Source organism: Hypanus sabinus, chromosome 24 (genome assembly GCF_030144855.1).
Source record: "Hypanus sabinus isolate sHypSab1 chromosome 24, sHypSab1.hap1, whole genome shotgun sequence".
Classification (NCBI taxonomy): Eukaryota; Metazoa; Chordata; class Chondrichthyes; order Myliobatiformes; family Dasyatidae; genus Hypanus; species Hypanus sabinus.
In genome coordinates, this window is record NC_082729.1 from 17,666,946 (window position 1) to 17,739,034 (window position 72,089).

The 72,089-nt window shown below is 40.9% G+C and overlaps 1 non-coding gene across 1 annotated transcript; it reads left to right on the top strand.

The window, feature by feature from the left end:
• The first annotated feature begins 28,083 nt into the window (after positions 1-28,083).
• On the top strand, positions 28,084-28,157 carry trnan-guu (transfer RNA asparagine (anticodon GUU)). Its single transcript has one exon. It is a non-coding gene; the product is annotated as a tRNA-Asn (tRNA).
• The last annotated feature ends 43,932 nt before the right edge of the window (positions 28,158-72,089 follow it).

The following is a 72,089-nucleotide window of genomic DNA, read 5'->3' on the forward strand; positions in this document are numbered from 1 at the left end:
TTAAGCTGAAAGTATTAGGAGAATTTAACAATGACCGTAGCTTTGGCTTAGGCTGGGTCTGATTCCCCTCAGACTGAGAGAGTTTGGATGACGTTAAAGAGGTTTATTGTATTCTGATTAGATGTCCTTCGTTCCGCCAGCCTTCACGTCACTCCTGAGAAAGGTATAACACCAGCTTAACCCCTGCCTCCGATCAGAGTCACGTGAAATAATGGGAGCAGGTAGTGAATGATCATATAACCAGTTGGTGCATATCACAAGTCTTGGTTATGCGAAAACTGACGCAAGGTAGACAAACTCTGAAGAACATTGACTCTGGTTGTGGTCATTTGTCTTGCAAAGGCACTACCCAGAAGAAGGCAATGACAAAAACCTTCTCCAGAAAACAATACCAGGAAAATTATGTTCATGAAAAGACCATGAACGCCCACGTCAAACAGCACGCCAGATAAAGATACTCTCATGAGGGACGCAGGTGAATGCATTCTCACATTCATTTTTTTAATGTATGGTAGGTGACGACATATGTTTAAGGTGAAAGGGAAGGATTTGAAAAACGGTTGGAGGGAAACATGTTTACACAGAAGTTCGTTGGAGTTTTGCATACAATAACATTTCTAAAAGACTCTAGGACAGATGAATACATCGGGCATGCTACGGTCAATCCCCGGCTAATGGGACTGGGCAACCAACATAATTACCAGGAAGAGTTCGGCCAACGAACCTGTTTCGGTGCAGTGTTAATCTGTTACACTATGACACAAGTATAAAGACTTCATAATAAGCAGGGGCATCACTGAAACAGTTCTGGATACCAGAACAAAAAAAACCAGAAATTGCAAATGCATTCTGAAATGAACATATTCTATATAATGAATAGCATTTCACTGGACAGAAGATAACTGAAACTCTTAACCTGAATATGCAGCTAAATACTTCAGGTGAAAGAGAAAGAGTTAAAAGACGTTATGGTTAACAGTTCCACTCAATATTTCGTGGTAGTATGGAGCAAGATGTTAGACGAAATTGCAGGCAGGTGTAAAATGACTTCTGAATGAGAAGGTATGATTAACAGGATTTGCGTCAAACATCGTCTAACGGGATTGGATAGATTGCCAAGATAGTCGACAGAAAGAGTTCAGACAAAGGACCAGCTTTCATGTAATGTAAATCCACGACTGTGTTACTCAATTAAAAGTACTTCAGTATAAGCATACGCATCGGGATGAGAGCGGACTGACGTCTTCTTGAAAATTAATATTTTCGATAAACACACCCTGCATATGCTGGAATTCTGACATGAATATAATTCATATAATGATATTGCAATCGAACAACATCTCACTGCACGGAAGATGACTCAAACGCGTAAGTTAAAGAAGCAGCTAAATACTTTAGGTGAAAGGGAACGATTTAAAAGGCGCGTGACGGCTAACATTTCCACTTAGCATGTCTTAGTAGCATGGAACAAGATATCAGACGAAGTTGTAGACAACTTTACAATAAAGTGTAAAGGAACTTTCCGTCTCTTAGCAGGATGTGGGTCAAACGCAGTCGGATACGATTGGATGAGTAGCCAAAATGGTCGCCTGAAAGAGTTCAGACAAAGGACCTGTTGTCCCGCAGTATAAATCTACTATTCTCTGACTCAATTAAAAAAAACTTCCGCATTGCGGTTACAGCGTAATGACTTTTAGTGGAAAGGTAACAGTTTGGAAATCAGGAAAGGAAGAAAAACTCTACATATTCTGGAAGTCTGATATGAAAATAATCAATATAATGGAACTCCAATCGAATGACACTGCGGAAGATGACTGAAACTTATAACTTATATACGCTGTGGAATGTGACTGTAAAGGGAAGATATACTGCAAGAGCTGGGAAACTTCAGATAGTACACAAACTGCTGGACAAACTCAGCAGGTCAAACAGCACCTTTTAAGGGGCATAAACAGGTGGGTTTCGTACTGAGATCCTTCACCGAAATTCTGTGGTTTGCTGAATGTCGTATCGTTTGGCACTGACCACGGCAACATTCCACCTTTATTTCTGAGAACATGCTATCCGCAATATTCCTTTACAAAAGTCCGTGATTAGATCCTGATGGCCAAAATACTACTCGTTACAGACATATCTGATTCAGCGCAATTACTACAGACAATGAGGAGCAACAACACTGCGGGACACACGAAGAGCAGCGAAGAGCGTTATAGAAAAGAAAGCGTATATTTGAAGAAGGTTGACAATTGTCACTGAGAAAATCTTCGGGGAAATGAAAGATTGCAACAGAAATCAATTCAGCATGGAACTGGAACTGACAATTATATCCACGTTATCATACCACATTACCAGATACCCCGATGACTGAGATGGTAGGATAGAATATCACTTCAATCTGATACATTAGTCGTAATCCCATCACATGGCATGCGGTGGCGTCTGTTAGCCTGCAAGCAACCGTGACTCCTTCTGCGCTCTGAGATGCACCTTTACTCCAGGAACTGTGATATACAATAGTGCCCGTCATCAGTGACGCCTGACCTTTAATATTTACAATGAGTGCGAGTTGTGGAATTGACAGACGCAAAAATACATTACACCAACGGAATGAATTCTCATGAGATCTCCCACAAGCATGTAATTAGAAATTTTGCAGCTTGTTAATAACATCGGTAATACAGTTATATAATCTATGAGCTGATCCGTAAACATAATAAAAATAATACAATTTAAGTTTCAGCTGTGCAAACCTATCAAGGTCAAACTTGTGGGGCGACAGGATAGCGTAGTGGATAGCACAACTCTATTATAACGCCACTGACTGTAATGAGTTTTAAAAGAGTCATTGAAAGGTACAGCATTGAAACTGGTTCTTCGGCCCTTCTGGTCCATGCTGAGCAATTTACATTGCCTTGTCCCAAGACCACAGCCCTACATCTAATTCCTATTCATGTACCTATCCCACATTTCCCTAAACGTTGAAATCGAAATCGCGTCCATCACATGTACTGGCAGATTTGCGTGCATTCCATTGTATCTGCCTTTTTTTAGTAGCTGGTACAGATCTAACTGCAGACTTTGATAGTCTTCTCCGCAGAACACGACACAGCTAACCTAGATATCACCCGCAAATATACTGGTCCAGTTAACCACATTATTATCCAGAACGTTGAGATAGATGACGAACAACAATGGACACAGCACCAATTCCTGCCTTATTATATTTGTCACAGGCTTCCAGTCAGAGAAGCAACCATCTTCGAATACTCTTTGGCTTCTGTCCAACAAAGACAGTGACTAATCTAATTTATGATCTCATCTTGAAGGACAAACTACTGAACCCCAAGGCATTCTTCAATTATGTGAAGGGCAAAAGGATGACAGGAGTGAAGGTAGGACCGATCAGAGGTAAAAGTGGGAAGATGTGACTGGAGGCTATGGATGTGAGCGAGGTCATCAATGAATACTTCTCTTCGGTATTCAGCACTGAGAGGGAACTTGATGACGGTGAGAACAATATGAGTGAGGCTGATGTTCTGGAGCATGTTGATATTAAGGGAGAAGAGGTGTTGGAGTTGCTAAAATACATTAGGACGGGTAAGTCCCCGGGGCCTGACGGAATATTCCGCAGGCTGCTCCACGATGCAAGAGAAAAGATTGCTGAACCTCTGACTAAGATCTTTATGTCCTCGTTGTCCACGGGAATTGTACCGGAGGATTGGAGGGAGGCGATTGTTGTCCCTTGTTCAAAAAAGGTAGTAGGGATAGTCCAGGTAATTATAGACCAGTGAGCCTCACGTCTGTGGTGGGGAAGCTGTTGGAAAAGATTCTTAAATATAGGATCTATGGGGATTTAGAGAATCATGGTATGATCAGGGACAGTCAGCATGGCTTTGGGAAGGGCAGATCATGACTAATAAGTCTGATAGATATCTTTGAGGAGGTGACCAGGCATATAGATGAGGGTAGTGCAGTGGATGTGACCTACATTGATTTTAGTAAGGCATTTGACAAGGTTCCACACGGTAGGCTTATTCAGAAAGTCTGAAGGCATGTGATACAGGGAAGTTTGGCCAGGTGGATTCAGAATTGGCTTGCCTGCAGAAGGCAGAGGGTCGTGTTGGAGGGAGCACATTCGGATTGGAGGGTTGTGACTAGTGGTGTCCCACTAGTTATCTGTTCTGGGACCTCTACTTTTTGTGACTTTTATTAACGAATTGGATGAGGGGGTAGAAGGGTGGGTTGGCAAGTTTGAGACGACACAAAGGTTGGCGGTGTTGTAGATAGTGTAGACGATTGTCGAAGATTGCAGAGAGACATTGATAGGATGCAGAAGTGGGTTGAGAAGTGGCAGATGGAGTTCAACCCGGAGAAATGTGAGGTGGTACACCTTGGAAGGACAAACTCCAAGGCAGAGTACATAGTAAATGGCAAGATACTTGGTAGTGTGGAGGAGCAGAGTGATCTGGGGTACATGTCCACAGATCCCTGGAAATTTCCTCATAGGTAGATAGGGTAGTTAAGAAAGCTTATGGGGTGTTAGCTTTCATAAGTCGAGGGATAGAGTTTAAGAGAAGCGATGTAATGATGCAGCTCTATAAAACTCTAGTTAGGCCACACTTGGAGTACTGTGTCTAGTTCTGGTCGCCTCACTATAGGAAGGATGTGAAAGCATTGGCAAGGGTACAGAGGAGATTTACCAGGATGCTCCCTGGTTTAGAGAGTATGGATTATGACCAGAGATTAAGGGAGCTAGGGTTTTACACTTTGGAGAGAAGGAGAATGAGAGGAAACATGATAGAGGTGTACAAGATATTAAGAGGAATAGACAGAGAGGACAGCCAGCGCCTCTTCCCCAGGGCACCACTGCTGAGTACAAGAGGACATGGCTTTAAGGTAAGCGGAGGGAATTTCAAGGGGGGTATTAGAGGATGGTTTTTCACTCAGAGAGTGGTTGGTACGTGGAATGCACTGCCTGAGTCAGTGGTGGAGGCAGATACATTAGTGAAATTTAAGAGACTACTAGACAGGTATATGGAGGAATTTAAGGTGGGGAGTTATGTGGGAGGCAGGGTTTGAGGGTCGGCACAACATTGCGGGCCGAAGAGCCTGTAATGTGCTGTACTACTCTATGTTCTATGTTCTATGTTTATCTTCATCCCATGCCCGGCCTTGTCAAAACGTGCTAAAATACGTGTAGGCAATATCAAATGTTTTGCCTTCGTCAACTTTCCTGGTAACATTCTCGAAATAACTCCACAAAATTGGTTAGATACGAACTACCAAATACAAAGAAACGCTGACCGTCTGTAATCAATTCCCGTCCATTAAAATACCCATGTATCTGTTCTCAAAGAATTCTTTCCAGCAACCTTCCCACGATTGGTGTCAGGCTACAAGGCCTATAATTTCAATATTCAAAGTGAAATTTATTATAGTGTACATATATGTCACCACATACAAATCTGAGGTTCTTTGTCTATGGGCATACTTAACAAATCGGTACAACGGTAAGCATAAACAGGGTCAGTGGAGAAAAAAAAACTGTTCAACCAGATCTAATAAATATCAATAAATTATGATCATGAAACAGCAAGATAAACAGGTCATTAAATGTGTGTAGCTGTCCCATTTTGTTCAAGAGGATGATGATTGAGTGACGGTAACTATTATTGAACCTTGCGGTGCGTGTCCTAAGGCACTTGCATGTTCTGCCTGGTGGCTAGAGAAAGAACATGGCTTGCATGGTGAAGATATTTTCTAATGGATACTTCTTTTCTATGGCGACTTTTCATGTAGATGCGCTGATTGGTTGAGAGGGCTTTGCACATGATGCACTAGGCCTAATATAGTACTTTTTGTAGGATTTCCCGCTCAAAGACGCTTGTGGTACCATTATCAGGTTGTAATACAGCACACTTTCAAGTAGACATCTATATAAGATTGATGATGTTACTGATGACATTCCAAATCTCTGCAGACTACTGAGGAAATAGAGCGTTGACGTCCTTCTTCTCAATTATATTTACATAATGGATTCAGGGCAGATTTTAAGAGCTAGTGACACTCCAGTCGGCCTTGACTAAATTGTGACGAGCATTTTCCTTGACTGGTAACAGCACCTTTCCCCTTTTAATCCCTCCTGCTTTATCATATTTGAAACAACGTAACCCCGGAATATCGAGGAGGCAGTCTTGCTACCACTCCCCCTCCCACTGCAACTAAATATCACAAGAGACTAGGGTATCATAATTTTATGTGCACAGCCATGTCATGAGCTCACTTGCCTTTCTTACAATATTTCATGCATTGTAAAATACGCACCTCAGGACATTAGCCCACCATTCATAACATTTTGCTTTTGAGCTTTTCCTAAAATCTCTACAGCATGTCTCTAAACCCAATGTGCTATCTTTTCTGGAGCTCTGCTTCCAACTCCCCACCCCTGTGTTACTGCAAGCCATTTTCCTGGGATATGTGTTGCCCTCCTCGTAAGAAGAAAATAATCTCTTCTGATGACTTAGTTAATTTCCTCCGGCTGCACCGGTTTCCACCCACAGGTCCGAAATGTACGAGTTAGTAGGTTACTTGGTCGAATGAATAAAAAAACTGAGTAAATGAATTAACGAATGATTGACTAAATAAATAAGCAAGCAAGTATTAAATAAATAAATAGATGACAAGATCGATAGACAGATAAATTATGTTTGCAGTAAGTATGCCTGCAGAATAGCAGGGTTCACAATAAATTCAATAGGTAAGCATAAAATGTGCACAGTGTTTACAAGAAATTACAGAATCAATATATTTTAATTCAAAGCGATTAAGTAGGTCACAGGGTTGCCGAACTGCAGTGACTGGTATCTACCCGGAAGATTCAAGAACGAGTCGGTTGAATGGATTAAGGGAGATATCGACAGTTTAGATTGCAGAGATCATTTAAAGTAGAAGATCGGCGAGAACTTCGAACAGACCCGAAGAAATGGATGTCGACATAAAAGCAGCTTCTGCAGCTGACAACTGGTAGCTTATGTCACTTTGTTCTAAATCAGTTATCAACCTGTAAGCAGTTCGAGTCACTTAGGGCAGACAGAGACTCCACCATTCACAAACCTGCATGTTAACTACCAAAGAACAGGTCACAAGTAATCTTTTATTTGGAAATGATACGTAGCCTCTACTTTAAAATAGTGATACAGCCAGGCAAACCAGTCCACCAAATGAAATATATAGAATAGCTGCAGAAAATGACTGAATCCACTAGTTCAACATCAAGGCAAGAATGGTGACAGTTGGCCTATCTACTTCCAGTGTCCTTGATCGAACTGAATTTACAAATTTGGAGACTATATTTTTTTTTACTGGTCAACATAAGGAAACAAACAGACGCAAAACAGCACTCACACAATGCTGGACGAACTCAGCAAGCTAGGCGGGACATATGGAAAATAATATAGTCGATGTTTCAGGCACAAACCCTTCGGCAGGAATTGGCACAGAACGACGACTGCATCTTTTTCCATAGATGCTGCCTGGCCTGCTATGTTCCTACAACATTTTGTGTGTGTTGCTTGGATTTCTGACATCTCTAGATATTTTCTCGCTTGTGAATGGATAAACAAACAAACGAACAGATAACTTGATATACAGATAGATTAAAAAAACAAATAAATAAATGCAATTATTTGTGAACATGAGTCCTTGAAAGTGAGTCCTTAGCTTGTGTTCAGTGATTAGTTCAGAGTTGAAGTGAGTGAAGTTATCCATACTTGCTCCAAAACTTGATGGCTGAAGGATAATAACGCTTAGCGAACTTGGCGTTGCGTCTATACTACCTTCCTCGTGATGGCAGCAGTGAGAAGACAACATGCCCTGAATTGTGGAAACTCTTGATGATGGTGTCTGCTGTCTCGCGTCATCTATATTGAAGACATGTTAAATGCTGGGCAGAGCATTGCTGTAATGGACTGGCCAGTATGCTCCACGTATTGTAAGCTTTTTGGAAACAAGAGAAAGATAGGTGCATATTGATGGGAGTTATTCTGTGATTTCCTCACCACGTCGAATGTACCAGAAAACAGGAGGGTGGCTAATGTTCCTTCCATTCTGCAATATAAACAAGTGTGAAAATTGATGAAAGTAGAGCCGTAGCCGTTCCTAAAATGGACTTAAAAGCTATTGTGCTGTTGGCCACAGGGACCTGCTAATAGTCAATTCGTCTATATGAACTAATGCCATTTTCAGTGCTTAACCCTTAACTCTCCAATTTTTCCTACCCTTGCGCTTTTCTAAATGTTTGTTCAAAGTTATAATTGCAATCACCTCCAAAGTTAACTCAGTTAGTTCCTTCCAGTTACCTCCCTCCTTCCATACATGTGAAGTTATCACTCACCCCTCAGTAAATATTCCCTATTCAGCTTCAATCATTATCAGATAGTATTTGACTTCCTTATAGTCCACACGTTCACCACGACATACTACAGACGACATCATCACCAGTACTGCAGCCAGAAATCTGCTCTCACATCTCCGCTAACCTCTGACAACCCTCTCTATCTGCAACACCCCCATTCCTTGGGTCATCAGCACACTTACCTACTACTTTTTCCATCCAGGTCTCTCATAAAAATCACAAAGCTGGGGGATGGGTATGGGGTCATAGAACAGATCCCTGCAGAACACGACTGGTCACCGACTTTTACCAAACAAAACACACTAATGAAATGACCAGTCACATATGATCCATAATAGAATAAACAGATTGTGCCTCCGTTTGCAATGATCTTTGGCCCGGAAAGTATAAGTTTATCTTTTGCAAATCAGCATTTCACGACATTGTTGAAAGACTACAGAACCCTGTAAAGCCCGTCGCCAACATTCGATCTCGGATAAGAATGTAAACGATTTTGAGTTTGAATCAATATATGACTGAACTTATTCCGCAATATTGCCGAAAAGAAGTGTCTGCAGCATTATCTTACCTATTTATCCATATTTTTAAAAGTCGTTTCAGCCGTGGATTCCAGCTTTGCCTATCGTGGCCCTGATGTTAATGCTTGGAGTATAATAAATACAAAGCGCACTGCAGATGCTGTGGTCAAATCAAGACGTACAAAAATGCTGGATGAACTCAGCAGGTCGGACAGCATCCGTTGAAATGAGCAGTGTACGTTTCGGTTCGAGACCTGGGGAGAGGGTGGAAAACCAATCAGAGGAAAGTTCAATGGGTGGGGGAGGGGAAGCAGGGAGGGGATAGGCAGTAGAGGTGAAGAAGGAATCTAAAATGAAAGCACTATGGGTAGTAGAAGAAGGCAGAGTCATGAGAGGTGATAGGCAGCTAGAAGAGGAGACAGAGTGAAGGTGGGATGGGGGAAGGGAGAGGGAGTGAATTACAGGAATTTGGAGAATTCGATGTTCATTCCAAGGGGCTGGAGACTACCCAGACGGTTGATGAGATGTTGTTCCTCCAACCGAAGTTTGGCCTCAACGTGGCAGTAGAGGAAGACATATCCGAATGGGAATGTGAAGGAGAATTGAAGTCAGTGGCAGCCGGGAGATCCTGTCTGTTGTGCTCGATGAAGCGGTCCCACAAGCTGCGTCGGGTCTCGCCGATGTAGAGGAGGCCGCACCGTTTTCACCGGATGCGATAGATTACCCCAACAGACTCACAAGTGAAGTGCAGCCTCACCTGGAAGGACTGTTTGGGGCCCTGAATGGTGGCAAGAGATGAGGTGTAGGAACAGGTGTAGCACTTACGCTTGCAGGGATAAGTGCCAGGTGGGAGATCTGCGGGGAGGGACGTGTGGACAAGGCAGTCGCGGAGGGAACAATCCCTGCGAAAAGCAGAGAGGAGTAGAGAGGGAAAGATTTCCTTAGTGGTGGGGTCCTATTGCAGTATAATGTGCGGCGACACCTGCGAACGAGAACTAACCGTACGGCATACGAAAGGAAGATTGTTTTCTCACTTTCATTCCGCTTGCATCAGCTACGTTTCGGTGATAAATAATAAAATATTTTGAACTGCTATGTGAAAAGCAAAATTTTGAAGTTACAGGAGATTTAAGGATAAGAGTGAAACCGGTTATTCACATGCACTTAAAGGGCGGTAGTAACACACAGGCATAACGCTAGCAAAAAATAGCTTCCAGTCTCAGTCCGAATATGATAGCTACTTTCCTCGATTGCCTCACGTTTCCAAGCATGTCAAATCCTTGTCTGGTAATTGCATAACATAGTTCCGTTTTCGTTTGTAAGCATCTATTGCTTTGTCTATTGACCATTTTATATGCTCTCATATCCATAATTACTTGCTTGATTCACTTAATAGCACGTCAGCACTGTAGCCACAAGTATAGAGTTTGCGTTGTCCGCCCCCACCTCCACACACACACACATTTCTGTCTCCATCACTCATTCTTCACTTTCCCCAATCTTCTTTGCTTCCTCTCTCTCACTCCCTCTCTCTGTCACAGACACTGACACAAACACACACACACACACACACACACACACACACACACACACACACACACACATTCTCTGCCTGTGCCTGTACCTCTACATCTGTCTGTCCCTCGCTCGCTCTCTCTCTCTCTCTCTAAACCCAACCCCAATCCACAACCCCAACTCCCATGCCATCAACCACAAAAAAATTGTAACCATTACGACATAGAAAGGTAACCTTGCTTCTATTCTGGCGTGCAAACCATTGATCCCAGTTCAGCAACTTCTCAATCCGGCTATGTCTCAGTTTTGTGACACAATGAGAGGAAGTGACGCCGGGTAAAATAAAAAAAAATAAACCTCCATCTATTCTAATTTTTTTTAGAGAAACAGCAACATGCATTCTGGAAAGTCTCATCAGTTTTGAACATAGCATTCCAGTTTTCATTTTCATGACTACTTACAACAACAGGGAAAAAGAAAGATGGAAATTACTTCGGTCTGCAATGTTAATGTGTGAGAGGACCTTGATATTTGATTTAAGTACACGCTGTAACGATCTCTCTCTTTCTTTCTTTCTTTCTTTCTTTCTTTCTTTCTTTCTTTCTTTCTTTCTTTCTTTCTTTCTTTCTTTCTTTCTTTCTTTCTTTCTTTCTTTCTTTCTTTCTTTCTTTCTTTCTTTCTTTCTTTCTTTCTTTCTTTCTTTCTTTCTTTCTTTCTTTCTTTCTCTCTGCTTCTCTCTTTCTCTTCCTCTCTCTCTCGCTTTGTTTCCGATGTATGTCGTCCATTTGCAGAAATGGTTTAGGTTTCCTCTTTCCCTTCAACTAGGGTCACCTGCGAGGATTCTCTGCAAGATGGAATGCCGAAACGCGTCACACTGCTTTACTCATATTATCAAATCCATATCTTAACACTAATAACCGGGTTCTGATGATCTGTTTTATACCTGAAGGGTCAAATATATATTTTCTTCTTTCTTTTTGTTATGTTTTAATTTCAGCCTCGTTCTCGCCTTTCGGACCATATTTGGCTTCTTCAAACACTTGTGGATTTCATCAGGCTTTTATTTGGATCCAAGGAGTAGAATTTACAAATATTCTTGCAAACACCATGTGCACGCTATTTGGCTCTCAACTGTTTTGTTTTTAACCTGTTTAACGTATCATTTACAGTGAAGACAGAAGGCTACAGAGAACTGGGGTGAAGACATGGTGGCGGCAGGGATTAAAGCATATAACAATACTGGGTAAAGTTTTAGATTTCTGAACGCCATCTCAGAAAAATACATTGGATAAATCTCTGTAACACGTACGACAATATAACGCTTTTACACAATATTGACTGGGGTTTGCAAATAAGGTAATTAAAGATCCAATTGCTGAAAAAGATATTGAGGCCAACGTCCTGAAGTTTACCGATTCATTTTGAGGGGAAAATGTTATTGAATGCCGAGCTGTAGTCAGTAAAGAAAATCCTAATTTATGCATCGTTGCTGCCAGATGTTACAGGGTCTTGTGAAGAGCTCATGAGATAGTATCTGCCGTAGACCTGTTGCTCTTGTAGTCGTATAGGGACCGACATAAGAAAAATAATTGCCTGTTGCAAAATAGTATCAAACTTCCTGTCCCTCTCTGGTTGCTAAGTGCGTTTGGCTTCAGTTGAAAGAACTTCCCGGACAGTAGTGGGGGATCCACTCCTAAATGTCATTATAATCCTCATTATATATTTATTTATTTACTTATTTAACTATTATTCTGGAGACTGATATAAGCATCGGAAATCTAAGTCTATCAAAGATTCCCAAGGTTATTTTCACTTGTTTCAATGTCCTCTCTGATAGTCCAACTCACGCTGAAATGTCGCAGCTTGCAAATGTCGATTCCTCCCTGTCTCCTCCAGCTAATACGATTCACCTGCTTCTCGTTACAAACTCATCACCTGCAGTTTATTTACTCTAGTTCTCATCCACTGCCGTTGTCGTGCAGTTAATCCATGTTTTATCTCCTGTCTTTTCTTCTTTCTTTTTGTTCTATGTTTTTACTTCGACCTCGTTGTGTGTGTGTGTGTGTGTGTGTGTGTGTGTGTGTGTGTGTGTGTGTGTGTGTGTGTGTGTGTGTGTGTGTGAATTGCAGATTTTCTCCTGTTTGTGTGCGGATTTCGAGAATGTGGTGAGTACCTGCGAGAGTCATAGTGTTACAACTGTATATGTAATGTTTTACTAAGTAATATGACGGTATCCTGATGGATCATTTGTGATTTGTACTTTCGGTAAGAAATATTTTTTGCCTTCAGAAAAAAATTCAGGCACTGTTTCAGAATCTTTAAGGGAATTGTGTATATGAATTGATAGTTACGAACGAAGGCAAATAAATCGTAATGCAAATAATTATTAATATTATCACTGCCAGTACTTCTCATTTATTGGTATTATTTATCACAGTCTATAGCAAATCTATTGTAACTTCAAATGTTTACATTTCTTCAATGCGTGAATGCGTTCTTTTCCCCTCTCGAACAGTATACTTTTTGATTCTGCTTCACACTGCTTGGCTAGATATTATGTCAAGCATCGTTATCTCTGTGCTTATTGATAATCCTATGCGAGAGTTGCTGCCTGTTTGGTGCTTGGAATTTTGTTTTAAAGTCTTATATAAACTTTCTCAACTAATACTTCTGTTTTATTTGGCGAATTTCATGGATTTCTTTCCTCTAGCTCTGTAAGTACACATCTTTTGTTTTAGTGTATCCATAAGTTCTACAATGCTTTGTAGAACTGGTGTAGAATCTGGTACTGCTGCCACTTATTTTCTGCTACTTCTCTATTACCGATTTATTTAATTGCCTGAGAGGAAACCAAACAGAGTTTTATTGTATCTATGTGTTATGAAGGTACCACAGCTCTGAGGGGCCCAAGGAGCGGGAGCAGCCCCCTCCTTCCGGAGAATCGCAAGATCGCTATTAATTCGGGATTCGGAAGTGAGAGACAATGCAACGGTTTTGACCATTTGTTCTTAGAGGCACCTGTGTCACGTGCAAGTGCCGGCTACGTGACAACTATCATGAACCTGAACACCCTCGGGCCATGTGGGGCTGGAGATTGCATCCCCCCCTACTTTGATGGACAGCTACAACTCTGCAAGTAAAGATAAAAGCGGACTGCAGGAGGCAGTACCCTAGCGATGCACCAGATGAACTTGCTCGCTCAACGCTCCCGGGAGAGCTGGAAGCCACTCAGCGCCACGTGCGCTCCTAACTCCTTTGTCTGGGGAGCGGATGGCTGATACTACCGAGAAGGACTTAGAACTAACAACGGGGAAACCAACGCTCCCCTGATTTTAACGGAGTGGTCAAAAAGATACGGGCAAGTCTTCTTTTCGTTCTCACCGATTCCTCTAAGACACGTGACACCCAACAATTCTTCGAAAGACTTTTGAATGACTCTTTAGATTTCCAATGGACAGAAAAATATTAACCCCTAGACAACAGCCGAGATTAATGATGATTATGACTATATCCGGGCTTCAGATTGCGTATTGGTGATGTACATTATCTGAATGTTTGCATTAACCTTTCTTTTGTGCCCCTTTATAAATAAAAACGTTTGAAAATAGTGACATCAGACTTCAACAGACTTCTCTATCTTTGCTGGTAAGTTATCCAGTTACGGGATCCGTAACATATATAAAATGACAATAAAGATCATTCATTCATTAATTCATTCGTTTATTCTTTCATTTCGGTTTTTAAGTTTGAATGCACCTTGAATGGAATGTATGCTCACTGAACGTTTACTTGGCTTTTCTCTTAGCTTTCTTGCTCAGGTTATCCTTCAGGCTTAATGAGGCGGGATAGTACTACTCTTAATGTTTCAATTTTGTTTTTAGATCCATTCTGCCATTTCGGTGTTCTCACTTCATCACACAGTTTTGTATTTTTATTATTGAGTGCTTCTATATTGTGACACCAGTTGGAGATATCACTGTCAGGTGAACGAATATCCTATCCACGTTCCAATGTCGGGAAAATGACGGAGGCAATTAACCTAACGGCCGGCACGTCTTTTGGGATGTATGGAGACCGACGGGGAGGGGGAGGGATGAGCAGGGGAGCGGAATTTATGCAGCCTCTGGAAATACGGAAAAATCTACGTTTATGCAGCACTCATGGTCCCAGAGATATGGTTATGGCCACAATAAATCGTAACAAGAAGGCTGCACATCACGGAAGAGAGGATTTTAGGGGGAGTTGGCCAACGTCGAAAGTATGATCATTGATTTACTCCCACCTGCCGGCAATTGACGCAGATCTCTCATTCTAACCAATATATTTCCCGAATATGTTTTAAATGCACCTAAACTGTGAAAGAGATTAATTAGAAAAGACAAGTAAAACTAATGCAGCGGCAAGCGGAACGACCATTGTTGGTGCTGTCATTCTGTGAGTAGGCCAGTGTTGGAGTGTCTGTGGCTCTTCGGGCTTCGGCTCTCGCTTCGCGACTCCCTTGTCCACTCGTCCCCTCATCGCTTCCCACCGATCTCCCTCCTGGCACTTATTCTTGTAAGTGGAGCAAGTGCTATACCTGCCTTTGCACTTCTACACTCAGCGCCATTCAGGGCCCCAGACAGTTCTTCCTGGTGAGACGACATTTCACCTGTGAGTCGGCTTGTGTGTTACACTGCGTCTGGTGCTCCCGGTGCGGCCTGTATATTGGTGAGAGCCGACGCAGACTGGGAGACCGTTTCGCTGAACACCTACGCTCTGTCCGCCAGAGAAAGCAGGATCTCCCAGTGGCCACACATTTTAATTCCACTTCCCAATCCTATTCTGATATGTCTATCCATGGCCTCCTCTACTGTCAAATGAACCCACAAAAGGTTGGAGGAACAACACCTTATATTCAGTCTGGGTAGCCTCCAACCTGATGGCATGAACATTGATTTCTCTAACTTCCGTTAATGCCCTTCCTCCCTTTCTTACCCATTCCGTATTATCTATCTATCTATCTATCTATCTATCTATCTATCTATCTATCTATCTATCTATCTATCTATCTATCTATCTATCTATCTATCTATCTATCTATCTATCTATCTATCTATCTATCTATCTATCTATCTATCTATCTATCTATCTATCTATCTATCTATCTATCTATCTATCTATCTATCTATCTATCTATCTATCTATCTATCTATCTATCTATCTATCTATCTATCGATCGATCTATCTATCTAAGTATTTATTTATTCCCCCCCCACCTTTTCCTCTTTTTTTTCTCTCCGCCCTTCTCACGATCACTCACTGCCTGCTCCCCATCTCCCTCTGGTGCTCCCCTCCTCTTTCTTTCTCCTATGCCTCCGGTCCCAGGATCCTTTCTCTTCTCCTGCTCTGTATACCTTTTGCCAATGAACTTTATAGCTCTTAGCTTCATCCCCCCCCTCCTGTCTTCTCCTATCATTTCGGTTCTCCCCCTCCCCCTCGCACTTAGAAACCACTCACTATCTTTTTTTCAGTTAGTCTGACGAAGGGTCTCGGCCCGAAACGTCAACTGCTCTTCTTCCTATAAATGCTATCTGACCTGTTGCATTCCACCAGAGTTTCGTGTTTGTTGCTTGAATTTCCAGCAGCTTTCCTCGTGTCCTGTTGACCTAAATTGCGTTTAAATTGGCAAAACCACTAGTCGACTGTTTCTGAATGGAAACCCACTGGGTGGCCGCTCAGGTTTCAAGACAGCTGCTTTACCTTTCTGAGTTACAGTTTTCCATCGACAACACTGAAAATCAGCCTTATGTTATCGGGGTTAATAGATTCACAGTCAAAGCCTTCTGAGCTCACAGTTTTATCGTCTGCTTTTCAAAGTCCGAACTTCAAAGTTAAGTGCAAGTGTATTATCAAAGCACGTATATGCTACCCTGAGATTCGCTGGCACACACAGTATATACAAAGAAACACAACAGAATTAACGAGGAACTACACAAAAGATGACGACAAACAACCAATCCACAAATTAAAACAAATCGCGCAATTACACAAAAAAATCAAAATATTGCCACTAATAATGCGATACTATAAGATGTCTCTTGAGGGTATATCCTGAAGATGTAAACATGCAGTTTGGACTAGATATGTGCAGAATATTACACTACGAGAAAGGTGCATTGGGTCGAGCAGAATAGTAGAACATAAGAGAGAGTGAGAGCAGTAGGATAGATGAATAACAAACATATAAGAATCTGCTATATCAACAAGCCATGGAAATAGATAAAAATGTGATAAAGGTAATAATTGTGACAGAATATACGCCAAAGCTTAAGAAAATTTGTCAAACAGAGCTCAATAGTAAAAACATAACAAGGGCATTAATCACTTTTTCTAAAACTATACCAATATATACTTTTAGCATAATAAGTTGGTCCGAAACCGATCTGGATATTGTACAAAAATATATGTACTAAAATGACAAGTTTTTGAAAACAATATGTCCGCTCCAACGCAATTAGATTCACCGTACCTGGATACAAAGAGCAGTAGCAGATATTGAAAGTTTACATAACAAACGCCTAACACTTTTAAGGATGTATTTTCGTCAACGAAATCAGGATTCAGCACTCCACGCGAAAATAGGAAATTGTGATAAAAATGAAAATACACACCACTAAATTTAAACGAGAGCTCACCCAGAAAACAGAAGAATTTATCACTATTGAAGAAAAATGAAGGGCGTGACCCTAAATGGAAGAAATCCCTACAAACTGAACAGACTAGATGTTGACGAGGAGGGTTTGAACATCTGTCGTAGAAAAGGGATGACTTCCCAGAAACAGCGGGATATTTTGTGACAATACAGGACCAAGTGGTTAAAATATTATCAAAATAAAGGACCGATAAATTCAGGGCGATAAATGCAGAAAATGCCAAGAGAAACTAGATGTAATCGAACGCATTACAGGATCCCGCAACAGTTTAACTCAATCTGATTAGTTACACAGACACAAGCATCATACACTAAAACCTTTCTTTAAATTCCAAACTCATAAAACAAAAACGTAGCTTCCTATAAATACAAGCCTGATCAGGTTATAGAGTCAGAGTCTGACAATTTATAGTACACCCGATAATGGACAATCGGTAATAACCGTCCGAATGTAATAATACAGGTTGAACAAGAACTTTTGCAATAGAAATGGTTATTCAATCACGCACTGTGTACAGAAATCAATAAGTATTAATACCAGTTACATGCTGAATGAAAAGAAGATATTCAAAGTTTCAACTTAAACAGGATATATATTAGCCAAATAGCTAATACTGGCTTTATCAAATAGTCACTACACAATAGCATTAAACAATATCTATATGTAGACAGCAAAATCTAAGTAATTCTCCATGAAGACACAAAGCTAAGCTCCAATAAAATAGTCCCAAGGTAATTTGCAATTAATTAATTCTTGTGTTTGGCTACCCACGTACCTCAATTTTACCAGCTTGAGCTGAGAAAAAAATACAAAGTAACAAAGAATTACTATTACGTAAAATTAAGGACGTCAGTTTGTAGAGTCCTTGAAAGTGAGAGCATAATTGGTGGAATCAGTTCATTACTGGGACGAGTTAAGTCATAACTGGTTCCGTTTCCCGTACGAAGCATATTTTACTAGAAAATAAGAGCAGTAAAATGTATTATCGAGATAATCATTCGATTGTCAAAATCACGGGCCACAGTTCTTTCCCATTCCAATTTCAGAAAAGTAACAGACACCCTGACCAAGTCTTCATGCTTTTATTCATTGTTCCTCCCATATGATTGGCCGGTTAGTTAGTTGTATAAATGAGCAAATAGAAGGACTACTTAATAAAGTCACCACTGAGGACAGATTTCAGGTATATTTGCGAAGCAGCCTACAAATTTACTAAATATTTAGGAAGTGTTTTCTAAATATGTACTTCATTTTAAACCTCATCGAAGTCAGAATCGACTATTCGTTTTATTGACAGAACCGCCCGTTTAACGTAAGCACATACTTCACTCCATTCCTCAACTCGGCTCTGAATTTCTTTTGTGTCAGTCCATAAATACAAGTGTTGGTGCAAGTACTGAGAAATTGTAACATAAACCCGAACTGTTGCAGAATATATATCGGTGTGCTGTGATATCTGTCTGTATAGGTATAATTTTCTGCTTGCCAGTTCATGGAATGTACGACATAGGTCATCCACAGTAGTAAGAAATTGGCTGACAGTGCGAATAACAAAACCATTGACTTTCTCCTGTTCTCTACCTCTGGATCCTTCTGATTTTGGCTGTTATTACGAAGACCCCGGCGGACTCTATTTGCTGCTATAATATACCTGACTGTTAAAGCATTGAACAGTAGGATTAAACAAATTGGCAACAACGGAGTCATGACACTGTCAAAGATCTCATAAGTTTTCCACGTGGGTGACGAAAAGTATTCAGGTTTGGCAACGCAATACCACGGTACGTCAGCAATGATTACATAAGGGTCCACAGCAAAGTAAAATGGAATAGACGTAGCGAAACTCACTACCGCCACCGTTACTATGACCACAGTCGCTGTCTTTTCGGTGCAATATCGTTTCCTCAGCTTTTGACAGCAGATGGCGACATAGCGATCGAAAGTAAAGGAGACCATCAACCAGACGGAACAGTCTGTGGTTGCAATTCCCAGGACAACTGTCGTAGAACATACCGGCGTTATGAACATGAAATCGGCAACCACGTAGATATAATTAATTTGCTCCACTACAACGGCGACGACAACCACTATCAGGTCTGCTGTTGCCATGGCCACCAGGTAACGAGTGATGCATTTGGAGAGGCCACATTTTCCCCGGGAGAGGATCACGATCGCCGTTAGGTTTACTGTCGGAAATCATGAAATAAAGCGTTACATTTAAACTTTTGATCAGATTGACTGGTACAGTCGGGATCGAGGTACTGCCTAGAATTGCAGGCAGGCTACCAGCAAACCCTTGAACTGAACGAGGCGAGCTGCGTACGGCCGATCACTATTCAGCTGTATACACCTGACAACCTATTGTTCCATTCCAAAAGTAAACGGACAGAATAACATGCAGGAGGTGAAGCTTTGCTTTAAGTAACAGCTGTCCGCCCTCTAGCGGTTCTGTTAAGCAATTAAGAGAGATCGGTATGCGGCATGTAACGTAACGACAGTCTTTTCTTTCTTTCCCTCTTTCCTTCCTCAGAGATGCAGAGAAGTAAGAACCGCAAGGCTGCACAACCTATCTATTTAAGGCTTACGTATTCACACGACAATTCAGGATAATCGTGTGGGTGTGGATGCAGTGTATAGGTGCATCGCATCAGTGAGCGGGTGTAGAATGTAGAATCGGAGTGTGGTTTAGAATTAATAAATTTGAGTGATTACACTGGAACACACTCAGTGGACGGGTTTGCTCGAATTTCAGTTTACTGTTCAAAGCCAGAGGCGGGGTTCACGGAAAGAATTCGTAGATACATTACACACACATGTACACTTCATCGCCAGGATACCCTAGCGCCCTTAGGAGATGTTACTTGGGCAAGTCTAAGCCACCCGTGTACTTCGTAGGCGTATTAAATATTTCGTGATTCGGTGACAGTAACAAAATAAAATGTGTAAACTTATTAAATATGTTTGTACACTCATAAAATATCAAACAATTAACATAGCAAGTTAGACCTCGATAAAGCAACTACAGCTGACTGAAATAATGCGATGCACCGAGCAGTGAACAGAAAGTTCCGACTCAACTACAATGCTGCAAGCGAGCGGTAACACTGGAGGTACACAAAAATAGTGTTGCTATTCAGTAACTTACCGGGAATACCAAACGCTGCAAGTACAGGATAGTAAATGCTCGCGATGTAGTAAATAGCTGGATATCCCATTTTCTGTCTGAAGTGGTGATCAACTGAGCGAAATTTCGAAGGTCTAAATGCACTGATACAAGCAGCTCTTATACATGAGCAACAAATTGCATTAAGACAATTAGCCCAGTTCTCAATTAACTACAGTCCACTGAACAAACACTCGAGTTTAACTATTTTACAAAATATGCCGCCATCTAACTATCAACGGACGAAACAAAGAATTTATTTTGATCCTATCTGGACAGATTTTCGCGGACACACTTGCAATGCATGCACTATCTCACGAACAGTGAGTTGCAGAAACAAAAGGGTTCTTATGGCCATTGTTTTGAATGTATAACGCTTCAAACACTTAGGAATGACGGTATCACATTTATTTGCTCTGAAGCAGTGTGAGACAAAGCATTCTTTGCAGGAGATGGTTCAGCCCCAGGTTGATCTGAGGCTGATTCGCTGCTGGAAGTCACTAGCACGGGCGGGTGTGATACAAAATTCCACTGGTTCAGAAACACGGCAGGTTCTGCAGATGCTGGAAGTATTGAGTTACATACACCAAGAATGCTTTGGAAGCTTATCAGGTCAGGCAGTATCTGTGGAAATGAATTAGGAGTTGACTTTTCATCGAGACACTCATCGAGACATACGTGCAGACCCTTCATCGAGACATAAGTCGATGCTTGAAATATAGCTGGCTCATTACATGAACAGACCCAAACCCTTTTCAGAACTTGTTCTGTTATCACGCAGGCATTCGGGAAGAGCAATGCAAATGGTGCATAAACATTCCAATTTTGAATGCTTATTCAAACCATTGCAACATCGACATTGAAAGGCATAAGCGTTTCGTACAATTGTTTTTTTTTCATTTGGCAACATTTAAAGTGGATGTTAATAGGCTCCTAATTAGTAACGGCGTCAGTATAATTGTTAGAAAGCACGACTGTTGGGTTGAGAGGAGTATTAGTTCTGTCACGACAAAATCGTGTAGCTAATTCGATGGGACCATGGCTTAATTCTATTGCTTCGTATCATGCTCTTATGGTAATATCTAAAATATTTTTTATTATTAACTGTATTAACTTTGAATGTTGCGATTACATGACAAACTCCGTCACGTCACTGTCCGAACAATCCTTAACAATAGACGCAATATCCCAACACGTTCAGATATGGATGATACCACCATATTCTCTCAATGTATTCTTAGACCTTGAGGGAATTATTTGCTTTGTTTAATTCTTTTTCTAGTGAAATTGCAATGCCATGGTTTTTATTGTTCAAAAACATTACCAATCAGAGACACAGAAAAAACAAATAATAAATTATGATGACTTTCTTTTCTGTCGCTTATTGTCGCGGAGAATATACAATGCATCATTTATGTAACATCAATCTGGAACTCGCCATCAGAAAGAACAAGGAGTTGATGATCGCCTTCAGGAAGGGGAAGATGGGAATCTTCAAGTCATAAGCCATTGCTGAATCATCAGCGGAAATTGTGAGTAACTTAAACTGCCTGGGGATAAACAGCTCAGAGGAACTCTTCCGGGTACATTACGATGATTACATCACGAGGAAGGGAAACTGGGGCTCTACATTGCTCGGTGTTCCAGGAGAATTGATTGGTCACTAAAGGTTCTTGCAGGTTTCTGCAGATGTATCGTGAATAGAGTTTTCACTGAGGATATGACCGACTGTATGAAAGCTTCAGTACATACTTTCACAAGAGGCCTCGTAGACGGTAAGACATAAAGACATAGGATCAGAATTGGACCGTCCAGCCAATCGGGTCTGTTCTAACATTCTGTCATGACTGATTTGTTTTTACCTTGAAACTCATCCCTTTCACCATAAATCGTGCCACCTTTGTAAATAAGTGACAATTAACCACCACATTAAATGTACCAGATCACCTGTTTCCCAATGCCATCTGGGGCAACGAACTCCATAGATACAACATCCTCTGGCTGAAGAATATCCTCCTATCACTGTTTTAAAGGAGAGTCATGTAGAAGGCTGTGGACATAACTACCTCTTGCCGTGGTCAATATCCAAACTACTCATGAAGTCGTTTTCCAAGAAGATGCCCCTTCTGAGGTGGCATCATCCCTAAGGACACAGGTGATCCTGATCTGTAAATTTACTCGTTGTGACCATTGACGAAGAACATGAACATCCACACTCAGTGATTCATTAAAAAAAAAATCACCTCCGCTGTCAGAACTTTTCAGTCGTCTATTGACCAGTGCACGATTCTACGATATTCGGTTTATGCAATGCATATACTCATGTATTTTAACGTCTATTTATCTGTTATACAGTCCTAACACGCAAATCATCCCACTGATACACAGGCCAAGTAGCATCTATAGAACCGAATATGAAAGTCCCGAAACGTCAGTCGCACACTGACTAGATGCTGCCATACTTGTTGATTCCCTCATCGCACTCTAACACCATCATTTTTGCGTATGTTACTTTTACTCTGCAGAATCACGTAATTAATAGAACAACACTTCGCATATCACTTCACGCAGTGACACTAAATATGATTCAGATTCGGATTCAACTGACCTATTTCTTATATTGTGTGTATGATAATATCACATTGGCAGTTCCTCGTTAGCAATCACTAATGTGCCGCAGTTCGGGTCCTATACCGTTTTCCTATGACCGCAATTTCCCGATCTTATCATTCCCGTGCGCGTTACTGACAGCCGATAGATTAGCAGGACAGAATTCTAAATGAAAATGCAGAGAATGAATGTTTAATGACATGTGGAACTTCATGGCTTAATATGCTTGCATGAAACGTGTTATCAACCATCTAAACTGAGATTGGTGCTCTGTCTTTGCCAAGAAAACTTAAAAAAAAATCCTTGGCCGCCGAACATGCGATTATCTACCGTCCCCATATAAGTGTCATTGATGTCCCAGTTGATCTGTGGGCCAACAAGAATGCGATCCTTTGTCTTAGTGTCAGTTAATCTGAAAATTATCTTTCCCAAATAACGAAATGCTGCATGGAAGTGTATTACCTTTCTCAAACCTATTCTGCCATGCAGCATCTGCCCTGCCTAAGTATGCGCAGGCATGCCTAGATAGATAGAAAACATTTCAGTTTGCATATTGGGCAAGATTTTTAAATTATTTGAATTATGAATTAAATAGAATGTATAGATTATTTCAAAAAAATGTATAATAGGGTGATTTTGTGGCGATTGTCATGGTCCATATCCCAAAATCAATAAGGTTGAACCCAAATGTATTCACGAAGCACAATTTTGGTTGTCTGCTGTAATAGATTATGCAGCTGAACTACTGAAATAACGATTACGTAGCATGCTCCAGTGAATATGATGCAAGTGCTAATCTATGAAAAAGATTAACGCGAACGCCGCGCCTTCACTGTCTCACTTCCAAACCAATCTGGACACTGAGATGAGTTTTGAGCAGCATACCCTCACTGGAATGTAACGAGCACCGTTATAAAATTATTTTGAATGACTGTAATGAAGTCTCTGAGACCATACGTCTAGAAAGCCTGCAACCTGACGGCATGACCATTGATTCATCCAATATCCGTTGACAGAGAGGAAATTCAGGAGCGAGCTGAAGAATGTAGTGAAATATAGGTTTACATGAAATAGCCGGCAGTGTAGATAACATACCCTGCAATCTAGTTCAAGCTTGGACTAGATTTTAATAAATGTTCTAAATGATTCGTATTTGTTGTAAATATGCAATTAATCCCGGCCATTGGAGATGCTGTTAATCCGTCCAGGCAGGTGTCACGCCATCTGGATACTATTATTTCCACTATACACCGTATTTATAACTGAATGAATGTGGAACCCGAGTCAAGGAAATACGTGATGGTGATGTGTTTGTTGAATTACATAATTATATTACAGATCATGAAATTTTTAATCCGCAGAAAAAAAAGACGCTTGCGGAAGATTATCTCAAAGATGATTATCAGAAGACGAAGTGAATGAAATCGGTTCCATTTCCATGGGAATGGTGGAAAATATCTCACCAATACTCATTCGGTGACGGTGCCGTTAGCACAACTACTGAACAATAACAGAGAACATTAACTGTGTTACTTATCGAAGTGGTTGTGCTTTATTTTATTTGTTGATGTGGAATGTTGCCGATGGCTGGCATCAGATGTACATCCGCAGAGTGATTGACCTCAAATGCGACATAGCTGAACACTGATAGCGTGTGGGGAGTTTGACGCTGGGTGGATGTGGAGTTGGGGAGAGAAGTGGTTCAATCGATCAGAGTTCTTCGAATAAATTCCTCCCAAAAGGGTCAAGATATTCGGAACCAAGATCACGCCCAATCCTTTTCCACGTCGTTGCCTTCAAGCAAGAAAGTTAATATTCGTTCACAGAGTAAGGCATGCTTTAAGTTATTAAATGATCATTAAAGCTCGTTACAGTTTATGGACAGCCGCCATCTTAGTCGTTTGTTCTTGAACTCGAAGCTCCTGGAGCAAATATTAATTTGGGCATTGACGGGAAACCGAGTCTAAGAAAACATACCTCAGATCTGCTAAAGGGCTGACGATATGAAACACTAAATTTATTTCTTCCGAAAAAAAGGGGAAAATGCTTGGTGGCCTAAAGCAGATTTGAAGAAAAAACAACTTAATTGTCTGATATCCAGCATCAGTTTATTGATTAGAATTTCTTGAATTTTAAAGTTTTGTTTGGTTTTTGAATATATTCTCCAGTACGACGATTCACTTATTTTCATTTATTAAACGTAAATCTGTGAGAGTACATCTTCGCATTTTCATTTGTAAGAATAAATTACTTCTGTTCTTTTTCCTCAATCACTAGAAACGTGTTTGCATTTACATATTCGCACCGTCATACGCCTCCTTTACCCAGCAGATCTTTAATTCGGAGAGCAAGAGCGGCATTCTCCAGGGGCACGATTGGCCATGTATGACGAAGTCAGCTGAAATTCAATAGAGTGCGTGTTTAGTTCAGGGACGCTAACGGGATGTGTGTGAACCCGGTATTTCCAGTATCAAGAGACACTTGAAGGGAAGGGAACATAAAATTATTTTTACGATGTTTCCTTCTGAACATAGTGTAATGCCTATTGTTGTGATGTCTATTTCTCAAGTGAGTCAATTGCAAATAACAAACCCTGCATTAAAATCACTGCAAAACAGAAAGGGGAGTGCTGAAAAGGTAACAAGAACAGTTTTATGATCAGGTAAATATGTTCGGACTAAGGTCCTTAGGAAACGTAAAAATACCTGCAGGACTGGCCAATTCAGCCATTCAACCCTTTTCCACCATGTAATATGATCGTTCTGTTTCCAAGTTCCCGTTCCACTCACATCCTTGTTAATCAAACAAATAACCACAAATCCATCGAAGTACGGTCGATCTGGTTCCACCGTTCATTGCTGAAAATCCCACAACCTATGGGGTCCAGAGATATTCGTCCTAAGCATCATAGTCACTTATATTCAAGCAGAATATGGCTAATCTTTTAATTTCCTACACATTCTGTGGGCAAACAAATTGTAAATCCACGCGTCCATTTCCATAGATCCTATTCCTCGTCGCATTCTGGATGAGGCACGATAGGAAAATTGTCAATCGCTTTATTAAAATATATACACAGCTCCTCCGCCGCTCTCCTTCAATTTGTTTCATTTCCTCCTTGAACAGCTCATTTAAAATCATTAAATATTTTGAAATCGATGCTGACTGTATATGATAAGCCTGCTTCAGAAAGCCATGCTGACAGTAAATAATCAGTCTAAACTTCTCCAAATGTTCGTAAGTACTATATGTAACATTTACTCTCCCATAGTTTGCAGGCCCTTGACGAAAGATTCCCTGGTCTATAATTTGGAAGATGATCACTGTTATCTCCGATGAACAGCGGAACATTTGTCATTACCCATTCTTCATGAATTACTCCTGTGTGAGAGAGAATTAAAAATTCCCAGAGCTGAACAAGCCCCACAATTCCAGGATTGCGGCATTAGGGTTTCAACAATCCTAAACTTTACAGCTGCTCCCGTAATACCTAATTTTAGCGTTAACATACTCCCGCCAGTCCAGCTTTGATTTCACATTTGGCAAATCTTTCTCCCTATTGAACACTGAAACAAAATATTCATTAAGCCCTTCCCCGAACTCCTCTGCTTCCAGGTACATGTTTTCAGCATTGTCCCTGTGCGGTCCCAGCTTCAATTTCGTCATTCACCTCTTGTTCACATACCTGCTGAAAGCTTTGGACTGTTGCATAATGCTAGTTGTCAAGGGTTTACATGTCTCGTTCTAAATCTCTTGTTCTTTCTTATCCTCCTTCCCGTCTCCATAAAATTCTGAAGAGACCTGTCTTTTTTTCTACGTCATCAATCTTAAACGTGCTTTCTTCTTTCTTGGGATTAAGTATTCTAGCCCTCTTATCAACCACGGTTGTTTTATCCAACCATTCTTTCCCTGTTTCAGTTATGTCAACCTAACCAGAACTGCATGAAATGGTTCCAAGGACAACTTCCTTATTTCTGTTGTGCATTTCCTTGGGGCCATCTGTTTCCGGTCTATTCTTTCAACTTCCCTCCATACATCATGCATATCGGCATACTGATTTAAATCGGTCCCTCAAGATTGAGATAGCTCTATTATGTAAAACAGTTTCGATGGACCAAATTACCTAATGCTGCTCCAAGGGCATCTGTGAAAGAACTTCATATTTTCCATCTCCCTACAACGCTCAGAATGTTTAAACCTTAAATCATTCCCAACTCCGCCGAGTTCACTCTGAAGAATCCAAACGGCCGTGCTAATTTCACTTTATAGATGACCCGCCATCTCACAGACAATATCCCGGTGAATCTCCTTCGTTCGCGTCCTAATCACATTGTGTAGACTGGAACTGTGTCACCATCTGTCTCCCACGTCCTGATTCTTGGTTATTGCGGATACAATACCCGTTGTCCTCACCATTCAGGACTGGATGCTAACAACTATGTTGTTCTCTGATTTCCGGATTCGGAAGCGCACCATCGAGGTGGCTGAATAAGTCAGAAAGGTCAATAAAAGTGCCACCGTCTCGAACACGGTCCCAGTCCGTACTGACGAGGCTTCCCACCGCCTATCTGGTCTGTGAGTCCGGTTCGAATCCTGGAGCCCTGTCACGAGTGAGTGGCTCAAAAAGGGCACAACGTTTCTCAAATTAGTTGGGCAACGGAAATAATGGCTGCCCTTCTCCTGACGCCACATTCAGAAACTAAAGGCAGGATGGAAGCCTTGGGGTTGTGCTCGCTCTACGAATAAAATTCCTCATAATCAGATATACTGTGCATTTACAGCAATTCCTGTACTTAGTTCAGGATCACTGCTGTTTTGTCACTCCGGGATCTGCTCAGTTCCTTCTTTCCATGGACACGCTGAACACATCCAAAGGAAAATATCCTTTTGCCTACATATATGTGGAGAATGTGATGGTCGTAGCCGAATGGTTAAGGCGATAGACTAGAAATCCATTGGGGCTCCTCGCGAGGTGTTGAATCCTGCTGGTTACGTGTTACTACCATTTCTGCTTTATATTTTCCGGGAGTTTCTGTTCCAACTCACGGATGTCGATTGTAAAACATACAAAACGAAAGACATACTCAGCTGGCAGCGTCCATTGGAAACGTCGGTTTTCTAATCACCACCCCAGGCCCAGGAAGACCCATGCATTTCTCTTTCACCCAGCTTGTCTCTGTGGCGCAATCGGACAGCGCGTTCGGCTGTTAACGGAAAGGTTGGTGGTTCGAGCCTACCCAGGGACGCTGGCAATCTGGTAGCTTTTGTTGTCCGTGTTGTGCAATGCATAACTTCCAAAAATATGTGTATTGAACCGATACCCGCATACAAAAACAGTTAAGCGACACTAATTGTCTTTCATTACATTCATATTGTCATGGAATTAATATCCAGGATCGGAACCATGAAGCTAATAATATACTCTCACAGAATTTACCAATTAGTCAATATACCCATGAAGTCTTCTGTGATTGAAACAGTGTTTAGCTCTTCGGTTCCCTCTGGCGGCAATTCCTGTTACACAGAACCCAATCCTTCCGCTTCTTCTGACAAGTGTCTGCCTCATCAAGATCCCTGAGAGCTTTACTTATCTTTTCTCGATCCGAGGACTCCAGTTTTTTCATCCCTTGAGCACATGAACGTACATGTTAAAAAAAAATAATTTGAGATCCTCTGTACCTTGTTAATATGATTCACAACTGGGGCATTCAGTGTTAATTTGATGAAATTAGCGTTATTCAGTTTTAGTCTACAAGGATATGGGAAATTGTCTCCAATATAACTATGTTATCTTTAATTCACTGGGGGAGAGGATTTCCATACTTCCTGTTTCTATTTGAAGCTGATGTACAGTGTTTTATTTGGTGAAGCATTTTCTTCGTGAGCCTCCACCTCAGTGCTTTAAAGGAGTATAACTTTTGAAAAGTTTGTTCTTGTACTTGTCAAAAAAACGTATTGTTCAGTGGTGTTTGACCGCCGGACAGGCATATGTTATTTTCTTAATCGCGTCGTCTCGCCTCAAAACGCAACTGAAACGAAAATAATTCAAATCGAAAAATAATCAAAGTATGTGAGGAGAGATCAGGAGCAGAAAACTGTGATTAGTTATTCAACCAGGGTGGATGAATGCCGGAGCTGGTTGAATGAGACGACTAGACCACCTGGACTACTGATTTCAATTCTTTGAGATCCCGTGGCAGAGACAAAAAGTAATATTACCCTGTAACGATACTGCCTCGTTGGTGCCCGTTGATGTTGCAAATAAAATTGTCGTTAACTTCGAAGGAGTTCCCGAGGGGTGTCTAAAAGTTATGTCGTACGCCGAAGTGAAGCAATTACCGGACTGGAAACCATCCTTATCTTTGATATATCATGAATTAGTTGTTTTATTTAATATATTAATTTACGTGATGTGGGCGTCGCCATCTAAGGCTGCATTTATTGTCCAGCATTTATTGCCTTGAGAAAGTGGCGCTAAGCTGCCTTCCTGACCCGTAAGAGTACCGGAGAATAGGTACACCTACAGTGGTATTAGGGATGGAATTCCAGGATTTTAACGCAGCAACAATGTGGGAACTGCGATATATTTCCACTCCAGGAGTGACTTGGAGCGAGATATCGAAGTGGTACAGCTCCTAGGTATCAGCTGTTCTTGTCTGTTTAGATGGTACTTGTCGTCAGCCTGGAAGGTGCTGCCTTACGAACGTTGGCGTGTTGTTGCCGTGCATCCACTACTGCATCTGTTGGTCGATGGCGAAGAGATTGGGCGCTTCTGGAAGGGGTACCAATCAATTGGGCAGCCTTGTATTGCATTGTTTCAAGCTTCATGCGTGCTGATGGAGTTGCACCTGTCCAGGTGAGTGGCAAGTATTTCATCACACACCTGGCCTGAGCATTGCAGATGGTGGATAGGCTTTGGGGTGTCAGGAAGTCTGCTGCACGCCGCAGCAGTCTTTGCCTTTGACCTGCTCTGATAGCCTTTTTTTAAATATATGGCTAGACCAGTTCAGTTTCCTGTCAATAGTAACCTCAGGACGTTGATAGTAAGTGTGTCAATGATGTTAATGCTACTGAATGTTAACGGACGTTGGCTACAGCCTCACTTCTTGCAGATGTTCGTTGCCTGGCATTAATGTGGCTGGAATGTTGCTTGCCACTTGTCAGCAGAAGCTTGGATAGTGTCCATATCCTGCTGCATTTGGGTGTGAACTTCTTCAGGATCCGAGGAGTAACTAACGGTGCAGAACATTGTGCTGTCACCTGCGAACTTCCTCACTTCTGACCTTATGATGGAAGGAAGGTTATTGATGAAACAGCTGAAGATGGTCCGTCCCACGACACTTCATGAGGAACACCTGTATGCTGTCCTGAGGATGATATGATTGACCGCCGACCACCACAACCACCGTCCACTGTGCCAGTCATGTTTCCAACCAGAAGAAGGTATTCATCCTAATTTCCATCGACTCACCTTTACCTAGTGACTTTGATGCCATACTCGGCCAAACACTGCCTTGACCTCACCTTTGGTATATGCTTTCTTGGTCCATGTTAGGAACAAGGAGGTGCTGAGGCCAGGATCTGTGTGGCGTTGTTGGACGGCGAACGGGGCATCAGTAAGCAGGTTATTGTCGATTAGGTGCTGCATGATAGCACTGTTGATGACTCTTTCCATTCCTTTGCGGATGATGAGAGCAGGCTGAAAGGACAGTGATTGGGTGGTTTGCATATGTTCTGTTTTTTTTTTTTGAGTACGGGCCATAGCTGGGATATTTTCCATATTGCCGGGTGATGCTGGTGATGTAGCTGTACTGGAACAGTTTGCCTTGTGGCGCTTTAAGTTCTGGAGCTCAAGTCTTCAGGACTATTGCTGGCAATTCTTCTGGGGCCGTTGTCTTTGCAGTGCTTTCAGCCATTTCCAGATGTCATGTGGAGTGAAGCAGATTGGCTGTAAACTGACATCTGGGATGCTAGGGACTCCCAGAGACGGCCAAGCTGGATCATATATTCGGCACTTCTGACTGCAGAAGTTTGCAAACGCCTCAGCGTTATCTATTCCACAGGTGTGCTTAGCGCCTCTGTAATCGAGGTTGAGGATATTTGTAGAGCCTCCTCCTCCAGGGAGTTGTTTGATTATCCACCACCATTCACGACGGGATTTGCCAGGGCTACAGAGCTTTGATCTGATCCGTCGGTTGTGGCATTTGCAAAAATCTTTAGTCAGATGTGCAGAGTAAATGACCAGGCACTGTCTATAACTTTCTCTCTCCGATATTTACCATGCAAGTAATCCTGCATTGTAGCTTCAGCTGGGTGACGCCTCGAATGGAGGTATGTCTGGTGCTGTTCTTGGCATGCCATCCTCCACTCTTCATTGATCCAGGGTCAATCTTCTGGCTTGGTGATAAAGTTAGAGTGTCGAAACTACCAATTGTTGTTGAGTACAATTTTGTTGCTGCTGATGGCCCACACGGCTTATAGATGCCTAGTCTTGGGTTGCTCGATCTGTTCGAAATCAATCTCATTTAGCACGGTGATATTGCCACACAACGCGGTGTAGGGCTTCTTCAATGTGGAAACGGAATTTAGTCTCCACAAGTATTGTGTGGTGGAATCTTCTACAAATACTGTCATGGACAAATGCTTCCGCGGCAGGCAGGTCGGTGAGAATGATGTCAAGTGTGCTTTCCCCTCTTGTTGGTTCCTTACCTGCTGTGGTCCCATTTCCAGTAGCTATGTCGAGAAGGACCCTCCCTGCTCGGTCTGTAGTGGTACTACCGATGCGTTCTTCGTGATGGACGTTGAAATCCCCCACCAGCATACATTCTGTCCCCTTACCAACCTCAATGCCTCCTACAATTGCTGCTCAAAAGCAGCAAATTTTAATCAGTGTGGAGAAGTACCGATTTATCAGCTGAGCAAGGTAGTTACGTGGTGATCAGCAGGAGAATTCCTTTCCCATGCTGAACCTGGCAACATGAGACTTCACAGGGTCCATAGTAGTTCCTGAGAGTTTCCAGAACAGCTCCCTCTCTACTGTGCCACCTTGGTCTGCCTTGCCGGCGAGTACAGATATGTCAAGCTTTTGCTTGACTATGGAACAGCTCCCCCCAGCTTTGGCACAGGACCCCAGGTGTTAGTAAGGGGGCCTTTGCAGTGTCGGCAGGCTTGTCGTTTTTCATTGCCTTGGTCGATACCGAGTTATCCGTCCGGGTACATTCCTTGTTATTTTCATTTTAGAGGTCGGATACAACTGAATGGCTGGCTAGGACATTTCGCAGGGCATTTCGAAGTCAACCACACTGCTGTAGAACTGGTGTCATATATGAGCCAGACCAAGGTAAGGACGGCAGGATTCCTCTCCTAAAGGATATTAGTGAAACAGATGGGTTTTTGCGACCAGCGACATGATCTTATGGTCATCAGAATTGGACGGTTGGCATGAATTGGAGGAAAGAAGGCTGAATCGAAGTACTCAGATGCGCGTGCGTGCACACACACACACACACGTACGCGCGCACACACACACACACGCACGCACACACACACACCCCGAATATGCAACATTCGTAGCACATTCATCTCATGTTCTCCCAGAAACAACGTGGGAGCGTGCTGGGCGTGTAATGCAAACGTTGACTCATCGAGACCATCCTCTGTCAGTTTCATTGCAGTACTTTTCCATCGGTGTATTTTAAAACAGAAAGCTACCCATTCACGCAAAGATAGAAGGAACACATGTTTATTTCAATTCACAAATTCATTTACTCTTAGCAACGCTTTCTGGTTTAAAATGTCCGTCACTCTCTAAACCAAGCAAATTATGCAGATTGTGAAACGTTAGATGCAGCACTGCTTTCTGGTACAATCATTCAACCCTGGAATTTACTATTTATGTATGTATGTATATATGTATTTACACTGTATTTATTTACTTAATCGTTAAATATACAGCAAGAATCATTCTATCCGATCATTCGATCTGTGCAGCAAATAACTCACCAATTTAAGCCTAGCCTATTTACATGCCAATTTAGTATGACAAATTAATCTACTAACGGTACGTCTTTGGGTTGCGAAGAAAAATCGAAGCACCCGAAGGAAACATGCGCGCGCACGGGATTATGAAGACAAGTTTCAGTGTTGCATAATGCATAATTATTTTGACAAAAAATAAAGCTTTGAACTTTTGAAACGAGTTATAACAGAGCCACATTAATCGCTCTGCTATCTTGAAGCTTCCATAGGTTGTGACGGTGGGACAATCGTCCTGTGCGTTCGATTGTTAACACAAGTATTGCTGGTTCGAGCTCACTCAGGGACTCTGCTGATCCAACAGCTTTTCCTGTGCACGTCACTGCCAGCTGCGAAATACTGCCCTGTCCGGAACAAAGCGTTGCTTCACTGAACTCAATGGGTTTCGGATATGTTTGAACATAGAACAGTACAACACAAGAACAGCCTTCGGCCCACATTGTTATGCCGAACAATCTAAAAAGTATTTTAAAGGCAAAAACCTATCACCTCTACATGCATTATTTATATGTCACTATATTTTCCTCATATCTATGTGTCTGTCTCAACGTCTCTTCAAAGCATCAATATATGTGCATCTACCACCACACCAGGAAGCGCATGCCAGGCAACTACCATTCTCTAAGTAAAAACATTTACCCCTCACATCCCCTTTGCAGCCCTCAACACCCTCCACATGTCTAAACTGAACTTGCCAAATAAATGTTGTTCCCAATCAACTCTTCTCAGTTCCTCCCTAATGACCCCGTAATTGGTCTTATACCAAGTTAAGACTGTCAGCAAGGACCATACTTACCCTTGTCTATATCTATCCGGAAATTTAAGGATTTATGGTCACTGTTCATTGACTGCTCATCCACTTAGAGGTATGGCCCTTTGTCTTGTTGAACATTCTACATGTTTATTAAAGAAACCTTCCTGGATGTACTTAAAACCTACTGCAACTAAACCACTTACACTAAGAAAGTCCCAGTTTCTACTTGAGAAGGTGAAATCTCCCATAGCCGCAACCCTATTATTTTTACACATATCGTTAATATAATTTCATATCCGTTCCTCAAAATCCCTGTGGCTATTGGACGTCTGTATTATAAGCATGACATTATTATTGTACCCTTCTTGGTCTTACGTTTTACTCACAAAGAGTCATGGTCTGATCGTTCCATTATGTCTCCCCTGAGTGTAGCTGTGAGATTGTTCCTCCCTCCTCCACTTTACCTGCTTCTCTATCTTTTGTAAAACTTCGAAAACCTGGTGCATTAATCACCCGTTCCTACCCCTCTCCAACCAGCTCTCTGAAACCGCCACAACACTGGAGATCCATGTATTGATCTAAGATCTAGGTTCATCATCCTTACTCATAAACATTCTGGCATGACAATCCACACACTTCAAACCATCCAACCCATCATACCTATTACTTTAATTTTGGATTTCGGTACTTTCCCTGACAACTACGTTCCTCTCCGATACTTGACTTGCAGTTCTGGTGCTCTGGTTTAATCCCCACTACCCCCCTCCTCGCGCAGGGTAGCATCAGCATTAGAAAACGTCCCGGCCAGGATATTGGTTCCCCTCTAGATCAGGTGGAATTCGTCTTTCTTTTATAGCTCTCCCATAAGCTAGAAATCCAACAATTTGAAACGCCCCCACACCAACTGTTTAGTCACCTGTGCTAACATCACATTCCTACCTGCACTAGTCAATGGCCCCTGGAAAAGTGTGGAGATTTCTAAGTCCTTCCCTTCAGCCTCCTTCTAACCTTATATACTCACTGGAAGGACCTCTTCCCTATTTTTACCCATCTCATTGATGCTTGTAATTACCACGACCTTTGACTCTTCATTCTACACCCAGGAGCCAATTCCAGCTTCAACTTCCTAACCGGGACATTAAAACTGGGTGCATTTCCTGCAGATGAATTCATCAGGGAAACTATCTGGTGTATTGAACTCGACATCCAACAGGAGGAGCATTCCATTCTCACTAATCTGAACTTTACCTTACCTCTCCTTGTCTATGCCTCCGCCTGTTGTCACGAAGCCTGTTAAACCAACGCCTTCCCACTCTATCATTGGTAAAACTACCGGGAGAAATCTGCTATACTCTTCATATAGTATGGCACAGTGCATTGAGACAGGCAAGGTAACGTATGGAGAATAAAGTGTTATAGCTACAGCAAAAGAACACTGCTGATAACCGGTAAGTTCCAAGATCATAACGAGGTAGAATCTGAGGTTAGCTTTGATATTTTCGTACTAGGAACATTCAATAGAGATACTACAGCGAAGTGTAAGGTGTAATTGAGCCGGTTGGTATGCATATCGCAGATCGAAGAGCAACTAATAGAAAATCTCCGATCTGTTTTGGTCCTTCGCCCAGAATCAGTTTGTTGCATGCCGATTGAACAAAAAATGCATAATGCCTCTGGCGACGTCCATGAAACTAACGGGCTTAACAGGTCTACTTTCGCGTGAGTAATTTAATTTGGGTCATTCCGTTAGAGATTCATTTGTTTCCTGCAACAAAGGTTTCACCGGGTTTTCGGAAGAAAACTAAATAGGGCATTGATCTGGGATCGTCAACTACAATCGCACTGGATGATCGAGCTTAAATGATCGAGGGGCCGATGTCATCTCTATGTTTCAGTGTCAATGTTTTCTACTCAGGTAATGTCCATGAAGGAGCAGACTTCTGCTAATCCGGAACGGAATGGAAGAACACATTATTTGCATATATGAAGTGCTTGGTAAAAATAGCCAAAAGAAAACACCTGCTGGATGAACACAATAGCATCAGTGGAGGGAAATTCATTGTTGATGTTTCAGTAATAACCCTGTATCGGGAGGGTCGCAATTCCATTTCACAGGGAGGCTGACTGAAGCGGTGAAACCTTCAAATGCAAAAAATAAAATAAATTCGGACCTTCATTGAACAATATGGATGGATTAGGATTTAAACGAAAAATCCGTAATAGACGAAATGACGCTTGGGCTGTGGGTGTATATCCCGCACTGCGCCTCAGACGGTGTCCGCTGTTCGGGACGTTTGCATCACTGCTTGGAAAACAACTGCTCTGAATTCAGGACGTAAGAAACTACAGAGGCACAACACGGAAACCAACCGCCCTTCATTAAAAGCTTCCACATTTTCGTTGTGTCGGTACAGAAGCCAACATAATCAAAGAATTAACTCAAACAATACACCAGCACATTCTTTCAGACCCAGCTCACCCCCACTATGTTGAAAATCAGACAGCCTGTACAAAGTTCTGACACTCCGTGCCATCCGCGTCTCGGACATCTTCTATTAAGTTTCTACAAGATAATTTAACGGTCCCTTCATACGATAATATGAACAATCGTTCCGACAATTTACCTGGGCATGACCTTTGACCTTATTGGCTGCCCGATCTGCACTTGGCTTGTAACTGCAGCACGTTAGTCTGCAGTCCGTTATTGCCTCTCCTTGGTTCTACCTCAATGCAGTGCTTCGATGAATGAATTCAATGGTCGGGATACAGGACAAACATTTTTTCCCGTCTCTCAGTACACGTGACAATAATAAAGTGATGAACAATTTGCTACGTCACTACAGGAATGGAAAGTTGCGCTGGCTTCCACTGACGTTTTGCTCTCGTGTGTTCTGTGATTCATGACCGGGAGGATAGCCGAAAATTGTCATGTATACAGTATTTGGGTAATTAAACAGTCAGGAGATAAATCATAACACACAGTTGAGCAGTGCCCTCTCCTGTTTCCTTTGCTGTTGATGTTCTTGTTCTTGTTCTTGCACCAAAATTTACACTCAACGATCAAATTTTTTAAGCGTTATTCGTCATTTGGGACACTATATGATGGAAATGGTGCGTGCATCCTTTGGTTCGATACAACCTAGAGGAATAGATATACTTTAAGAAATAATGCATGTGCGTGCATGGTCATTCCTATCAAAATTACGTGAATGAATTATTACTAAGCTTCCTTCTGTTCCCGAGGGTGTTTACATTATTATATAATTCTCTGTGGTGTTATGTGTCGCATTGTCAAAGATACACATGTAATTTTTTATGTCGACCATATTAGTATTCGACAATTAATAGGAGTCAAAGGGGACATACCACACTATAAATTAAGAGCTGTTTTTTTTGCATGCACGGCACACTCAAAGTTCTCCAGATGAACGGTATATTTTTGCACAGAGAAGAATGGTATACCTGGCGATTTACCAAATTGAAGATATTTATTGTCCTTCTCTTGGAGCCGTTGGTATTCCGGGTAAGATGCTCTCATCATTGTTATCACCATTACTGGTTTGAAAGTGTGTTGTTTCCCCCAAGCCGTTTCCTGCGAGTGTAAACCAGATGCTGTTTCTGATGCATTTGCAGGGTAAAGAGATATCTGAAGTAAAATGTATTTCGTTGGCTCCGCAGCAAGTACAATTTATTCGTGCTTATCTCTGCTTAAAATATTGAATGTGCATTGTTTTTACCCTTCTGGACTGAGCTTTCCGCTGTGCTTTTCTTCATCAGATCATTTCCAGTTTATAGGGATCTTTCACTTCAGCAGATAAATTTTACTTCAGCCGATTTGTCTCATCATAACTCCTTCACATGAATTCAGAAGAAAGTTGCTAAACGAAAAGCTAGAGTACTATATATCTCTTGAATCAAATAAAGTGACCACTGAATGTCTATCTGTAAGTTCGTACTCTTTTACTTCTACAGCCCACACACTTCATTGTGTGTTCGGAGGTGCCCTTCGGCATGCCACTGTTGTACTCCCTGCTCAGTTGAATTACTGTCGCTTTCTGGACAGGTTGAACGAGTTGGACAATTGTTGGTTGACCTTTCTCGTTAACAAGGCGTTTCTTCCTGGATAACTGCAGAGCACTTTAAGTAGGTTTTTTTTTTATTATTATATTTGCGTTTTCCTTTTTCACAGCATCGTCTAAACTCTAGATCACATTTCTTGCTCATTCTTGATGTTGGTCTGAACAACAAGGTGAAACCGTTAGTTATTTCTGCAGGCTTTAATGCATTGAGTCGCTGCCATATGATTGGCTGATTAGGAGCTTGCAAAATAAGGAACTGTACCTAATAAGTTGCCACAGCATGTATATGAAACTATTCCACAAAACAGGGGTTGCAGAACGGAATGCAGAAGGATGAAGTAGAGTAAAATACAATTGGGGAGGCTATGAAGACAATGAAGTGCGGAAATGAAAGACCGCTATTTCGGCTCCAATAATCCAACCTCAGTTGATATTGTGCAGGTTTTTAGATTGTACTTGATTGTGCCCATAAACATAATCTATTAGTTTTACTCAGGGGCTTTCTCACTCCCTTACTCTCTGTCTCTTTGTTTCTCTCTGTCAGCCTCCGTCTATCCCACTCACACACAAACTCTTTCTCCTCTTCCAGTAAATTTCGTCGCCATTGTGATCTTGTCCCGACGCCAGTGTGGGCGCTCCAAATGTATCACTCGCTATCTGGTGGGAATGGCAACAGCTGATCTTCTAGTTATGATTTCTGATCCCATTTTGAACTGGGTTGCTGACATTTATTTGTCGTTTACATTCCTAAACATCACGCCTGTGTGCAGTTTCATCACGTTTCTGATGAATGCATCGAAGGTGGTGTCTGTGTGGTTGACAGTTGCTTTCACATTCGATCGATTTGCGGCCATTTGTTGTGAGAAGCCACATCATATTTCCCGGTATCCCAATTAAATGTTTTCCACATTGTCTGATCCTATCTCTCTTCCAGACTATGGTGAAAGAGATTGATGTGTTGACCCTACCTCCAAAATGCTCTCCCATCGAGAGATCTGACACCTGACCAGTTTCATTTCCCAATACCAGTTCAAATACAGCCTCTCCCCCAGTTGGCTTATCTACAAATTGTGTCAGATAACCTTGCTGAATACAACTAACAACCTCCACTCCATTTAAACCCCTTGCGCTAAGGAGATGCCAATCAATATTAGAAAAGTTAAAATCTCCTATCACAACACCCTATTATTGCACCGTTCCAGAATCTGCTTCCCTGACTTCTCTAGGATATCCCTGTTCTTATTTGAGGGATCTAGAAAACCAGAAAATAGAATGTTATTCCCCTCTTGCTTCTGAACTCCACCCTTACTGACTCAATAGTCTATCCCTCCATAACTTCCTGCTTTTCTGCAGCCGTGACACTACCCATAGTTAGCAATGCCGAACCTCATCTTTTTTGCCTCACTTCCTGTTCCTTTAGAAACATCATAACCTGTTCTTGAGATATCCGAGTCTATAATGGCCACGATGTCATAGTTCCACGTGTTGACCAACTCGCTGAGTTAATCTGCCTTGTTTACGATACTCCTTACATTCAAAGAAGCAAATTTAAAAACATTAGGCCGAGTTCATCTTTGCTCTGACATCTGTGTTTCCTTCCTCTCAAACTCAGTACAAGCTGTCTTTACTTGTGCTGCAACCCCTGCCTCTTCACATCGATTCCCACCCGTTGCAAATCTAGTTTAAACCCTCCCCAATAGCATTAGCAAACCTCCCCGTCAGGATATTGGCCCCACTCAGATTCAACTGCAGTTGGACATTTTGTACGGGTCACCTCTGCCCCAGAGGAGGTCCTAATGATGGAAGAATCTAAATCAGTGCCCCCTGCTCCAAATATTCAGCCCACGCGCTTATCTTCCACATCATTCTGTTCTTATACTCACTGTCGCGTGGCACAGGCAGCAATCCCAAGAATACCTTTGAAGTCCTGCTTGTCAAAGTCCTTTCTAGCTCCCTGTATGCCGCTTTCAAACCCTCCACCCGTTTTCTAACTATGTCATTGGTATCGACATGTACCACGACGTCTGCCTGGTCACCCTCTCATTTCAGGATATTGTGGACGCGTTCACAGAATCACTGGCACCTGCGAGGCAAACTACCATCCTTGTATCTTTTTCGCGCCAAAAGAATTCACTATCTGCCCCACCTCCTAACTCTAGAGTCCACTATTATCGGTGTCTTTCTCTTCATTTCCCTGCATTACTGAGCCACAGGGCTAGATTCAGTGCCAACGGCACATCCACAGCTCCTTGCCTCAGATAGGTCGACCCCAGCCACTCCAACAGCACTGAACATGCTGTATTTATTGCTAAGGAGTAGAGACACAGGAGTGCTTGCCACTGCCTGACGCCCTCCTTTCCCTCTCTTGACGGTCGCCCACTTAACTGCATCCCATGTCCCCTGGCTCACTGGTCAGTAGCTCCTGTACATTACCTACCTACTCTTCCTAATAAACCCAAAGTCATCGACTGCAGCTCCAGTTCTCTAACTTAGTCCCCAAGGAGTTGCAGCTCTCTGCTTCTACTGCAGATGTGTCCATAAGGGTGTCTGGTAGCCTCCGGACAACCCACATCTGACACGCAGAACAAAGACCTGGGCTCATAGTTATACCTATTATTCTTGTCTGACGGGTAACATGTAACTTACCTCTTCTAGGCTTGTACTCGCCGAGCCCCGATCAGCCAAAGCCATACTACCTCTGACGTATACTAATCCGCTAGACAATATACCTCTTTTATTTCGAGATTTCTCAGCGTCATTGCAAAGAGGAGCTACTGCATCTGCACATTTCGCCTCGACCTCTGAAAAGCTCTCCCTCTCTTCGAATCGATTGGTACAGCGTTAATAGCAGATCAAGAATCGCACAACGTTTTGTTTGCATTTCTACGTACTAATGTCGTAAGCTTTCCTGATATTTGGAAAACTCTTTCTCAGCTAGTCCTTTTATAGTGTGGGAGTTCCAGTTAATATATGGCAAGTTAAAAGTACTTACTTTCACCTTATATTTCTTGCAACAGTCTGAGACTTCTAGAAAATAAAATGATCTTATGAACTCAGCAGATATACAATAAAACAAGATAAATACTGAGGAAATGAGAAAATTGAGAGGACAGCCAGATTTTTTATTGCAACGGAGAAACCACAGGCAGTGTTCTTTATGTAATCCGCATCTCTGCTTTAATCAGTCACTTACTTTTGCTAAGGAAATCTAATGATTACTGTTAGCATGCTTTGGATGTTTGTCTTTCGCCGACCTTAATGACAAACACCCGAAAAGTCGACAGTTCTTCTCCTTATAGATGCTGCCTGACCTGTTGTGTTCCACCAGCATTTTGTGTGTCTTAATGCCAAACGCCGCTTTTAGCCTATTTTCTGATTATTGGTAGCTTTCTTTCTTGCTAATGAATAGCATTAAATTCAACAAACTTTCATGGTTCGCTGACTTGCTGCGGTCGTTCCTGTCAACTGTTAATATTGGCATTGAAAAAAAAAACTCAAATCCCTGTCCAAATCTGCCTTATTTCTGTTGTGTATCACAACCTCTGTCTGACTTGTTCATGCACTCCCTTCTTCTCTCAGAAGGAATCAATTCCCTATAGTCTATCACCGCTTCCGAATACGACGTCTCTCCTTTTAAATAGAAATAAGGAGGAATGTCTTTAGCCAGACTGAATCGAATCTGTTGAATTATTTTCACAGACAGTTGGAGTGCCATCAGTTGGTATATTTAGAACGGAGCTTAACAGGTTGGTGATTATTCAGTGCGTTAAATGGCATGGGAAGAAGACAGGAAAATGGTGTTGAGTGATAATAAATCAGCATTATTAGAATGCTGGTCCAGATTCGTTGGGCTTAATGGCCTATTTTCGCTCCTGTATCTTATGGTCTGATGGGTTTTAAGGCCGGAATGTGGAGGGACAACCAGGAACATGCTATAATTTTCCATTGTTTTGATTTTATATTATAGGTTGAAGGTTAAATGGAATTCCAATTTTCGGATTCCAATGCAAACAATAATTATTTGCTTCATATATTCTCCAAATTACATCACTGCTCGTCGATGAAGATTACGACATAGAATTTTGTAAGATAAACATCGTGGTTTTACTTAAATGGGCGGTCAAACCAATAAGTGTGGTTTTTTTTTTTGCGGTTTCCATTATGGTGTGATGGTATCAGTTTCTAACGCACGGGATTTCAAAAACTCCAATGCCCTAAGATTACATTCTGCACAATTTGAAGAAGATGAAGTGTATTGGAATGTGCGCATCAATATTCACGCTATTTTACAGATACGCAGAACAGAACATTCTAACATACTGCATTACTTCATGCAATGGAGGGCTGGAAGGCTTTATAACGGAACACCTCACCAGCACCAGCCTATCCTTCATGAAAAATACTGCTACAAGAATCACCACTTATAACAATGATCAGAGAGGCACAGATAGATGTATCGATAAGTGCCTTTATTGCCTCAGCTTATATATTCAATATCTGTAGGCAGACTGTTGCATAATATACTTTTTATAACGATGATTAGCGAGGCACAGAGAGATCTGCATTTATTGACAAGTGCCTTTATTTTTTAAACTAACAAGCACGTGAATTCATACACTAAATATCTTGAGTGCACAACCGCTAAATATTCCTGACTCTCCTGAATAGTCAAAGAATAACAAAGGTATTACCCGGGCAAAGGAGTTTACTCTGTCCAGGCTTTCCTCGTTGTCCCAAATCAGTCGCCTCGTGTTTCCCGCTTGTATCTGCAATGGTTATTCTTGGAAGGTACCGCTACCAGCATACGCGAAGCATTCACTTTTATATCCATTACTTATAAATTGAAATATCGCATTCTAGTGTCATTGGCCACAAGCCATGTGTCTGTCCTTTAACATCTTGTTATTGACTCTGCTGCAAGCCAACATCCATTTATTGTCCTCCAAATCAAGTGGCAGTCGATAATTTTTAGCTTTTTGTTCCCAATCAGCAATAAGCTCGAAAGACTTCAGGCAGGCATCAACCCCAACGATCACAAACCTGCATGTGACAGCCAACAAAAGAACATTTCACAAATGACTTCTTATTTAGAAATGATCTCCAGTCCAGCAGAATACCTTAAGTAACGTTGTGTCTTCTTCAAAATATTGAGCCAGCCCGACAGGGTGAGAATAAAATGGAGAATAGATTGTCTTCACAAAATGGCAGCCTCGGTTCTCAAGCATGCAGCAGGAACAAAGACAATTTAGTCTGTCTGCTTCCTCTGTCCTTGATTCATTTGAATTCACTGATTTGTAGATTGTCGTTCGTTTTGGCCAATAAGACAAACAGCGTTTCCTGACCACCCATGAGCAGTCCAAGAACAAAATATAGAATATACAATCTGCTGCCTGCCACGTTTTCCACATAGAACCGTTTCGAGGGTCACGAGTCCATAAGACAACTCACATCCGCGATAGTTGTTCACCTAAAGAGTTACCGCTGCCAACACACGAGAAGCATCTGCTTTTATATCAATTTCTCACCAATTCAAATATTATTTTCCCGTGTCATTGGCTATAGGTCATGTGTCTGAACGTTAATATTGCTTTACAGGCTCTGCCCCAGGCCAGAATCCATTTATTGTAATCTTCCGGGCAAGTGACAATCGGTAATTTATGGCTGTACGTTCTCAATCAGCTTGAATCACGCAGACCAGGCACTGGTCGAAATTCACAATCATGCAAGTAATATCGAGCCACGGAACCCCTTACAAATAGCAACTTATTTGGAAATGATCCGTAGTTCAGCAGATTACCTGAAGCATCATTGTGTCTACTTTATAACAGTTTCAGTGCGTTATAGTATAACAGCACTCTGATTCAATTAGATATTGAACCACGGCTCCATATATGGTTTTGGAAGTTATAGCATTTTTTCAGCTGGTTAAAAGTGGAAGAAAATTCCCCCTGGATCTAAAGCAGCATTCCCTACTACTCACTTGGAGCCGGAGACAAGGGAACGTAAAAATATTGACCGTTAAGTTCGAAGGTGCTTCAAATAGGGGAAAGGAAAACTGACGGCTATCGAACAAGAATATGAAAAAAAGGAAATTATGCAAGTTGAATGGTAAAGATTATGAAACTAATAAATACAAACGAGTGCTCCGAGTGGACAAGATTGACTAGGCAAGTCATTGTTTCGGTGCTTCCAGCGGAATGCTTTATTTATATGCTGGAAAAAAACGTTCTTCGACATCTGCACAGACATCATGAGAGATGCAGCAGAATTAGACCAGTGAACCATCCCGTCTGTGATGAACCTGTTCCTGCAATAGCTAATTGTTTCCGATTGAAAAAGAAGCAGTCCCAGATGTTTGTGTGCAACATACTGAAAGACCTCTAAATTCACAGGGTTTGATAAACACAAATTTTCCTTGAGGATTTGATAGAGTCTGACCAAGTTAGGAAGGGATATTATCAGTTTATCACTGAAGGGTTAGTATCCTTAAAAGAAGGATCTACGCCAGTACCAATAAAAACTCTTAAGGATTCTGGAACTTCTCAGTCACTGATATTAGACAGTGTGTTAAAGTTTATTGATAAGTCTGATACTGGTGAGGTAAATAATATACGAGGAGTTGGGAGTGCCCTTGTGCCTGTACATCGGCATAAAGTGAATTTAAAATCAGGGTTAGTTACAGGTCTTGCTAAAGTAGGACTACAACCTAGCTTACCTGTGAAGGATATTTCTTTATTGTTAGGTAATGACTTGGCAGGTGGACAAGTTTTCCCTGGTGCATTTGACAATAAATTTAGAGGAACCACGGATGGATTCTAACGCAGATTCTTCCTGTGTTTTAACTAGTGCTATGGCTGAAAAGATTGATGTGCAGAATGTGGTTGTTACTCATGACTGTTCAAATCAGGATTCGAGTTTTGAGGATGTGTCAGAACATGTCTTACATTTATTACGTACCCGTGACACGTGACAGTGGTGTACTTGTCATGGGACAGGTTTTGTTAACAGGGTATAAAAGGAGGACCCCTCCCTGTGAGGAAGAGCAGTCCGTGGCTGCATGGAGCAGTCCGTGGAGCAGTCATGCCACTGCGTGATTTAATATTATTGTAACGTTCTCCTTCGCGTGTAACGAACGCCGAATTTAACGTCGAGATAAACCAGTTAATAAGAACCAGATCGCAGTAAGATTAACCATTAGCCGTTCACTCTTCACATTAACATATGGTGAAAACTGTTGATAAAACAATACAAGATTGATACTGTATTTGTTCCTTCCTTCATATCACATTTCAAGTGTAAATACTTGCAAAGGTGACTATAACTGCATTACACTAAGGTGCAGTATACAGGGAGAGTTTACCTGCTCCATTGACTACTTTAAATACACTTCCATGCAAACTATCCGCGACTCTTTAACTAACGAAAGCATAAACATTATCTACCGTCGTTACTTCTAACAGGATCGGCATTAACATCTTAGTTCAATATATCGATTATCTATTAACTTACAGCGTTGCTCTCACTGTGATTTCTCATGCCTGCAAAACAACTTCTGCTCAGGTGAGCCTCGTGGTAAGCCCCCACCCTCGCGCTAATTTCAAACCGGTATTTTCCCACAAGACGCGGCGAAACCGGATGTGACGTCATCGCATGCCGATATATTTTACATGCAATGAATATACTTTAAACACTTCTAATTCTAACTAGAAAATACTATTGAATGAATTACTAAGCGAAAATATTATAAACTAAATAACTGTCGTAATGACAGCACAATTATGACGCAGTTTAGTTGGAAGATGAAGTTTTATCTAATGCCTAAAGTTAAAAGGTATTTGCAAACAGTTTATTTATAACTGCTAGTTGAGAATCAGTGGAGAGTGAAGATCGGAGTTCGGGAGTTAAAGGATCGAGAAAAATCGATTTCGACGGTATAACAGGTTCAACCTTGTTTGATACTAATTCGGAAGGAATTTGTTAACCGTTCTCCTGTTAATCCCTGTGAAATAACAGAAAGGATTGGGGACAGTTCTGTAAAGGAAAGGTCAGTGCCTTTAAGCCGTTTCATTTGTCCATCCCCATAAATTCTTCGTGGGAAAGTTTGATTTGGGAACTGAAGCAACATGACGTGAAAGAGAATTCAAATCGTCTTAAAAAGTGTCTTCCTTATATGGACTGAAAGCATTTTGATCTTTTGCAATACTACTTTGAAGAACTGTTTTTGCAACATCGCTTTAAGAACTGTTTAAGCTTCATTGCTTTAAGAACTGTTTAAGCTGCCGCACAGCAGCTGATTTCCGGTTACGTAAGATATTTGTTTACTTTTGGTGGGTTTGTTTTCAGTGTTTAATAAATATGTTATTTGTTATAAAAACACTTGCCTCACTCATCTATTTATTGTTGCTTGAATCTGTAACACCTTCATTGTTTGAACAAGATTTTTGGAGTAAATCTGACCATGAAAATTTGTCTTTGTCTCGGAATATGATAGCAGAGCAGAGTAGGGACCCTGAGATTATTAAATTAAAAGAACCAGCTCTTCTGGATATTGAAATTGTTAAAGTGCCAGTAGAATATTATTTAGGAAAAATGTACTGATGAATAAGTGGAGACAGCCTACAATTCCTGCAAGTGATGAATGGAGTGTTGTTTACCAGGTAGTTGTCCCTAAAGTTTATCGAAATGAGATTTTATCTTTAGCCCATATTGTGCCCTTGGGTGGACATCAAGGGTAAAGAAAACTGTGGACAAAATTTTAAAACGTTTTTACTGTCCACGCTTAAGAAAAGATGTGGCCATATTTTGTAGAATGTGTCATACTTGTCAAATTGTGGGTAAACCAAATCAAGTTTCACCAGTGGCTCCATTGCAACCTTTTTCAGCATTTGGTGAACCGTTTTCTAAAATTATAATAGATTGTGTAGATCCATTACCGAAAACAAAGACTGGTTGACTATCATGTGCACTGCGCCTAGGTTTCCAGAGGCAGTACAACTTGGGAATATAACAGCTAAACCTGTAACAAAAGCTCTTATGAAACGCTTTACTTATTTTGGGTTATCTAAGGAAATACAATCTGATCAAGGCAGTAATTTGATGTCTGGATTGTTTCAACAGATAGTTTTTAAATTGGGAGCTAAGCAAATCACTTCGTCTGCATACCATCCAGAATCGCAAGGTGCCTTGGAGAGATTTCATTTTACCGTCAAGTCTATGATTAAAACGTATTGTGTGGAAAATGAAAATGATAGAAATGAGGGTATATACTTAATTCTATTTGCAGTGAGGGAGTCGGTGCAGGAAACCTTAGGTTTCAGTTCATTTGAACTTGTATTTGGGCATACAGTTAGAGGACCTTTAGCTTTATTAAAATAACAATTGATTAATAAAGAAGTACACACTAATTTGTTGGACTATGTTTTAAAATTTAAGGACAGATTACATAAAGCTTGTAGCTTAACCAGGGAAAATTTAAAATTTGCTCAGGAGAAAATTAAAATCTGGTACCAGAAAGAAGCTGGGATGAAGCCGTTTAAGCTTGGAGGTAAGGTGCTGGTTCTTTTCCCAGTGAAAACGCATCCTTTACAAGCTAAATTTCATGGTCCTTATGAAATTGCGTCTAAAGTTAATGATGTGGATTACGTGATAAAAACTCCAGATCGTAGAGGGCCAACTCAACTTTGTCATATAAACATGATAAAACCATATTATGAGAAACAGTCTGCTACTGTGACTGATGTGTTTAATGATAATGAGTCTGATCTCACTAGGAACATAATAGATGATTCATGTGAAGCTCATTCTAAACCTAACGTTGTTTCTGTCAGATTACCACACTCAAATATTCTGGAAGACATTGATGAGAAGTTAGCCCATTTACAGGCAGAGCAGGAACAGCATATGAATCAAATATTTTTATAAATATTAGGATTTATTTCCAGACGTTCCTAGAAGAACCATTGTAGCTTCACATGATGTAGATGTTGGAGAGGCAAAACCCATTAAACAACATCCAAATAGGAGGCACATGGTTAATGTGAACTTGCTGAGAAATAAATTAAATTTATGCTATCGAATTCGCTAGTGACTCCATGTTGCTGCGTATTCTAAGTTATGCCGCAATTTTATTTTCAAGTGGAGTTTTACTTTCTGCTTTAAGTCAAAGGTTATTTCTGACAGTTTTGCTACAATACTGCCAGTTAAAGCCCAGTCAGAAAGTGACGATCCGTCGAAGTTCGGAAATCCGAAGGATTGGGAAAGTTGGTGTTGATGGTGAAACCGGTATGATCTAATTTATTCTTCGTACAAAGAATTAGTAACCTGCAGGCCGAGATAACCCCTGCTAAAGGGGCAGAAAGAGTTAGATGCAGTGTTTCGCCAAGGAAAGGTCAGTGGCTTTAAGCCGTTTCATTTTCTTCATCGTAAATCTTTGATCAAAGCATATTTCGGCTGGAATCAGCAGTAATGCTAGGAAGGAGAATTTAAATTATTTCAAAGAAAGTCTCTCCCAAGCGACTGTGCAAACTTCGGTCTGTCGCATTACTACTTCCAAGAACTATTTTTGCGTTAGCGCTTTAAGAACTGTTTTCTCATTCTCGCTTTAAGAACTGTTCAGGCTGCCGCACAGCAGACGACTTCCGGTTAATTTAGTCGTTTGTTTATTTTTGGGGTTTTTTTTTAGCAGTGTTTAATAAATGTTTTATTTGTTATTAAAAAACCTGCCTCAGTTATATATTCATTGTTGCTGGTTCATAACAAACATAAATAAAATGTAACAGTTATTGAGCAGGTCAGGGAGTGCCCATAGAAAGGAATAAAGAGTCGACGTTTTGCACCAGACGCTTCATCAGGGCTGTTTAACAGGACCCTTCATGACTTCAATTCTGGAGTGCTGTTCTGAAATGACCTTGGCCATGTAGTTGCTTATCCGCTAGTGGGCGAACATTGCAACAATAATCGTCACTACTCCTTAAGTTTCAGGGGCAACATACAAATTATTGTTGGAATCCGGTTGGCCAGGCTATATATATATAAATGACCAGGAACCTTCATCAGGACTGGAAAGATGAGAGGAATGTGCCAGAATAGGTAGCTTGATGGAGGCGAAGAAGGAGAAACTGGAAGGTGTAGGTTAAGCGAGTTGGGCGGGGGACAGGGGATGAAGTGAGGAGCTGGGAGAAGAGAGGTGAAATAGGCAAGCAGCTGGGGAAACACCTAAGGCCTTAGAAGTGGACCAGTCCGATTTTTCTCCATAATTTTGCAAAATCAATGGAATTAAGTTCACCGGTCACGGAGTTCCTTCCTCGCTGATACTTCAGTCACTTGTCGTAAGCCGATTCTCCCTCATTAACGCGGTCCAGTTCTAACAGATTAAAGATGTAATTTTGAAAGTATTATAAGTGGGTGGACAGAAATGGGAAAGACTTTTTTGGGAAAAAAAATGAATAAGAGGATTCACACTTCTGAAAAGTCCTTATTGAATCTTGAAGATACCTATTGTAATTTTGTTTTTTTTTTCTTTTCGTTATCATGTCCTTGGATACCCTTTGAAATCTATTGTTCCTCAGGCGCATTGCTTATAAATTTCGCGTTTATAGGAGAATCTTGGAAATTACCTACCTATAGCTGTTTAAACAATACCGCTCCTCTCGTATAAAACTGCTTGTAGGCAGTAACGATCGTTGTACATTTTACAAACCGTTTCGAATAGAAGTAAAATCAGATTTTAGTCAATACATTCAAATTAATATTCCATTCGCGTGCCTTTACGTAACAACTTTAAAGCTTATCAATGTATCGTTACTATTCCCAAGCTGCTCGATCATTGAGTTATCATGCTCTCCCTATCATCGTGGCCCAGTATAAGGTTTGGAACAACCTCAGCACAGGTAGTGTGTGTGTGTGTGTGTGTGTGTGTGTGTGTGTGTGTGTGTGTGTGTGTGTGTGTGTGTGTGTGTGTGTGTGCGTGTGTGTGTGTGTGTGTGTATAGTCAAGAAAGTGCGTTTCCTGTTCCCGTTCAGCTGCTTTGATTTGCATGAAATCATACATGAATAAAGGGCCATGGCGAAACAGCGCAATCAATACATCTTAGCCCAATTAAGAAAGTGACCTAATTAAGCAGTGCTTCATGGCAATAGTTAAAAAGAGTAACACAGACAAATTACAATAACTGAATAACACATTATATATTTTACATACAAAAAATGTAGAGCACAACCATAGCATCTATTTTCCTATAAATCTGCATATAATTTATTAATAGTTATCGACATAGGCTATTCTCCAGTGAATGCTGCCGTGCATTGTGTGTCCATGATGGTAAGCACGTTTGGTGATCTGTCGATTGCGGAGCATCTCACTCACCTTTGATCTTCACCGAACATTCTGCTCTTACCTGCTGTTCCAAAGAGCAAAAGCCAGTTGTCACAGCCCGGCATATCACATCGACAGGCGGGCTAAACTAAGTGAGAGTATCCGTCGGGCCTCATACCCCAGATAAATGTGGAGAACCCTCTATAGGAATTTAAGGTCAACTACGGTGGACTGGGTAGATGAGATGAACAGTGAGGGCCAGCGGTTAAGAAGGCAAACAACTCTTCGTGGACAGGGAAAGGCATGAATTCATGGTTACCCATTGCAAACAAGGAAGACCCCGGTTTATTACGAACACTCATCACAATGGAATCAGACTTCCAAGGTCGACAGAGTGGAACTCTTCAAGTAGAACAAGTTTTCTATTTAGAAGTCTCTCCTGTACAGGATTGACTGTGATCTTTGGATACGACAGATAACTTGCACGCGGCCGTTTTCTATAAATTGACTGTAAAGCAACAACATTACCGCAAACATCTAGTATAAATATTGCACTGATTTCATACAATGCTTTGAACTATTGAATTATCCAAATTTTCATTTGCATTGTAACGAGCAAGGTGATTGCTAATACCTTCAAATCATTCTCAATTACCTACTTGTTGAAGTACTGGAATTGTTTTATGTTACACTTCTACGCTTTCTGGAATTTTGAAGACTTTAATTCTTGAAACCACAGTGAGCAAACCAAATTTAAATTGTCGTACAACCTTTTTATTGCCATCTGTCAGTGACAAAAACCATCTTTGAATATAAACGCACATAACTAATACATTAAAAAAATATTCGCTCAACGTATGGTGTGGTTTCAAACAGCCACACAATTTCTTGCAACTAACGCTAGTAGAAACTGTTCTGCCACAGGCTTCTACCCGAAGTAAGTGGTATAGTGTTCCAATAAAGGAAGGGAATCCTGGAAATTTGAGCAGTAGTTTCTGTTCACTAAGAGGTATCCCAAGTAAACGACTGCTCTAATTAAACGATGGATCTATTAACCAGAATCCACAGATACGTAATATGTGTGTATACGTATAGAGGCCTGGATGACGCAGGGCCTCTATCAAAATAGGTTAGGGGTTAAGTGTTGCTGGTAAGTAATCATTACTCTTTCATTTCGTTGGCAAGAAAGACGGGAGTCAACATTGATCAAGCCTTACAATGGTCAATTCTGACCGAATAGAATATATCGTCGAAAATAAACTGTCGCCATTCTGCATACAATGCCTGGTGTGTACGCAGCATTGTGGATGGTTCAGAGGTAGCTATCGATTTATTGAATTCGTGAAGTGCAAGACAATGAATCCTCTGTAGTTTAATCTATCACAAGACAGCGGGTTACCAGTCCCTTCGAAGATTATCTGTCCGTGTTTACACGTAAAATTTGAGCTCACTCTGTCTTACAAGCTCATGTAATGCCACCCATGCTCCATTTGACAGGTGTTTGAAGACTTAGCGTTGGTTATCTAAAATACCAAAAGATTTAAAGAAAAGTTTTGTTTCCCGTGGCTTAATATTCAGGGTGCACAATTGAAAGTGCCAACTTCTCTATAAATATGAATAAATGACATCGAAACAATTGGCTTGTAATGGCCCTCGAAGAGTTAATAATATTACACAACGTTGTAGTGAGTAAAAATAGTTCCACCGAGTGCTTGTGCACTGGGCTGCGGCTAATGCGACCGGGGAGGGCACTAATTAGGCGCTCCTTCTGGTATTTACGGGCTCTTTGAAGCAACGCATGCGACCGAGCAGTTCGTTTTACTGATTGCTGCTTCAAGCAGAAAAAAATATGGGATATCCAGCAATCTACTACATTGTCAGCATTTATTATCCTGTACTTGCAGCTATCGGCATTCCTGGTAAGCTATTGAAACTGGCTGTATCTTCGGAAGAGTCTTTCACCCACGGGCTGCGGCGTGGAGTGACTGTGACCTGTTGGTCAGTTGTTAAGTCCGCCGTCTTAACTCAGCCAGTATGCATTGAAAGCAATAGCATGTGGCTATTTAGAATTTTAAAATGTGATTAATATTAATTTCACAATAGCATTGCATAGTTTGTGAGAGTTTAAATGAGATTTGCAGTATAATCATGTACGAACGTATACATACTCTAATACTGTGTGTGTTTGTGTGTGTGTGTGTGTGTTTTCCTTACAATTTTGTGGATAGTACAGAAGGAATTGTTTTATTAAAGTGTGTAATACGGTAATTATTTAGTCATCTTAGGAAGCAACAGTCATTGGTCTTGTAATACAGTGCCAACCCTCTCCTCCACCACCAGAATTATTTCCCGTCAAATATTGATGGGAAATTCCCCGAAAGAAGGGTGTGGTTATTTAGCTCAGTCACTGCAGTTCTTCTCTAGGCAATGGTATCCATGACTAGTTTCGAGAGCTCGCAAGACAATCCGTGCCATAAACCTGTGGATTTTTAATAGCGACATGTAGAAAACGCAGAACAGACACCCGAGTTGAGTTCGATTGACATAAAGTAACTCCATCCTTTCAGATCGCTGCAAGTGAAAGGCGCTTTTCGTCTCGGTTGTCCTCTCGAATAAGTCTCTTCCCAAACTCAGGGAACTAGAATAGACAATAGACAATAGACAATAGACAATAGGTGCAGAAGTAGACCATTCGGCCCCTCGAGTCTGCGCCGCCATTCTGAAATCATGGCTGATCATTCACTATCAATACCCAGTCCCTGCCTTTTCCCCATATCCCTTGATTCCCCTATCCATCAGATATCTATCCAGCTCCTTCTTGAAAGCATCCAGAGAATTGGCCTCCACCGTCTTCCGAGGCAGTGCATTCCACACCTCCACAACTCTATGGGAGAAGAAGCTCTTCCTCAACTCTGTTTTAAATAACTGACCTCTTATTCTCAATCCATGCCCTCTGGTACTGAACTCTCCCAACATCTGGAACATAATTCATGCCTCAATCCTATCAAATCCTTTAATTATCTTAAACGTTTCAATCAAATCCCCTCTCAATCTCCTCAATTCCAGCGTGTACAAGCCCAATCTCTCCAATCTCTCTGCATAAGACAGCCCTGCTATCCCAGGAATCAACCTAGTCAATCTACGCTGCACTTCCGCAATTGCCAGAATGTCCTTCCTTAAACCTGGAGACCAAAACTGTACACAATATTCCAGGTGTGGTCTCACCAGGGCCCTGTACAAATGCAAAAGGACATCCTTGCTCTTGTATTCAATTCCCCTTGTAACAAAGGTCAACATTCCATTTGCCCTCTTCACTGTCTGTTGCACTTGCTCATTCACCTTCATTGACTGGTGAACTAGGACTCCTAGGTCTCTTTGCATTTCTCCCTTAACTAACTCTACACCGTTCAGACAATACTCTGCCCTCTTGTTCCTGCTTCCAAAGCGGATAACTTCACATTTATTCACATTGAATGACTTCTGCCAAGTATCTGCCCACTCACTCAGCCTATCCAGGTCTCCCTGTATTCTCCTAACTTCTTCTTCTCATGTCACACTGCCACCCAGTTTAGTATCGTCAGCAAAGTTGCCGATATAGTTTTCAATGCCTTCATCTAAATCATTGACATAAATCGTAAAGAGCTGTGGTCCCAATACAGAACCCTGTGGTACACCACTAGTCACCTCCAGCCAGTCCGAGAAACACCCATTCACTGCTACCCTTTGCTTTCTATCTGCCAATCAGTTTTCTATCCATGTTGAAACCCTGCCCCCAATTCCATGAGCTCTGATTTTACTCACCAATCTCCTAAGTGGCACCTTATCGAATGCCTTCTGAAAATTTAGGTACACAACACCCATTGGCTTACCCTCGTCTAACATCCTTGTTACACCCTCAAAAAACTCCAACAGATTAGACAAGCATGATTTGCCCTTGCTAAATCCATGCTGGCTCGGCCTAATCCTATTTCTGCCATCTAGATCTGCCACTATTTCGTCCTAAATAATGGACTCAAACATCTTCCCGACGACTGACGTTAGGCTAATAGTTCTCCGTTTTCTCCTTCCCTCCCTTCTTGAAAAGTGGGACAACATTAGCCACTCTCCAATCTTCAGGAACTGATCCTGAATCTAAGGAACATTGGAAAATGATTACCAATGCATCCGCAATTTCCTGAGCCACCTCTTTTAGAACCCTCGGATGCAGACCATCTGGACCCGGGGATTTATTAGCCTTCAGTCCTACCAGTCTACTCATCACAATTCCTTTCCTAATGTCAATCTGTCTAAATTCCTCTGATATCTTATGACCCTGGCCCATCCATACATCTGGGAGATTGCTTGTGTCCTCCCTGGTGAAGACAGATCTAAAGTACGCATTAAATTCTGTTGCCATTTCCCTGTTTCCCATAACAATTTCTCCCAATTCATTCTTCAACGGGCCAACATTGTTCTTAACTATCTTCTTTCTCTTCACATAGCTAAAAAAGCTTTTGCTATCCCCTTTTATATTCCTGGCTAGACTGAGCTCATACCTGTTTTTTTTCTCTCCGTATTGCTTTTTTTAGTTAAGATCTGCTGTTCCTTAAAACTTTCCCAATCATCTGTATTCCCACTCATCTTAGCCCTGTCATACTTATTTTTCTTTAATGCTATACAATCTCTGAAGTCCTTTGTCAACCACTGTGGCCCCTTCCCCCTCTTTGAATCCTTCCTTCTCATTGGAATGAACTGCTTTTGCATCTTTTGTATTATGCCCAAGAATATCTGCCATTGCTGATCCACTGTTTTTCCTGCCAGGGCATCCGCCCATTTAACTTTGGCCAGCTCTTCCCTCATGGCTCCGTAGTCTCCTTTATTTAATTGCAATACTGACACCTCTGATCTGCCCTTATCCCTCTCAAATTGTAGATAAAAACGTATCATGTCATGATCACTACTTCCTAATGGCTCCTTTACTTGATAAGATCACTTATCAATTCCTGTTCCACACATGTGTCTCCAATGTGTCTCCACACATGTCCATGGCGTTGTCGTTTAGAAGATGACTTACGACCCAAGATCTATTATCTGGGAGAATATACCAAATTCGGCTTGACTCATTAAGCAAAACTAAACGACGTTTCAACTTTCCAGCCGCTGGGCTCCTATTGAATTGCTTATCAATGATATTTGGAGTGTATTTAATGTTTCAGTAAAATTTCAGTAACATATTACGTTTCATGTTTGATTAAGCATTCTTCGTTGTTTACATAATTCACTACACATTGGAGGTATGAAGCATATGAATAGCATACGCAATTATGCCAGCAGGACCTATGTGAACGCCTCACGAACGAAAAGCACGTTCATCGCGGCTCCTATACTTCTCTTACGATTTCTTTCTGGAGTTAGTAAACATAGGAGTGGTGACAAGGATGTTTAAAAACTACTCCAAGACAGGTACCACTCTGTTCAAGCACAATGGCTTAATTTTCTTTGAAAGAGGAGAGACTTCCGGTTAACAAAAACAAAAAAAACAGAGAATGTGACTCCGTGGAAGGGAGAGGGAGACGATTGAGATATAAGAAAACGGAAAGCTGACAAAGTTCACCGTGTCATTAACAGTGAATCTTCGTTGATGATAATGATATTAACTAATTAATGTAGAAGCCTGCATCGGAAAAAAAAATAGTAGACGCTTTCAATTTCACACTAGATACCACAGTTATAGACACTGAACGAATTAATCACAATTTTGAATCAAAAGAAATCGTCAATGAAATGCTAATGACTGTTTTGTCATATGAGTAACATTTGAAGGCTCTGGGCCTGTATTCACTGGAATTCACAAAAATGAGTGGATGACCTAGTTGAAACTTACTGACTGATGAAAGGACTTGACAGAGTGTATACGAAGAGGATATTTCTTAAGGTAGTTGTGTATAACACCAGAGGATACAGCATCAGAGTAGAGGCGTATCGTTTTAGTACGGAGGTGAGGAGAAATTTGTTTTGCCAGAGAGCAGTCCATCTGTGGAATCTATTGCCACAGGAATCTGTAGATACCAAGCATTTACGAATATTTAACGCAATGGTTGATAGATACTTGATTGGATGGGGAATACACAGATACTGGGGTGGTGGGGGGAAGTAGAAGTCTGGGGCTAAAAGAACAAAAATGGATCAGTCATGATAACGTGGCGTAGCAGACACGATGTGTCAAATGGCCCAATTCACCTCTTATAACTTATAGTCCATGATGCTGGTCTGTGCATACACTTTGCTGTGAAATTTAACGGCATTAACTAAGTCAGCTCAGGAGAGCTGTATTGAAATCGCAGAGTTAAAGTTGGAACATTTAGAACAAAAACGTTTGTTACCATTAGAGCGCTTTAGCTTTCATAAGCATAATCAAATGGAAAGGGATCCAAATCAGTTTGCGTGGCTGAATTCAGGAACTGTCTGTACATTTTCAATTTAGTGACGGGTTTACTGTTGAACTAAGATATCGGTGTTTTTTTGGAATCTTGTAAGAAAATAAAAGCATATTCCCAACTGAATCACAGATTACAATTAAAAGAGCAGTTGATTTTGTAGTATCAACGGAAACAGCAGCTATCTGAGTTATAGTCAGGAATGAAAGACTGTGTGAGCAATATTCGAACGTCTAAGCAGAAACGTGCCTTGTCGACCAAATTGGGCTATGGAAAGGGTCCATATAACCCAGAGGAATTCAGATCTAAAGGTGACAGTAGCATCAAAGGCAACAAAGTAGATCACATGCAAAGTACGTATCGGAGACAAAAATTTAAAAAAAAACTGCACGTGGAAGAGATAAAAAGATTTACCAAACGTTAAGCTGCAGTTTAAAAAGGAGCTGCAATCTGGACGCTGTTAATGAAAAACCTCATAATAATGAAGGTATCCTTCAGATTTACAATACGAAAAAGAGCAGGAAGCAAACAATATGCCACCAAATTCATAAAAACTTGAGCTGTACTCTGTTGCAGTCATTCCAGGAATGGAGTTTGAACCGCATTTCAAATGCACCGAAATGCAGAACTTGTACTGGAAAAAGATAACTTCTGTGGGACTGACATTACTAATACTGAATTACAATATCCAGCAAGCCATGTTCGGCTTATATGTGGTAGAATTGTAGGTCCTTGGTTGGCTGAGTCGACTACAGCATTATTAGAGGAACATCCACTATTTGTATGTCCTATCTTATTTAATGGCGGCAACTGAAAGCTAATTATGAAATGTACACGATGATGTCAAAGCAGTGTTCCGGGATAGCATGAGAAAAAACTCAGAAATATAATGCATCAATGGTATTAAATAGAAGTACATCCACCAAGCTTTAGAAAGCCCGTCCTGTCCCTTATACCAGCTGTGGTAATATTGCCCGTGAGCTAGATCGCATGGAGGATAAAGGAAATATATCCAAGTTTCAGTGTACCCCAAATAACTTTCTTGGGAGAGCGCAAGGACGTTTTGAAATAATCACGGAATAATTTTGATCGAATAATCGGAAGAGTGGCATGATATCCAGCTATAAAATGTTCCATATAAAATTTATATTGAATATAAAATTCAATATTTTGGTACTGAATGTTTTTGACGCTGAACGATGAGTGGAATATTGGATTCGAAAGTACCTAAGGCAAAACGGGTGCTATGGGAAGCAGCATTCTTCTACAAAAATACTGGTTCCAGGGCATTTCCGTGGTATTTCTAGCCTGAGAGTCACGCAGTCGCGGATTCAGCATCGGACAGAGGCGCATTCTTCAGCCCAGTACATCCTCCTAAAGCTGTTATAGAAGCGCAAGGCATTAATGTACATCTGAAGCATTATACCCGCCGTGATAATTTTAACCTTAAGCTAGAGCGCTTGGAGGATGAAAGAATTGTTTGAGTGGAGCCATTGACCCAGTAGCCAAGTACTATAACACCTGTGAAGATCTGTGGAGATATCAAGGTCACCATCATCCTAAACACATCATGAATTGCCGTCCAGGTTCGAGAGCTATTTGGGAGAAAACATTTCAGGAAAGAAGAGTTAGCTGCGGCCTACTCACAGATAAATAGGGAAGGAATGTCAAAAGTGCGTCTCACCACAAACAGTCACAGAAGGGCTTTATCGCTTTAATAGTCTTATTTCTGAAGATGCATCTGCACCTGCACTCTGGCCGATTAGGTGCCGCAAGACTTCCCGGGTGTACAATGTTATAAGATTGACATTATTATTATCGGCATAGCTAACAGAGAAAATATACAAAACTTCAAGACAATATTAAAAAAAAATAGAAGGTTATCGGTTCAGAGCTCAACAGATGTGAATTCTTTAAACAAAACATCATTTACTGTGCCTCCACCATTGGCGAACAAGATTTACACAATTGTGCTGAGGAAATTGAAACAGAAGTGGATGTCCCAAGGTCAAAGTTGGGTCACAATTGAGTTCCTTTATAGGATATGTCAATTACCATAAAGGACTCCTGCCAAACGTGGTTGTTCTGTTCAACATATTCAACATCGCTGGAGATCGTTAATAAATTGTACTGGACAAAGCAGTGTGAGGTGTTTTCTCCAAAAGAGAAAATAAATGGTTGTGTCCACACATTGTACTCATACCTTTTTATCCACACCTGGCAGTGAAGCTTACTGCGACGCCTTGCCGTATGGTCTAATTGCAGACATCCCACACGTTATGAATGACGAAATTGAATATGCATTACTCTTTACATTACCCTGCTGCTGCAGAGAATTGTGTACAGATTGAAGTAATGCCTTGATCCTTATTTGAAGTAAAATAAAACATTTCAACCAGTACTTGAATGGAAGAGCGTTTACCCTCATGACTGATCATTAACCACTGGCATGCATTTCGATCCACAGAAGATTGTCCCACGAACAGCACCAGTACGAATCAGAGATGGGCGCTATTTCTTGGAGGGCAAAATTACAAGATCGAATTCATAAGGTCAACCAATCCTGAAAATGTTGATGGATTGTCAGGTTTTCCTGGGGACACGAAACACCTGAAAGCAATTATAAAAGACGAAACTCTGCATGATATATTGTCCAAACTGCAAATGGAAGTCTCCCTATTGCGGCAGAGATGATCCAAGGGCAAAACTTATTGTTACCCACACAGGCTCAGGTCGAGATGGCCGTCCAAAATAGCTGTACTTTTCAGTACATATTTTATTTCCTAAATATTTTACCAGCTCCAGCAAAAACGTACCATTAACAGCTGTTCCCTTATGTGGGGATTCAAAGTAGTTGTTCTATCCAAGCTGAGAGCTACATGACTATAGGCGTTATGTTCCTCTACTGCATTCACGACAAAAACGGAATTGCTGTCTGGAAGATTTGCCTGTTGATTGAGCTGCTTGTCATTCACTGAGCAGGATGCCAACAAGTCAGTTGTTGTCAAAACCAATACCTACAATTACAGAGTCCAACAGCCACCACGGACGTTGCTTCAGAACATAAGATTATTTTACAGCCACAAGTCTTAACTGCCAACCATCGTGAACCCCGCGCCCCCATCACTATTTCCAGTAAAGACATTATTCCACAAAAGTAAAACATTTTCCTCAGCAATTAAATCCATAGGCTTGAATCGGAAAATTTAAACTGTATTATTGTAGTGATTTCTAAGATGAGTAGAAAGCAATATGTTACATATTTGAGTTGACAAGAATTTTATATTGAGTTGGAGTTTATTGTTAAGCAGGGATGAGTGCAATGCATTTCATATTTCAGTAAAATTTGCATAGTTTTAAATCTACTGTTTGATTAAGCATTTGTCTTGGTTTACACATTTCATTATAGGTTATATAGAAAAAATACGTGGATAGGATACGTCATTACTCCACCACGTCAGTCTGTTCGCCCAACTCTATAATAACTAAGTAGCCAAGATCACCGCGGCTCTAGTGTTTATCTTTCGATTAATTTGTGGAGTTACAATGCAAGCATGATCATTATTCGATTGTATTAGCGTTATGATTATTAAGCTCATAACTTGTCCAATTTTATTGCTCAATCTGCAGAGACAACCCGAATTCTGAACACCTCGTGGAAAGTGCACAAAAGTGTGGTTCCGCCTTTCCCTTTTTGTTCTTTTTTTCTATATTTCTCCAATAATAGTCTTACTTCTGACCATTATCTGCAACCAATTCCATACGTCATGCCGTTTTCGGCGTCAAATTCTTCACAGACCTTTGAAAGCAGTTGGAGTATACTCGGTGTCTCATTATATTACTCTTCACATTCATTTAATATACACTTTTTCTATATCGATCTTTACCCTATTACCACCTGTTTTTATTTCATCGATCATTGTGCGTGTGTATTGATTTCTATTTTAATCGATTTTTTTCGGTAGGTAGTTCATTGCAATATTCTTGGCACTCCTCCGATCACATCCGAGTAGGTAGAACCTAAATCTGCCCTTAATAATCGTCTTTATCATATCATCAAACAATAATAAATTACGTTCATGAGATATGTTTATCACCAAGAAAGCCATGCTGACAATTATACTTATCAATTCCTGATTTTAACTAGCAAAATTATCTTGAGTAACATTCATAACACTGATTTTGGATCTCTACACCATTGCTACAAGGGTTTTATTTGCATCTCTTCTTAATAAAGGCACAATATTTCTCTCTTGTTTTAAGACATTCAGCCGGTCTAGAGACGGAACTTCTTCTTGCAAACACTACTCAATCGGGGATCCCATGACCCCTTCTTTCCTTTCCCTGGGTAAAATAGAGAGAGTACAGAGGATATTTACTGGAATGTTACCTGGGTTTCAGCACCTAAGTGACAGAGCAGGTCTTTATTCTTTGGAGCGTAGAAGTTTGAGGTGAAGGGGACTTCAGAGAGGTATTTAAAATTATGAGAGGGATAGATAGAGTTGACGTGGATAGATTTTTTCCATTGAGAGTAGGAGAGATTCAAACAAGAGGAAATGGACTGACAGTTAGGGGGCAAAAGTTTAGGGGTGACACAACGGGGAACTTCTTTACTCAGAGAGTGATAGCTGTGTGGAGCGAGCTTCCAGTAGAAGTGTTAGAGGCAGGTTCTATATTGTCATTTAAAAAAAATGGATAGGTATATGGACAGAAACGTAATGGAGGTTTATGGGCTGAGTGCAGGTCGGTGGGATTAGGTGAGAGTAAGTGTGCGGCACGGACTAGAAGGGACGAGATGGCCTGTTCTCATGCTGTAATTATTATATAGTTATATGATTAAAATGTCAATATATCTAGTCATTCACGATTCCTTGTTTCAAACAGTCTGGAATATAACCATTCCATGAATTCAACATTTAGCTATTCCTAACTCAACATAATATTCGCCCAATTGTCAACAGCCTCTTTGCCCACACCCAATATGGTCGAATCACCTTTTGCAAACTCGTATATTGAAACATGTGTCTTGTCCGATAGCAGAAAATAAACCTATCAACCGGTTCTGCCGCATAGCAATGGCAAATTGAAATGTACTCTGTTTAGTGCTAACAAAATGTTCCTTTTAATGTCACTTGTCCTAAAAGTACTCTAAAGGAGAAGTCACCCCCTCCCCGCCCCCCTCTCTCTCTCTCTCTCTCTCTCTCTCTCGTTGTTTTTTTTTTGAATTTGACATGAACCAAGTCCAGCTCCGTCAACACACATATGCTGACGTCTTGGAAGGGCGATCCAGACTCCTAGTTTTACCATTAACATAATGTTGCCTTAAGTAGTCTAGGTCCTGTTGTGAATAATCCCTTGATTTATCATCTCTTTTAGTTAATTTAACGGCGATCGTGATCTTGTCTCGCGGGAAGTGTGGCCTCTCTAAGTGCATCACTCGCTACCTCGTCGCAATGGCTGCAGCAGACCTGTTAGGCTTGGTATTTGCTGTTATACTGGAGAAAATTAATTACGTATACTCCTTTGCTAATTTCGTCTTCATAGCACCAGTATGTTCAGTGGTGTCAAATCTATCGATTGCATTCATCGATTGTTCTGTTTGGTTGACGGTCGCTTTCACTTTCGATCGCTACATCGCCATCTGCTGCCAAAAGCTGCGTGACCGATATTGCACCGCGAGAACAGCCAATGTCGTGACAGCTGTAGTGGGTGTAGCGAGCTGTGCTCAGTCATTTCCATTTTACTTTGCAATGGAACCAGGGCGTTGCCTTCCCAAAGCCGAATACTTTACATCGTTCACGTGGAGAGCTTACGAGGTATTTGATAGCATCATGACCCCGTTATTACCAATCTGTTTAATTCTGCCGTTCAATGCTTTGACTATAAGACATGTTAGCAGAGCGAATATGGTCCGTCGGGCACTTCGGAAGAGCAGCGAGAATAGGAAGGATCGAGAAGTGGTGAACCGGAGAACGTCGATGATTTTGTTGTTCGCTCTATCAGCCAATTTCATATTAATGTGGATTCCCAGTATTGTACATTCTTTGACATGGCAAGCGGAAAACTACACCTATACAGACAAATACCTCAGCACACCGACATTCATCCTACAACAATTTGGATATATGATACAATTGCTCAGTTCCTGCACAAATACTTGTATCTACGGCTTGACACAAAGAAAGTTCCGGGAGGAACTGCAGAATGGGGCGATATATCTGTTTACATTAAATAGGCAGCTTTGCAAATAAAGGTCAGACTGATTTTTGCTTTATTTTATTGTAAATTGTTGGAGTATGTTGACGTTAGATTAATTCTCAGTGGACAGCCATTTATCACTGTATAATTCCCATGTTTTTTTTTATGCGAACTGATACAGCAGTTCAGGACGTGGCGAAGTTGACCCACTGGTTCACGAACTTGATGTCTGAGGGATAATAATTCCTACAAAACCTGGTGGTAAGAGTCCTGCGGTTCCTGTACTATATCCTGGTGACTGCAGAGAGAAGTGAAAGCGTGACCTGAGTGATGGGGAATACTAACAGATGCTGCGTTCTAGCACAGCCGCTTTGCCTAGATGGAGGAGAGGGCCCCTTTCATTCCTTTCACAGTTAGATATGTTATAGCCGCTAATATAGTTGCTCATGGACTTCAGAACAGCAGCAAGAATCCAACGGATCCAGAAGTGCAGAAAAAAACAATGCCGATGATTTGCATCTTAATCTGTAATCCAATTTCATTTTATTGTGGAGAGCCAGTATTGTGCATTCTTTGACATGACCAGCAGCAAACTATACATCAGCAAACCGTCATTTATCCTGTAACAGTCTGGGTATATCTTGCAGCTGCAGTAGATGGTAGTTGTTCAAAAATCTCCATATTGTTCATGTGTGGCATCGGAAGTTTCACTGTCCAGATCCCAGTCGCTGATGAAATGGTAGAATGTACGTTATGGGCTGCATGGCTTATCATAATCCATCTAGTCATATTAGTGCGCCCTTTTCAAGTTAATATGTTTCAGAGAGTTGAGAATGCGAACACAGCTGTATCATGTTATCTCCTCCCACTGATCCTGCTGTGCTTCCAAGTGAAATGTAATGTCCCTGGGCTATATGATTTTGCTATGCTTACAAGTAAAATACACTGTTGCTGCGCTATATGATCTTGGTGTGCTTCCATGTCAAATGCATAGATTCTGAGTAAATTTCTTCCAAGTGAAATGCAATGTGCTCAACTTAAGTGGAACGAAGACAAGTTATATGTAACGATTCCAAGATGAAAGCAAGGTTTGCAAGTCATCTAGATCTCCAAGTCTGTCTCGTGTTTTATTTTTTCTCTTATTTTAACACCTGCCTCTGGAGCATCCTCCAGCTCTAAGTCAGGATCGTGTTATTTAGAACCTGTCTCCGGAGCACCGTATCAGTCACGTATTTTCCAACAGTGCCCCAAGAGGTCTGCCCTGCGGATATCCGTAGAGCGTTGAGCTTCTGGGATTTTTGAACACCTGTATTTACTAATCGTTATCTTAACTGGATTAGTTTAGCCTTCGTGTTTTCGGTTTAAACCAGTAGTTAATCGTGGCTGGCACGTGTTTCCCGCAGTCTCTGATTATTTAAACTGGGTGCTCATCGGTGCCTTAGTGGGCCATTACTTCGGAAAGAACGAATTATTAATGCTGACATTGAGTCTCTCAACCGAGGCTGAGATTGTATTCTGATTTTTAACCTCTTCTTTTCGTCTCTTATCTGACACCCTGACGTTCCTCCGCACCGAGGTTCAGTACTTCTTGAGCCCATCATAGCAGGAAGCCCGACATGCAAAACAAAACTGAAAAACTTGAAACTCAGTGGCCTTAAGTAGGCCGACTAGAGACCCCTGACGCACTCCACGAGTCACGGGCTTCACGACCGGAAAACAGGCGTCCAATACTACAGGCAGCAAGTCAATTGTACTATTGTATATGCACTTAGAGAACATTCCTTGTATTCCATGCAATATGACCTGCAAGAACATCATATAATTTGGAAGATGATCACGGACATTATTAAATTACATGAAGACTGCACCTACTCCCCTGCATTCAATAAGAGAAGAAAATATGCTTGAGGTATTGTGTAGGCCAGGAAGCAACTACAGAAATAAATAAACAGTTGACATTTTCAGCCGAGACTCTTCAGCTGGGCAGGATTGACCAGGAAAACTGGATTCAGCACACCACGCGGCCACATGCAATTTCAATAAGAAGTAAACACCACCAAACTTAAATGAGCGGCAAAACAGAGAAAAAATAATAACATCACAATTGATTAACAAGTTAACCAAAGGAAGAACATGGGCCTAAACAGAAGACGTCTCGACGATCAGCGCAGAATAGATATTGGTATGGAAGCGTTTAACGCCTTGCTCAGAGTTGTATACTTCTTCCCAGAAAAAGAAGGGTTCTTTGTAGCAATACAGGACAGGAAGTTAACACAAATATGATCAAAATAAATAATATAAGGCCAAAAATTTCAAGATGTTAAATGTAGAAAATGCTAAGTAAAACCAGAAACAATCCAACACATTACAGATCTTGTAGCAGGTTAATCCATTATTTGCATAGGCACAATCAAGTGGAAAATATCCATCATCAAAATCTTGACTGAAAATATAATAAATCATACCTTACTATAAATACATGCCTGAAACTGTTTTAGAATCAGAATCGCACCCACTATATTACGAATAATCAGTTATTACATTTTCTTTGAATATTATCCATCTTTGAATGTTGTAATACAGGATAAATGAGCAATAATGACTTGCTTAACAGATAACGCCATTCCAAGCAGACATAACTTACAGAAATCAACAAGACAAAAAAAAAACATATATATGCTGATTTGTAAGAGGAATTTGAAAAACTTCGGAACATATACTTTTTCCCCATAGTTATATCTACAACTAGTATAATCACAATTCACGACACAACAACATTTAACCAAGAGGGTTACATAGTAACGTCAATATAAATCTTCAGAAGGACACAATACTAAACATTTCCAGAATAGTTCGGAAGTTTCTTGCAGTTGAGAAATGAGGGTGCTTGGCAATGCCCGTACGTGAGGTTCCAACAGCTTGAGCTAAGCACAAATATATAATATTAATAATATATACAAGGCTAATCTAGTTTTAGAATAAAAAGAAACCTGATTAATTTTTATAATAAATTCATGCCTTAGGCAGCTTTTAAATAAATACTAGATTGATTATTTTTAAGAACAGATACAGACCTATTGCAGTTATAGAATAAACGCAAGCCTGGATGGCTTTAGTATAGATACAAGCCTTATCCAGTTTTAAGTGATATGCAAGTTTGACCTGTCCAAACCGAAATTGTGCATCAAACAGAAGCAACGAAATAAGTTATACCCAACAGACCTTCTATACATGGATATTATAAATTTTGCCCTCCTACATTAGTAAAGCTCAAACAAAGAATTCAAATAGGAAATTTGAATACAATTCAAATAGGAAAATAGCTATTTTCGATGGATATGAACATTGAACTTGATCAACGCACAATATTGAATATTGAGAAAAGAGCAATATCGCTGATAAATACAAAGCAGATCAGCAAGATACAATCGAAGCGACGGAAGATCTTGAAACGTGTAACATCGAAGCCGATCAGAAAAATTTACCAGGGTAAGTAAAAAACTTCAGAAATCAATATGTCCAGTCGAATGAGCTTAGATTGCAGAGAACAGAAGGGAAAAAGGAATAACATATATTAATAATCGACACAGCACTCGGATAACGTTTGTAAGGATATATTTATCAACAACGACAGCATTCAGCAATCGACGGGAGCATATGCAATTTAGATATGAACTATACAATAATAAACCTAGCTGATATCAAAACCTAGAATAATGAAGAAATTATCACTATGAAACAGTGAACGAGTAGAAAAACATTACACTCCATGGAAGACATGGACCTGAGAGGACTAGATGTCGACAAGGAAGTACCGAAAGCCGGTCTCAGAGTTGGGGACCTTCTCCAAGAAACAGATGGATCCCTTTGTCAATACTGGACCAGTATTGACAATAAGTACAAAATAAAGGATGAACAAATTCCGGATGATAAATTTCAGAAGTGTCAAGCAAAAGCAGAAATAACCGAACACATTACAGGAGTCTCCAATAGTTTAACTTAATCTGATTACTTACACAGACTTCATCAATTTGCAAACATCTTTCACCAAAATCTTGTTTTAAAATCGAAACTCATAAATGAAGTTATATCTTACTAAAAATCGCGCCGAATTCAGTGTTATTGTTGGAATCCCACAAATTATATTACGAGTGATCTGTCAATAAGGATGGAAAATCCATAATAACAGACTAAATGTAATAATGCAGGATAAACAAGCAACAACTTATAAATATAACTATCCCATCACGAATAACTTACAGAAATCAATAAGTGAAAAAATACTGTTAATATGAAGACTTAGTAAAATTAAAGTGAAAGACTTTGGAACATTAGTATGGTGTACTTTGCTCGATAGTGATAACTCCAACTGGTATCAACTCAAACTCACAACAGCATTAAACAATTAGGGCTACAGAGCAACCTGTTTAAATGATCAGAAAAAACACAACACTAAAACACTACTAGAATATTCTGCATACTGCTTGCAAGAGAAAAAAATATTGTATTTAGTTATGTCATAACCCAAGGTTTCACTAATTCCAGCTAACAAAATACAAATAATGATAGTGATTAAACCACTCTGGTTCTTTCTAGCGTTAAATCCGCATTTTATTTTACCAAATCAGCCGACAGTTAGGTACGAAAACAGAAACAACGAAATGGCTGATACTTAACACACCTTCTATGCATGTAAGATTAGAAATTATACGCACCTTCATCAGGAAAGCATCACAAGCTATTTCAAGTTGCAGAACAACTTTAGATAGATATACAGTAAACATGCACTTCGGACTGAATGAATGCAAAACACTATACATAAAGAAAAGCGCAGTTGAGCAAAAGGGATATAAAACAGAGCAGCAGGATGCAATATTACCTTCGTCTTCCCCCACATATTCCAGCAAAATGCATCAGACACAAGACTACCCACTCTATAAGCAAGAGCAAGCTCTCCAGTGAACATGACTGGAGTCCATCAATAGCTATTGTCCTTCCTAAGATTTCGACATATCAATAGGAACTCTCTTTCATTAACGAGGGACAGAGGTAATGATCCTGCCACAGCCATAGGGGAGGCCAACTGCTTTTTGCTTCGACGGTGGTCTGCAGCGACCCTGTTTGCAATTCTCCGACTCGAGAATCGGCTGACTTTCTTTTACCATCCAGAGTATGGAGGCCTCCGACAGCCGTGACGGCTGTACCGATATTTCGAACTTCCACGACGCGTCAGTAGGCAGCATTGACTAAGGAATTGTGACGTCCACGGGGCCGCTCCAGTAAGAGCCACATCTTGCAAGCTCCTGAAAATACCGAAGTGCCTGGCCACTCGGCCACTACCGACAGCATGAAACTGCCCGTGAAGAACAGCGCAGCTGTAGATCATGGCCTCCGACGTATCCGCAGCCACCTTGAGAAATTAAAAAAAAATATTGAGAAAAAAAAATGAGAAAAGGCAGTCTAACCTGTTTCGCACAGCAACTGGAAGAAGACCTCAAGGCTGGCAAAAAAAAAAAAACGTCTGGCACTATCTTCACTCCGCAGTGATGGAACACCGCAGTGTTCTGAAATTGATATTGATACACACAACATTACCTGCTGTGCCGAAAGATACCTTATTGGTCTCGAACCTCCCAGCATTCAGTTAATAGCAGAAGACCCTGTCAGAATATGTCATGTAAAGGGAAAAAGAGATAATAAATATGCCATCCGGGCTGGGTTGTATGTGTCAGAGATTGCTACTGATACCTGGTATTTCACAAAAATCAGTATTTCGGGCCAGATATTATGGGCCATGCAAAACAGGAAATGTCGGAAACTTCCTGCAAGTCAAACAGTACCTGTGGAGCCAGAAACAGAGCTGAGATGCTGGTTTGCTCGTCAACGGAGTAAAAGGACCCCCGCTTTAATTATAAACTCAACGCATTACAATTGTTAGCAGTGTAATATTTTTTTCTGGGCAGCAATGCACAGTTTTAAACATTACGTTACGTCCGCCATGTCATTGTTTCTCCCCTTCCCTTATAGGTATTCCACACAGTACTGACATTCACAGTGCGATCATCAACATGAAAATTGAAACCAAATTCAAATGCTGGAAATTTGAAGAAAGAACGAGAATGAAACTGAAACACATAGCGGATCAGACGGGACTGATGGAAAAACAAAACGGCGTTCATGCAGAAAAAAGATCTAGTACTTTTGCCTGTCGCAGTTTTACCATTAAACTATATAATTTATTTCCTTTTGGTGAAAAGGTCATGTTTGTTATTTACTTATTTCAAACGGAAGTTCGTTTCACAGGACTGTACCCACTCAGTTGACTGTCGCTGTCAGATATGGAGACTAAATTTGCCCAACTTCTGTCACCCGGCGCCTGAACTGCATTTGATGTTAAAATGCTCGATAAATATAAATACTTTTTTTCCTGAAATAGTCCGAAAACATTTAGTCCCCATGTTTCGATCCCAATTCGGTATGATAAAACAATTAACACCTGTCCTTTTATTCCTTTTTAATATTTGTTGGCAAAAAAAAACTTACCTATTACAGACCTCCGACTAGTTAGGGCTTATTTCTGTTCGCGCTTGGATATCGAGTCCTAATTTGTTCCTCTGCTGTCCCCCAGGTTCTCAATGCAAATGTTCAAAATTCAAGTAAGCTTCATTCTCAGAGGATATATATGTCACTAGAGACAGCAATGAGATTTATTTTTCCATTGGAATATTCAGCAAATCTATAGAATAGTAGTGATAACAGAATTAATGGGAGGTCAACCACTTTCAGAAGCCAACCAAGAGTTGTTATGAACCCCAGTTTCAACACCTGGGACGGTAGATGATGTACTGGAAATTTGTCGCTCTGTTTCTGTGAGTGTCACGGGGTGACTTACCCAAGCAGTATAAAGTGAACAGCACAGATTGCTCCAAAGACATTCTTTGGAGGAGAGAGACTTTGGTGGAGAGTCGTTGTGTTTGGATAGCAGAGTCCATAGTGAGAGTGAAGAGTGCAAGCTTCCATCGAACTCAAAAGGGATTGGGTAGTCGATCACGCTGTGCATTTCAGAGGTGACAGACATATCGTAATCCAAACGTGGATTTTTGGCAACCAGTTTGGTGACCCCTTCGAAGTCTCTGGTGTGTGGTGACCACTCCTGGAAAAGGAACTTCTCCTGTCAGTTACGTGGTGAAATTCTTACTTTTTGTGGCCTCTTCGAAACACACCACATCGTGAACTCGCTGCTACTGTAAAACTACGGTGGCCGCTTTGTGAGATCGGCGTTGGAGAGGTACACAGTTTTAGCCGAAGCGCATTCGGAAAGGTATGGTGGCCGTTTCTAGCGGATCACTGCGAGACTCGCTTCTTCGCTGTATTTTGAATCTCCGTCTTCACGATCGTCTCTTCGTTACATTTCAATCTAAAAGTCTCTTCTATTAATTACCTCCTGAATCCCTTAAACTTTCTGAACTGACATTCTGAGACTCTGAGACTCTGTTAAGAATTCTTTCTAAGTTTAACCGTTTGGGAGCAAGAAACGCATAGCGCTGTTAACTTTTTTATACGTTAATCGCTTGTTTAATTTTCTATGTTTCTGCTTGAGTGTTAATAAATTTAGTTGTATTGCAATAATTCTCTGACTCCGTTCGTAATGTATTATCGCGGGGTCCACGTAACACAGTGCAAATGCAAACTTAAATAAATAGCAATAAATCACGAGAAATTGAAATACCAAGATAAAGAGTCCTTAAAGTGAGATCGCTTGTTGTGCATATATCTCAATAGATGAACCAGTGAGTGTAATTATCCCCCTTCTTCAAGACTATGATAGTAGAGCGGTAGTAGCTGTTCTTGAAACTGGCGGTGCGAGTCCTCAGGCTCTCTTATCTTCCATCTGGTGGCAGCAGCGGAAAGGGGAATAGCCTGGTTGAAGGAGATCTCTAATTATGGTTGGTGCTTTCCTACGGCAGCGTTCCATGTAGATGTGCTCAATGGTTGGGGGGTGGGGGGCTTATCCTGCGATGTACTAGGCCGAATCTATTACATTTTACATGATACCTGTTCAAAGGCATTCGTACCAGGCCGTGATGCAGCCAGCTAGGATAAAATAACACAACTACACTACAGAGTTATAGAAATCCGTCATTTTTGAAATCATGCCGAATTTCCTCAGAATAACTAGAGGCGCTGCAGCAACTTGTTCGCAGTTGTATTTATGTGAGCTGTCGAGGACAGGTCCTTGAAATAGTAACAACAACAAACATAAAGTTTCTATTCCATTACATCCTTAATCCTGCGATGAGGACTAACTTTCCCCTGACAAAGTCTACAATCGGTTCCTTGAATGTACTTGGTGTTAGAATGCTCAAGTGGTGCATCAGAAATCTAATCGTTCGTTCCCTATAATGTGCCAGTCATAATATCATGCACGGATGTGTTGATAGCGATTAAGATTCATAAACCTTAATATCTCCTCTTTTGATGGTCAATAGAATGCATACTGAATTTTTACCAGCCACGCCAACCTGCCCATTTCTATTGTCCTTACTGATTGTAAGAGAGAAGTCTTTATTTTTTTCAAGGACCAAACTAAAGTCTCCTGGATGTTAAGGCATATAGGCGGCATGGTAAAAAAAAAACACACAGAATAATAACGATAAACAACAATAAACAGTGGTTAAACACGCTTAGTCTTTCCATGGTTATGCTCTTGTTCTGAAATAAAAAAAAAACAGAGAATGGTTTAGACTGTTATTTAATGCAGTGTGTCACTGGTATTTCATGTCTCATATTTGCCATGCTGATTTGTTTTTGATGGCCTCGCAGTTACTTGATAGATGAAGGCATTTCACTGCTTTCCTGCAGAATTATTATTCTATTTGTCGCTCAGTCTTCGATATGCCTCGACACCCAGGGTATGTTTGACTTTCCAGCCATATCTTTCAGCCTCATTGCAACACGGCGGAGATCATTATTCCTTGATTTACTTTTCAACTATTTACTCTCGATCGATATTGACTTACCTCCAAGTACCTCTCCCATACCTGTTTTGTCAGGTCTCTTATTGTGATTCCTAATCCACATTTCCTGAATCAGCGACTTTATTTTTTTCAACAATAATTTTTCTCTTCTTTAGCACCCTTCAAAGTGTCAGTGTTCTTATCACTTACATCAAAATGCTTGCCTACTCATCGTTCAATTACATGCTCGACAAAGAAGAAGTCCAATTTGGACGAATTTTAAATTTCCCATGGGTACATGTATTCCATGCTACCATTATGGAAGCTGACACGACTGTGTTTAATTCCCATAATACTGTCACTCTATTACTGTTTGCTGCCAATCATGTAGCCATCATGTCACCTCCCAGCATTAATATAGCTCAAG